The following is a 72,089-nucleotide window of genomic DNA, read 5'->3' as shown; positions in this document are numbered from 1 at the left end:
CAGATGGCATGGACTACCTACCAGTACCCTACAGGCGCGAGTACGTGAGTTACAAGCTAACAGAAATACCAGTGAGAATTTTCCTAGGAGGATGGCTGCTCCAGTTACCAATGAGCAGGACCCCAGTCAGGGTAGATGGGCCTCAAATCCTTTTTTTCCAAGAGTGAATAGGGGAAATGAAGGTCCAGTCCCCGTGAGCTGCACGTATCCAGTCTTTAATTAGAGGGGCCCTGCCTCCAGCCAGGAGGAGGAGAGGGACAACCGAGTTTATTGGACTGTGTGGATTCGATGGCCTGGCACATTAGAACCACAAAAGTATCGAGCCCTGGTAGACACTGGTGCACAGTGCACCCTCATGCCATCGAATCATAAAGGGACAGAATCTGTCAGTATCTCGGGAATAACAGGGGGATCTCAAGAGTTATCTGTATTGGAGGCCGAAGTGAGCCTAACTGAAAATGAATGGAAAAAGCACCCCATTGTGACTGGTCCAGATGCTCCGTGCATCCTTGGCATAGACTACCTTAAGAAAGGGTATTTTAAGGACCCAAAAGGATATAGATGGGCCTTTGGTGTAGCAGCTGTAGAGACTGAGGACATTAAACAGCTGTCTACCTTGCCTGGCCTCTCAGAGGATCCTTCTGTTGTGGGGTTGCTGAAGGTTGAAGAACAACAGGTGTCAATTGCTACTGCCACGGTGCACCGACGACAATATCGCACCAATCGAGACTCCCTGATCCCCATTCATAAACTGATTAGACAATTAGAAAATCAAGGAGTGATTAGCAAGACTCGCTCACCCTTTAATAGTCCTATATGGCCAGTGCAAAAGTCTAATGGAGAATGGAGATTAACTGTGGACTATCGTGGCCTAAATGAAGTTACACCACCTCTGAGTGCTGCTGTGCCAGACATGCTAGAACTTCAGTACGAACTGGAGTCAAAGGCAGCCAAGTGGTACGCCACTATAGACATTGCTAATGCATTTTTCTCTATTCCCTTGGCACCAAAGTGCAGGCCACAGTTTGCTTTTACCTGGAGAGGTATCCAGTACACCTGGAATCGACTGCCCCAGGGGTGGAAACACAGTCCTACTATTTGCCACGGACTGATCCAGACTGCACTAGAAAAGGGTGGAGCTCCAGAACATTTGCAATATATTGATGACATCATTGTGTGGGGTGATACAGCAGCAGAAGTTTTTGACAAAGGGGAGAAAATCATCCAAATTCTCCTGCAAGCTGGTTTTGCCATAAAAAGAGGCAAGGTCAAGGGGCCTGCCCGGGAGATCCAGTTTTTAGGGATTAAATAGCAAGATGGGCGTCGCCAGATCCCGATAGAGGTGATCAACAAAATAACAGCTATGTCCCCACCAACTAACAAAAAGGAAACACAAGCCTTCTTAGGCGCTGTGGGTTTCTGGAGAATGCATATTCCAGATTACAGCCAGATTGTACGCCCTCTTTATCAGGTGACCAGAAAGAAAAATGATTTTCAGTGGGGTCCTGAACAACAACAGGCTTTTGAACAGATTAAACAAGAAATTGTGCATGCAGTAGCCCTTGGACCAGTCCGTATGGGACAAGATGTTAAAAATGTGCTCTACACCGCAGCTGGGGACAATGGTCCTACCTGGAGCCTCTGGCAGAAAGTGCCAGGGGAGACTCGAGGTCGACCCCTAGGATTTTTGAGTCGAGGATACAAGGGCTCTGAGGCCAATTACACCCCAACTGAAAAAGAGATACTGGCAGCATATGAAGGAGTTAGAGCTGCCTCAGAGGTAATTGGTACTGAAGCACAGCTTCTCCTGGCACCCCGATTACCAGTACTAGGCTGGATGTTCAAGGGTAAGGTTCCTACTACTCATCATGCAACTGATGCTACATGGAGTAAATGGATTGCATTAATTACACAGAGGGCTCGAATAGGAAACCCTAATCGCCCAGGAATCTTAGAAGTGATCATGGACTGGCCAGAAGGCAAAGACTTCGGAATGCCACCAGAAAAGGAGGTGACACGTGCTGAAGAAGGCCCACCGTATAATGAACTACCAGAGGATGAGAAGCAGTATGTCCTGTTCACCGATGGATCCTGCCGTCTTGTAGGAAAGCATCGGAAGTGGAAAGCTGCTGTATGGAGTCCCATACGACGAGTCACAGAAGCCACAGAAGGACAAGGTGAATCAAGTCAATTCGCAGAGGTAAAAGCCATCCAGCTGGCTTTAGACATTGCTGAACGAGAAAAATGGCCAAGGCTGTATCTTTATACTGACTCATGGATGGTGGCAAATGCCTTGTGGGGGTGGTTAAAACAGTGGAAGCGAAGCAACTGGCAGCGTAAAGGTAAACCTATTTGGGCTGTTGAACTGTGGCAAGATATTGCTGCTCGGCTAGAGAAACTAGTCGTGAAGGTACGTCATGTAGATGCTCACGTACCTAAAAGTCGGGCAACTGAGGAACATCGAAACAACCAACAAGCAGATCAGGCTGCTAAAGTGTTCCAAATAGATTTGGACTGGGAACATAAAGGTGAACTATTTTTAGCTCGGTGGGCTCATGACACTTCAGGTCATCAAGGGAGAGATGCAACATACAGATGGGCTCGTGACCGAGGGGTGGACTTAACTATGGACTCTATTGCACAGGTTATCCATGATTGTGAAACATGCGCCGCAATTAAGCAAGCCAAACGGTTAAAACCTTTGTGGTATGGGGGACGGTGGTTGAAATATAAATATGGGGAGGCCTGGCAAATTGACTATATCACACTCCCTCAAACCCGTCAGGGTAAACGTTATGTGCTTACCATGGTGGAGGCGACCACCGGATGGTTGGAAACATACTCTGTGCCCCATGCCACTGCCCGGAACACTATTCTGCACCTTGAAAAGCAAATCTTGTGGCGACATGGCACACCAGAGAGAACTGAGTCGGACAATGGTACTCATTTCAAAAACAGTCTCATAGATAACTGGGTCAAAGAGCATGGCATCGAATGGGTATATCACATCCCCTATCATGCACCAGCATCTGGGAAAGTTGAACGGTATAATGGGCTGTTAAAAACTACCCTAAAAGCAATGGGAGGTGGAACCTTTAAAAACTGGGATAAGCATTTGGCACAAGCTACCTGGCTAGTCAACACCAGAGGATCTATCAACCGAGCTGGCCCTGCTCAGTCAGACATTTTACATACAGTAGAAGGGGATAAAGTCCCTGTGGTGCATGAAAGGAATCTGTTGGGAAAAACTGTCTGGGTTCTTCCTGCTACGGGCAAAGGTAAACCCATTCATGGGATTGCTTTTGCTCAAGGACCTGGATGTACCTGGTGGGTGATGCTGCAGGATGGTGGAGTCCGATGTGTCCCTGAAGGTGATCTGATCTTGGGTGAGAATACTTAATTCTGAACTGCATGATGTTAATTGCTGCATAATACTAACAGTGTTCATAAGTGTCTTTCAGGTTGAAGCAGTGGTGATGAGACCAGAGCTAGCTGCAAGTGGCGTCCAGTAACCTCCTCGAGACTGACATCTTTAACCTGCAACCCGTGGGCACGAACTGTGACAAAGCTCATACCATCTTTCCTACCGTGGGAGACTCCTAGCCAGATGGAAACCCACAATCCTGAACTAAATGAACTTGATGAACTTTTTTTTTCTGTATAGAGATGAATCATAAACTAATGTTATCTGTATATATTTTAAAATGAAAAGTTAGTGGTGATCTGAGTATGACGTGAATGGTATGGAATAAGGGGTGGAATGTCCTGGTTTGGCCTAAACCAGGCCGATTTTCCTTTCAGTGATTTTTGCTTTCAGCTAAGTCTCCTCTAAGTAACTGCACTTTCTGAAACTAACTGCATGTTTGCAGACAGTGTCTGCCTCCAAGACTGATAACGCCCGAAGTTTGTAGTTATCGCTGAGGCACCGGTAGGGATGTTGTGCAGTAAGGCTCTTGCTGTACTTATTCTTAGAGAAACCAAGGTCACTGCTGAATTCCTCACTGCTTATGAGTGAAGAGCCGAAGGGGGGTTGCAGCTGCAGTGGGGAGCAGACAGGGCAGGTGACCCAAAATTGACCAACGAGGGTATTCCATCCCACACACGTCATTCTCGGTATAAAGGGGGGGGGGATCACGAGGGTCTCGCCCCTTTCTGCTATGGCCGGTGTCCAAGGAGGACTCCGTCTGTTTTCCTGCTGCCCCCGATCCCGATCCGTGCATCCCTGAATACAGCTCTCGTACCGTTGCTAGGCCCAGCCTGGGCCTTCCCGGAGCCTGCCCTGCCAGTGCCGGTGGTGACGTGGCTGACTTCAGGGGAGCTCAATCTTGGTTTTGTATATATATTTGTATATATTTGATTATTTCTATTATTATTATTATACTCTTTTTCATGATTATAGTTTATTAAAACTGTTTTAACTTTCCAACCCGGAAGTCTCTCTCCCTTTTCCCTTTCCCTTTCCCTTTGGGGGGAGGGGGGGGGAATAACAGAGGGCATCTGCCACAGGTTTAATAACTGGCCCAGCTTTAAACCGTGACACTAACAAGCGTCTTTCACTGCACCAAATTTTAAAAAAAAATAACACAGACTAGACAGATAACCAAAAGTTACAGAACTAATGGAGGAAAAAGAATAAATAAATCTTACATTTTGAACAGGTATCACTGTCTGCTTTACTCTCCATATCTCAGCTTTGCTCAGTCTACCCTCTGAAATTGTCCTACTTTCACCTTGTTTCATTTGTAAATGAGGTTAGTTTGCAGTTATCACATATGCAATTGCAAGCCATACTGGCATGTTATGAGTGGCATTCTGGGGAGTTTGACTGTCTTGATAAGAAGTGGGTTTGAAATCAACTTATCGCTTTATTCATACAAGTCAATATTTTGCATTCCAACTTCCCACCTTAAGCTAAATTTAGAGGGGCAATAATGGATAAAAATGTTCATTTTTTTCCTGGGAATGTGATTTGGAACAGATATGCCTCTTCATTCATGTTAAAAGGTATATTCACAGAGAATGACCCCCAGGTTTGGTGCAAAAATGAGCCTAAGGTGTCAAGAATGCATTACCTACTGCCTTTTAAAAAATTTCCCAAATTTGGACAAGTATTATCCTCTTAAAAGTTTCATTTCACAAGCACTGCTACAAAGGGCTGAAGAGATCAAGGAATATATTTTCATTCATTTGTTAACTGGTGCGTTCCCCTCCAGAGCATAGAAACTGGCTCTTCTGCTTTGCTTTTCTCCATCTTTAGCTACTGGGCACACAGCAGAGAATGCTGACAAGAATGGATCCCACCTTCCCCTCTTGCTTTGGTGGCTTGTTAGGTGAAGTGGTAAAGACTTAAAGAACTTCACCCTTGTCCCAGGCAGAGATTGTTACAGTTAAATACAGAAATATTTTTATTCTTTCAGTATGTACATTAAAAATATGTGTTAAAATCATAGAATGAATCATAAAATCATAGAATGGTTTGGGTTCAAAGGCACCTTAAAGATCGTCTAGTTCCAACCCCCCTGCCACACGCAGGGACACCTTTTCACTAGACCAGGTTGCTCAAAGCTTCATCCAACCTGGCCTTAAACACTGCCAGGGAAGGGGCATCCACAACTTCTCTGGGCAACCTGTTCCAGTGTCTCACTACCCTCACAGTCAAGAATTTCTTCCTAATATCTAATCTAAATCTATCCTCTTTCAGTTTAAAACTGCTCCCCCTCATCCTACCACTACATGCTCTTGTAAAAAACCCCTCTCCTGCTTTCCTCTAGGCCCCCGTCAGGCACTGGAAGGCTGCTATAAGGTCTTCTCCAGGCTGAAGAGCAGGCTGAAGAGCCCCAACTCTCTCAGCCTGTCTTCATAGGGGAGGTGCTCCAGCCCTCTCTTCATTGTGGCCCTCCTCTGGACTCGCTCAACCAAACAACCAAGAAAAAAAACCCCAACCAAAGAGATGTCATACAAAAGCCCAATGGAATGTTTCAACTTCTTACTATTAAAGCCTTAAAACCTGCTGCTTTGCATCTTGGGTATACACCATGTGCCTGTTCCCTTTAATAATGTATTTTTTGCTGTGATTACTGTGACTGCTTTATGTCCAGATTTCCCTTATACATAGATTCAATAAATAAGTTAGTCTTGGTTTTAGATTGGAAAATAATGTATTTAGGTCCGTGTATTATTTTGCTGTTAGCACTAGATAATGCAATTATACAATGTAAGGCCAAACCAACAGCCTTTACCTCTGTTTTGAAGTTTACCAGACATGGTCTTAGGTTGGGTGTGTACAAAAAACACATACTTTTCTAACAATGGACTAAATGAAGGGAGGTAAATGATTCTTGAGAACTTCGACTGTATTTAGAAGTATGTTATATTTAAGTGAGAAGAATGTGACTTAGAATCTCAAATCCAATGGTAATCATAGCAAACCTGACCACAGGCCCAGCACTTCATTTTTAAAATGTAGAAAACTTATTTTCCCATTCTGTCTTCTGCTTATTAGCAAAACCTGTGATTTTTATCTGGCTTAAGTGTGGTTTGTACATTGAATTTATGGTAGCTCATTAGTAATTGCAGCATGTTTCTTCTGGTTTTCTTACATCAATAAAATATTGCCATTGCTGACTTCAGAGAAAAGCCATTCATTACCTGGTGGTTTGTTTCCTGGAGTTTTCTTATAGTTTAAAATAATTAAAGGTGAAAAGGAAAAAAAATACACCTCAGGGATTTTTTTTTTAACTTTCACACATTGTTAATTTATTCAGAAAAGATAGAATGGTAGGAATTCAACATTTTTTTCCATCCTTGGTAGACTCTCACACTGAACTGAATAATAGTTCCAGCTCATCGAAATGTTACATTGGAACACCATATGGATTTGGGCAGATCAAAATGGCGTGTCTTATAATCAAAAATATCCGTAAAGCCAATGCACTGTGCAGTACTTTACCCAGGGTTTAGTTGCCTGCAAAAAGAAATGACTGCTAACAATCCATAAAGCCAGTGCTCTAAGCAAAGCTCAGTACTTAGCAGCCATTTCTTTCGTAGTCATCTGAACCATGTGTTGAGCTAGTTCCAGTGAAGTCCCATCAGTGTGACTAAATAACATGGGTTTTCCCTTCTCATATTTCCTCGAAGTCTAGTGTGTTGTGTTAGCACAACTAGTGTTTGTAATCATGTCCTGGGGGCACTTGGGGTGCTCTTTAGCTCCACCTTTGTTTGTATCAAAGAGAAGAAGAGGGGAAAATCTCATCTTTTGCTTTGCATTGATGTGAAAATGAAGTTTCAGAGATTGGGTATGTTGAAAATTAAATGTTTCACTGCAAAGGGGTAATGAGGCAGGCTTGAAGGATATCAGTAAGGTAAAGGGAGTGTCCTGAAAGTGATGTGTCCTTGTTAGCAGAAGGGAGTTTTGACATCATAGTTTTCTACTGTAATGACTAGATTACCACCATTTGGGTCTCTTAACCCTGTTTTGAAGCTGATCTCCTGTTTCTGGTTCACGTAAGAGGAATAGCAGTTGTCCATGTGGCCTTCTACTCTGCATCTGAAGTCTCAAAATGTAATGTTTCTTTTGTTTTGGATTACTTTTGTAACACTTACCAAATTTGATAGATGCATATGTACATATATCAATACAAGGCTTGCCAGAGAAAGTAACTGCTTGGAGAAGATCTCTCTTTACTTTCAAAAAGTTATAAGCTACAACAAATTGCTAGCTGTTGACAGTGAAAGTAAACTTCATATACAACACCTCTGTTCTAGTTTCTCTTTTTTTCTACATCGTAGAGGTTAATATCAGTTACAGTCAGATCTACATGTAGAGATCTGAGACAGCAATGTTCAGGTTTGGGGTACATTGACTTTGCCTTAGGGGTGGGAATGAGCCTATAAAGGAGTGCAATACTATATAGGACATTCTTGTTCTCAGCTAATCAGGAGGAATCAGTGGAAGGTTTGAATTAAAAGGTAGTGCTGATAGTATTGTGATTACAAATCCATTAGGCTAATCAATCCCATTTAACACCTACTGTGCACTACTTTTGATGGGGTAGAGAAAGCAGAGGAAAAGATGGGAAAAAACAGAGCCCTGACTTTTTCTGAGTGAGGAACTGATGCATGGAGAGATTATACAAGTTTTCCAGATCACACCAGAAATAGCTGAAATAGCTAGGAATAGTTAATATTCCAAAATTTCCATTTTAAACTTTGTGAATTACATAGAAAAATTCAGAACACTGATCAGGAGCTGCTATCTCATTATGCACATGAATTCTTCTGGGGTGATGGTGAAATCAGTGATGAATCACAGTGATTGTGATGACAAGCAGCCTAAGAGATTAAGGCTTGAAATAATGACTTGTCTTTTAGTGTGAAAACAATAGATATCCTGAATATTTCTAGGAAAACAGCCTGATGTATTATAAAAGGTAAGCCTTATTTCATAACCATTACCCTTCTTTCAAGGGAACAGGTGAAACATAGCCTAACACACAGAAAATTCCTAAACACTTAAGAGCATATATATTGGCATCTAATTGCTAATTTATGCAAATATTTCTGATCAGATATTCAAGCACTGACACCAGAATTCTTAATAGATATATTTTATCAGCTACAAACTTGTGGAATCAAATAAGAGACTAACAATACATGCCATGTTAACTTTTATTTATGCTTCTGTTTATCACTCAGCTTTCCCAGTTCACAGGATCAAACTGAGCTACTAACCCACTGCGTCAGTCTATCTTCCTGCTATTGCCATCATTTTTGGAAGAACTTTCTTACCCTCATGACACTCCGCCCCTACCAAACTCTAGTTGCCCAAGATCATAATAGTGAAGAGCAGCATTTACCACTCAGTTGAAGGAAAATTGACTCATTGCTAAACAGTCTGATGATATAAAATTCACTAGAGACAGGCAGAGGGAAAATGTCTATCCATCTGCCAAGAGCCAGTAAATAAATGACTTTTTCTTGAAACCACTTTTGCTAATCTCCTTTCCAAAATACATGAACCTCTTTACAATTGAACCATCTAACAAAGTCATTGTCATTGGCTACTTCAACTAGAGAAATTTTCAAAAATTCATGCTGTATTAGAGAAAGATACACTTCTAGGTGCTCTGCTCAGCACTGTTAAATATTGGTCAACACTGATAATTGTGCTTGTTCAGACTTCTGTCTCCTTGTTACTAATCTAGCTGATCAACAAAAATTCTTCCATTGCATTCTTGTGGTCTCTCAGTCTTCTATCAGTGAGAATACATTGAGCAAGAAATCACACTAAAAGACAGCGAGCTGTGTCCATTTGTCACTACACTTCTGAAGCATTGCCATAGCTTAGCTTCAAGGAATCATTACATGCACTCTTGAAAGCATCTCTATTCCCACCCAAAAGACTGACTTGTCCACAGGCACTGTTATTTGTCATCGGTAAAAAAAAAAACAGGAAATATTTTGATAAAATCTTAAAATGTTAGACATTTAACATGTCTGAATTATTCTAAAGTTTAGAAAGTTTTGTAAGAAGACCCTTCTGAAATCTACAACTTTGTTTTAAAATAATTTGAGAGTTTAGGGTTTGGGTTTTTTTTCCAGTTTCCCAGTGGAGGGTACTTGATTTTTCTGACTAAACAATAAGTTTTTTCTTGAGGATTACTGGATAGAAAACAAAGGAAGTGGAGGAGAAGATGGGTTAAAATCTGTCAGTGAGAGGTGGGCTGCTCTAGAACAGCCCTGACTTCCTCCATAGAGGAGGAGGTGAGGGTTTCTGCCTCTGGGAAGAATTTGAGAGAAAGGAAAGAACATTGCCTGAAGTTTCAAAAAGGAATGATGTTAGGACCTACCTTTTGCAGATGTTCACAGCTGTTGCAGTTCATCCATCATTCACTCCTTCAGTCCCACAAGAAGGGCACACACTTTTCTGATGCAGAAGATGAGAGAATACAGCCCTCTACGGTGCTATTTCTAACTGCAAAGCTTAGGTAATTCCCCGTTTAGCATACTGGAGAGTCCCAAGGAGATGTGCTTCTCGTTCTGAGGTGATTTCTCAAAGCTGTAGTTTTGAACTATGGATCAAGCTTGCCTAACATTTCCAAATCCTGTCCTGTACTCAGTCCAATGTTACTCGCCCTTTTCCCACAGATCAGCTTACTCACCTCCCTGTGTGCAACAAGATCTGCTAACTAGTAAATCAGTCAGATCCCTGTTCAGTCCCAGGTGCTACTTCCTTTTCCAACCCTTACTAGTACACTTGATCATGCAAGCAATGCCAGCTCTCTTGACTCAAGAGGACTCAAAGTTTGCAAAGCTAAGTCAGGGTTGTCATCACTCTGTTAAACTGCTCCCTGCGTTAGGCTGAGTCACATTAATTTAGCCACTTCCATTTTGTTTTATCTGACAAGTGTATGTGGCTAAATGTTTTTCTTCCTTTTAAGCAGTTGTTCCTTAGTTTAACAAAGGCCTATTTCTGAGGAATCACTGTAAGTGTTCCAATAGCTAGAAAAAACTAAGTGGAAGATAAAGTAAACACTGTGCAAACATGATAGAGCTAGCTAGTTGGTAGTAGGTAACCTCACTACTGAAACTATCAGTACTAGTAGCAGGAGAGGAATCATTTGTGGCACTGTGCAAAGGTCTATCTCTGCATCAGGAGGATAAGATCCATTACTTAGGTATCTGACAAAGATCCTTAAGTTTGGACTCATAAGCTTGGGTTCCCCTCTCAGAGAATAAGGATTAATGAACTTCTCATAACTTATGTGCCTGTTACAGGTTTAATCTCATCTCATAAAGCAGAGAAAATGAATTATCCCCTGGATAATTCAGAGTCTCGTCCTCTTGGTTGAGACTCTGGATCAGACCTGGATATAATTTTTAGATGGTTAACATTAGAGATGAGTCCCATCCTATGGGTTTAGAATGACTTTTCTAGTAACAACTGACCTGTAGATACCTACTACGAGCTCAGCTTTGGGAAAATAGCCCTGTGCTTAAACCAAAGCCTCTTTTGGGTACATCACATGAAGACTATTCACACTTTTTCTTTCCTGAATTGATAGTAACCTGTCTTGACTGGGTCATTATTTCTGATAAGCATAGTATTTAAGTTAAGGAGTAAGAAATGTCCCTGCATACTCTGACCTGTAACTATTTTGTTGGTGAGAATGTCTGTACACAGGTGACGTCCCAGAGAAAGTGTTGCTGAGCTCTAGGTCAATTTTAATTCACTCTTTATTTTAGGAAGAAAAAGCAAAGCACTAGAACTTAATTTAACATGCATTGGGGATAGGTGGCCAGAATGGTGAGAGGTGTGGCAGGACTGTACGGGTGGCCCTTGTGCGAAGACAAGCAGGGGCTTTCCTGTATCCTATTCCAGTCAACTCCAATGGACCCACAGCAGAACACAGCTGAGCCCAGCAGCCAACATAGTGGTACCTCTAGTATTGCACCACCACAGTATTGCACCAAAATATGACTTTCAACTGATTTAGACCATACAGCGTTACAGAACCAGATGCCATTTGCAGCTAGCGTATATACTTTTACCTTATCTCACCTAGAGTGACCAATACCTGTAGGAGAAATTGCTGAAGAGGTGATTTTCTTCCAAACCCAGCCCTTCTGCTGGGTGGAAGACTAACACTGATCATCTTCTCTTAGATCAGACCTATGACCACGTGGCTGGGTTTTTGACATGTCCTGTTTGAACAGAAAGAAGATTAGCCAAATCAAGAAAAAAATGTGATCAACAGGTCAGTAGAGAAGGACAGTAAATCTGAGAAAGATGTGTCAGTATGATGAAGACGGACTGCAGCCAGGCCTGGGATCTTTTCTATTCAAAAATAGTCTGTGAATATTTTACGCAGTAGATATTATAGGAGGCTTTATGGATTTAGCAATGATAATGCAAAACACATTACTGTTGTAAGGTTGTAACCTAATCTCTGGAGGATATTTGTTGTCTTCATTTGTCATGTGACTTTGGTCATTGCTCATCCTTTCAGCTTTGCTATACAAGTATTATATTCAGACATACCTCCTGTAGAGATTACTGCCAGAAGTGTTTGGGGTGTCTGGGTCTGACAAAGACTGTCAAGGCCTTGTCAGTTGGTCTTTGCATGTGATTTGGACTAAATAAGCATTATCGCTAAAACAAAGGCTATGTGGTTAGAGGGGATTGTCAGAGTTTGAAGCACAGGGGAGTCACTGAGCAATTATGTCTTGAAGAGCACTACGGATATCCAGCCACTGCTGAGCATAGCACCATCACCAGGTGTCGTATTAGAGATGCTCATATGCTAGGCTACAAGAAGAGGTCCCAACAGCTCCACAAATTGAAGTGCCATAGAAACAAACAAGGTCTTCTTCAAGAACTTACTATCTGCACTGCACCGCACCGATTTGCATCTTGTTGAAATAGTATCCCATTGCTGATACAGTAAAGTGCATATTAGAGAGGCTGGGGCAGTCTCACCAGGTCAACAGCTCAGTGTGTGCTGCTTTACAGCTAAAACCAGAGTTGCTGTAACGGAGAGACTACCCCCATATGGGTGGAGAGGGTACTAACAACTATTCAATATTTAGGGTTTAAAAAGTATTACATCTTTTCTGAATATCTCAAAGGAAAATCTACACCTACTTGAAAAATAGAGGGGAAGTAGTTGTTAACAAGACTTGAAAGAAAAAAAGAAAAACAGAACTAGCTTGGATAGTATATCTCACAAACTTGAACAACAGATCAATGAATCAGGTACTTCTAGGAAGAAAATTGCTCTAATGCAAAACCTCACTGGAAAGTAACAATTAGAACGTGATCAGCCCAAGTTTACTAAGAAATACAGAAAGGCAGAGGAAGAATGCCATTAATTTACTTCCTTAATATATTCTTAAACAATACTCAGCGTAGCCTGGACTGGAAATGACTGAAGAACCTAAGCACAATTGTCTGTGAGTCAGAGTGTAATAGTGAGTGGATGGGAAAGGAACTATACTTACGTTACTGGTGTACAACCAGAATTTCACAGTGTTGTGTATCACCTTTCTGGGAATAATCAGATGATTGTCATTGCAACTTAAAAGGCAGAGGAATTTTGAAATGAAGAAATGCCTTTTCAGTGGAGATATCTATATCTGCACAAAGCAGGTTCAACTATCATTATTGTCGAGAAAAACTAATACACTTTGACAAAACAACATTTCCCTCACCCTGTTCATTTTCACCCAGAAAGTATCCATTTCTCTTCACAGAATCTGAAGTGAACACAGTCGTGTAACTAAAGCATAATTACTACAATATGCAGTTTTAATCTACACTTCAGAAATTAATCCTGTCCTTGAAGTCTTGTTTAACATTCACTGCATGGAACTATGATGTGTAAAATGACTGAAAACAAAAGCATAATTTAGTCTGGTCAGTCAGCCTGCCTGCAAATTCAGTATTGATCTGCTCCCTGTCAGTATGTGAATTCTGTTAACAGAACTTATGTTTTGGTAAAAAGGTTTAAGAGCTTTAACTATGGAAAAAATAAAATAAAATAAAATAAAAAGTAAAATAAAATAAAATAAAGTAAAATAAATAAAATAAAATAAAATGAAATAAAATAAAATAAAATATAATAAATAAAAGCTACGACCATGAGTTAACAATGTCTGTAGCTAAAAATTTTTAGATAAACTATGTCCTTTCTTCCACTTTTTAAAAAAATTGTTATACATGGAGAAAAAAGGTAAGGTGAAAGTTTATGCCACAATAAACATTCTGTTTGGTTGGAGACTGGATTTAGATTTCAAATTGTGATAGACTCCAACATAGATTATTTCCTAATAAAGACCTCCAACAAAGAATCCAAGTCTGTTCTGCAATGGAGTTTCTTTTTAAATACTGTCATTTCCATTACTACATGAATAAAAATTAGTCCAGTATAAGAATCTTTATGTGGTACAAAGTTTTTCTCCACAGTATAGGCTTGTGTTTGACCTGGAGATCTCTGTTCCTACCCTGACCCCTGCAAAACTGTAGCATCACATGTTTCCAGATTTGTCTGCTTTGATTCACAGTCTGAAATAATAGCTCAGAAGCATGAGCTTTGGAGAGTATTTACTACAACCATATTTTATAGAATCACAGAATCACAGAATGGTTTGTGTTGGAAGGAAACTTTTAAAGATAATCTAGTCCAACCCTCTTGCCATGAGAAGGGACATCTTTCACTAGATCAGGTTGCTCAAAACTCCATCCAACCTGACCTTGAACATTTCCAGTGAAGGGGCATCCAGAACTTCTCTGGGCAACCTGTTCCACTGTCCCACCACCCTCATCATAAAAAATTTCTTACTTAAATCCAATATAATTCTACCCTCTTTCAGTTTAAATCCATTGCCCCTTGTTCTGTCATTACATGCCCTGGTAGAAAGTCTCTCTCCATCTTTCTTATAATCCCCTTTTATGTATTGAAAGGTCACAATAAAGTCTCCTCAGAGACTGCTCTTCTCCAGGCCGAACAACCCCAACTCTCTCAGCCTTTCTTCAGAGAACAGATGTTCCAGCCATCTGATCATTCTTGTTAGCCTCCTCTGGACCTGCTCCAACAGGTCTATATCTTTCTTGTTCTGGGGAGTCTAGAGCTGGATGCAGTACTCCAGGTGGGGTCTCATGAGAGTGGAGTAGAGGGGGAGAATCACCTCCTTTGTCTTGTTGGCCACACTTCTTTTTATGCAGCCCAGGATCATAGAATGTTTTGGGTTGGAAGGGACCCTAAAGATCATCTAGTTCCAACCCCACTGCCACACGCAGGGACACCTTTTCACTAGACCAGGTTGCTCAAAGCTTCATCCAACCTGGCCTTAAACACTGCCAGGGAAGGGGCATCCACAACTTCTCTGGGCAACCTGTTCCAGTGTTTCACTACCCTCACAGTCAAGAATTTCTTCCTAATATCTAATCTAAATCTACCCTCTTTCAGTTTAAAACCATTCCCCCTCATCCTGTCACTACATGCCCTTGTAAAAAGTACCTCTCCGGCTTTCCTCTAGGCCCCCTTCAGGTACTGGAAGGCTGCTATAAGGTCTTCCCAGAGTCTTCTCTTCTCCAGGCTGAAGAGCTCTCACTCTCTCAGCCTGTCTTCACAGGAGAGGTGCTCCAGCCCTCTGATAATTTCTGTGGCCCTCCTCTGGACTCGTTCCAACAGGTCCATGTCCTTCTTATGTTGGGGCCCCACAGCTGAACGCAATACTCCAGGTGGGGTCTCACGAGAGCGGAGCAGAGGGTCAGAATCATCTCTCTTGACCTGCTGGCCACGCTCTTTTTGATGCAGCCCAGGATACGGTTGACCTTCTGGGCTGCAAGTGCACATTGCCGGCTCATGTTGAGCTTCTCATCAACCATCAACCCCAAGTCCTTCTCCTCAGGGCTGCTCTCAATCCATTCTCCACCCAGCCTGTATTTGTGCTTGGATATGATTGGCTTTCTGGGCTGCAAGCGCACATTGCCAGCTCATGGCCAATTTTTCATCCATCAGTATCCCCATGTCCTTCTCTACAGGGCTGCTTTCAGTCCATTCATTCTCCAGCCTGTATTAAGATTGGGGATTGCCCCGACCCACATGCCGGACCTTGTACTTGGCCCTGTTGAACTTCATGAAGTTCATATGGGACCACTCCTCAAGCCTGTCAAGGTCCCTTTGGATGGCATTAGTTCCCTCTAGTGCCTCAACTGCCCCACTCAGCTTGGTGTCATCCACAGACTCACTGAGGGTGCACTCAATCCCACTCTCCATGCCATTGATGAAGATGTCAAATAGTACTGGTCCCAGTACAGACCCTTGAGGTACACCACTCATTACTGGTTTCCACTTGGACATTGAGCCATTGACTACTGTAAGTCTTTGGATGTGCCCATCCAGTCAATTCCATAGCCATCTGCCAAACTGATATCTCTCCAATCTAGAGGCAAGAATGTTCTGGGGGACCATATCAAAGGCCTGACAGAAGGGATTTACTTAGGGATGATATGAAACTCTGAGTTTGGAATGTGTGGGCAGAAATGCCTAGCGTAGATAAACCTGTATCTTAGAGTTTAATGCATGGAGTGGCCCCATGCTGCTACTTACAGAAAAATTTGCACCTTTTCCTTCTGAAATTAGTGTATGTTTTGTCAGTATTTGTGGGGGGAAGAATTAAAGCAGAACAAAATAGACACAAACCAAAGGGCAGAGCGTCTAAGTAATGGATGACTGAGTGCAATCAAGAAGCCAAATTAAGCCCCCTGAAAGCTACATCTGGCCTTCATCTTGTACACAGGCAGTATCTTGCTGCTTTCCAGGCTAAGTAATCAGTCTTTGTTTCTGTTACTTGGGAAGATTCTCAAAGTGGCCACATGATGGTAGCCTAGGATCAGAGACAAACAAGCTAAATCACGAAAGTAAAGGAAATAGGTTGAAAAATTGCTTCTTCTTGTAAACTGAAATCAAAACAAATGTCGGGACCAGTCACCACCACACGGTGAGGAGCTGAGCTATATTTCAGCTTCCAAGTAGTATGTTATCCACGATAGGGCTATCTAGTGTAGCTACTGGTACCTACCGGCCCTACACCAAGATATCCTAGACGTCTGGAGCTCTGCACTGTTACAGACAAATTTACATCTAGCAAACTTCTGCTTACGCTTCCCTTACCATGTGAGGTCAGCATATAATCAGCTGCAGTTGTCTGCAATTTCCCCTTTTCTTCTAAAATGCAAACCAGAAAGAGTAAAAGGTTTAAATAAATCTCCTTGCTACAGTCTCAGAGTGTCTTATTCATTAGAAAAACAAAGAGCTTTGACTGTATGCCACAAATAAAGGAAAAGGAGGGTTTTGGACAAAATCAGCTGATTCTGTAGTTTAAGGAGACCTAGTGGTATTTGCAGATTTGAACGAAATTCAGCCAATAGATTCTTAGCCGTGTTTCTTGGAAGGGTACAAACTCTGCTTGTAAGATTTGAAGCATAGCTTGATTGCACAAAAAGGTGAAGACAGTGTTTGCTTTCTACAGAAAATATCACCGACCCTGAAGCCAGCTCATGGCTCAGGCAATTCTACTACACAGATGTGTATATTTGTTGGTGGAACTAAAAAAAAAAATTATGAAAAAAAAAAAGGCAAAACCCGATTCTAAGCCATATCCAAGTTGCTAATACCATTGCCTTCTTCTTCTGATACCTCACTGTAGAGTAACTACCAGGGGGCAGCTTATCACAGAATCACAGAATCACAGAATGTTAGGGATTGGAAGGGACCTCGAAAGATCATCTAGTCCAATCCCCCTGCCGGGGCAGGATTGCCTAGATCATGTCACACAGGAACGCATCCAGGTGGGTTTTGAATGTCTCCAGAGAAGGAGACTCCACAACCTCCCTGGGCAGCCTGTTCCAGTGTTCCGTCACCCTCACCATAAAGAAGTTTTTCCTCATATTTAAGTGGAACCTCCTGTGTTCCAGCTTGCACCCATTGCCCCTTGTCCTGTCAAGGGATGTTACTGAGAAGAGCCTGGCTCCATCCTCATGACACTTGCCCTTTACATATTTATAAACATTAATGAGGTCACCCCTCAGTCTCCTCTTCTCCAAGCTAAAGAGACCCAGCTCCCTCAGCCTCTCCTCATAAGGGAGATGTTCCACTCCCTTAATCATCTTCGTGGCTCTGCGCTGGACTCTCTCTAGCAGTTCCCTGTCCTTCTTGAACTGAGGGGCCCACAACTGGATACAATATTCCAGATGCGGCCTCACCAGGGCAGAGTAGAGGGGGAGGAGAACCTCTCTTGACCTCCTAACCACACCCCTTCTAATACACCCCAGGATGCCATTGGCCTTCTTGGCCACAAGGGCACATTGTTGGCTCATGGTCATCCTGCTGTCCACTAGGACCCCCAGGTCCCTTTCCCCTATGCTGCTCTCCAACAGGTCTGTCCCCAACTTGTACTCATACGTGGGGTTGTTCTTGCCCAGATGCAGGACTCTACACTTGCCCGTGTTATATTTCATTAAATTACTCCCCGCCCAACTCTCCAGCCTGTCCAGGTCTCTCTGAATGGCTGCGCAGCCTTCCGGTGTGTCAGCCACTCCTCCCAGTTTGGTGTCATCAGCGAACTTGCTGACAGTGCACTCTATTCCCTCATCCAAGTCATTAATGAATATATTGAATAGTACTGGTCCCAGTACCGACCCTTGAGGGACTCCGCTGGATTTATGGATGTCCAGATTGCTTAATTGGTCCCTGACCCAGCCCTCATCAACCAAGACAGACTCCTCCTCTATCCTGACTTCTTCTGGGGCCGCAGGGGTCCAGGGCTCCTCAGGACAGCCTCCAACAGTATAGACAGAGGCAAAGGTAGCATTCAGTAACTCCGCCTTCTTTTTATCCTCTGTCTCCAGGGCCCCCACCTCATTCATCAGTGGGCCTACATTGCCTCTAGTGTTGGTTTTATCTGCAATATATTTGAAGTAGCCCTTTCTGTTGTCCTTGACCTCTCTTGCAAGGTTTAATTCCAAGGAGGCCTTAGCTTTCCTAGTTGCCTCCCTACATCCTCTGACAACAGACTTATATTCCTCCCAAGTGGCCAGCCCCTCCTTCCATGATCTGTACACCCTCTTCTTCCACTTGAGTTTGCCCAGCAGTTCCCTGTTTAACCATGCAGGTCCCCTGGTACCCTTTCTTGACTTCGTACCTGCTGGGATGCTCTGATCTTGAGCTTGGAAGAAGCAGTCCTTGAATGCCAACCAACTATCTTGGGCCCACTTACCTTCTAGTACCCTGTTATTGAAACAAATTATTGGAGGCACACTTATTGAGAATAAAGTTATATCCACAGCCTATAGAACTAAGAAAGTGTCTGCGGTGGGACGCAGTCAGCATGTAAGGAATCTGCTCTGTGATGGTTCCCCAGGCAACCTGGCCTGCATTCTTAGATGTCTGTGCACCAAGGGAGTTTGTTGTGCTAACTCTAAAAGAATGGAGAGTGGAACGGTGTAGAGATAACCCTGGCCAGGCTCTGTGTAAATGAGGCAGGTATGGAAACTAGACGGTACCTTGTAGCTGATAAATCACAAAATCACAGAATCACAGAATGGTTAGGGTTGGAAGGGACCTCTGGAGATCATCTAGTCCAACCCCCTGCCAATGCAGGTTCACCTAGAGCATGTTGCACAGGGTCTCATCCAGGTGAGTTTTTAATATCTCCAGAGAAGGAGACTCCACAACCTCTCTGGGCAGCCTGTTCCAGTGCTCTGTCACCTTCAAAGTAAAGAAGTTTTTCGTCTTTTTCAGATGGAACATCCTGTGTTTCAGTTTGTGCCCATTGACCCTTGTCCTGTCACTGGGCACCACTGAGAAGAGTCTGGCCCCATCCTCTTGACACCCACCCCTAAGGTACTTGTAAGTATTGATAATATCTCCCCTCAGTGGTTTCTTCTCCGGGCTAAACAGACCCAGTTTCCTCAGCTTCTCCTCATAAGGGAGATGCTCCAGTCCTCTGATCGTCTTTGTAGTCCTCCACTGGTCTCTCTCCAGTAGTTCCTTGTCTTTCTTGAACTGGGGGACCCAGAACTGGACACATTACTCCAGGTGTAGCTACTGTCCAATAAGAGATAATATCCCATAATAAGAGATAATATCCCATTCCACCCAGAAGTCTGGTTGCTGAGCTAGCAATTGTGGTGACATCATGTCATATGTATGAACTTCGCTCATTATAGTCTCATTATAATATCAAAACACACCTCCATCCCAAAAGTTACCTGCCTCCCTCTGCCCCTGAGCGTACTTTCTGAATTTTTCTTAGTCTATACCTTTAAAATCAAAGCAAGAGAATTTTACACCAATCAATAGTAAAGGTATGTATTACTAGAGTCACTCAAGCTCCACCTAAACATAGGAAAATAGCATAAAATGCCTTTAAGAAAGAGGCAAGGTGGGAGAAGATACCATCGCTGAGAATGCAGGGAGACATCACTGCGGACTTCCAGGATCAGTTGACAGGCTGAACCTCTCTTCCCCGCACATAAGGACACCTTTGGGTAAGATTCATACACTTCATTATACCAGGTGCTTCCTCAGGAAACTTAGAAGCAGCTTGTATTTGTAATCATATTAATACCGCTATATATGTCATCTTGTAATATATATATGTATATCGGTACCTGAGTGTGTTTTGCAGTCTGTGTATTTATCACTGGCAATCTAAAAGAATCTATATCTGTTGCTTAAATAAATTACCTTAACCATGGATCTGGTCGCAAGGATTTTATTTCGGTGGACGTGCCCAGACTTATAGTACCCATACTATTTGTGAAACTGGAACTGTGTTAGTTTGTTGACTGCAACCAGGCTCTGCAGTATTTGTGAAGCCAGACCTGCGTTAGTTCAACATATTAGCTGTTGAACGCAGACAGACTTATAGTGTTGACTTTGGCCTATCTATCTCAGCCAAAATTTAAGGCATCAAATTGGGCATCAATCAGAGGATAAGCTCAGCTGCCCCCAGCCCCTCTGATATCTGGGGACAAGCTGGAACGCAAGGGGTTTAGTTTCTGCCAAATTGACCCTCTTAAATGCAACACTCGTATAAAAGGTGATAAATTTAAAATAGATTAAGCCAGAGAAACAAAAATAAAAATGAATGAAAGATTCTGTTTTGATTATCAACTTCTTCTTGACGATAACAGCAATGTTCTTTCTTAGCATTAGCTATGAAGAAGACTAAATGCAAATATTTGAATTCTTATGTTTTAAATTAAAGGTTACAAAGCTAGTCATATAAAGCTTGTATAATTAGTCTGGTTTTAAGAAGAACCCAGATTGACCCAAAAAGTCTGTGGTAAACATGCTGATCTAATAAAGGATGCTTTTAGACTACTCTGGCATGCAACTCCACTCCCTTTCATTAAGCGAACCAAATCATCCTTCAGACTGCACAGCAGCTAAGGGGTACTTCATCTTCAGGTTGACTGGTTTGGCGAAAACATCCATGTCCAGGTCAAACATTGATTATGAGACTCTGAATAACAAGACTGGGATGCATATGTAGTACCCCAAATCTTCTGCAGAGGTGATCTTGGGCATTTTGTGAATTTTCATGAGGAAATACCTTCCATATAGTTAGTTAAATTACCTATACTGAATTTGATATCATATAGTTTAGTCTGTATAAATATTGAAGGTTTTAACTTTTCCAATCAGTATGAAAAATTTTCGTAATTAAGGAAACTCACTTGACAATAAATCAAGGCTTTTATACCAGCCCAAATTCCTGTACACTAATTCACTGTAACAGTTACATCATGACCCAGCTTCTCCAGTTCTGCGACTTAGGCTTCCAAGAACAATTATGTTCTGAGAATCTGCAGGGTCCAGTTTCAAGAATTAGAGAAGCTGAGTAGACACAAAACTCTCAGCACTATCTTTATCCTTTAGCAGGATTCTTTCAATTCCTCTACAGAGCAGCAATGAGAACAACTAAATTTTTCTTCTCTCCCATTTCCTGTTTCATGAAGACAATAATTGCACTGAATAAATGCATTGGTCCATAATTCACAAGGTCTCTCAACCTCCCAGACATTGTCATAATGCAATTTGTCAAACTAAACTTTTGATGTAATTGTGGACTTCTCCTATTTACATGCTGTTTATGGGCATGCTTGATGCAAGTATTCTTTTAAGAACTATAAATAGCCACATAACATAGCTCTTCTTAGATCAGTGCCACTATCGTTCCACGTGCTCTGGCATGTGTGTGCTTCAGCCCCTCATTTGCTTCAAGAAGGTGTTTCTCTTGTTGAAGGGACTTCAGCAAAGAAGCAGCATCAGCTTTGGAAGACTAAGCAAATTCTGTGTCTTCTTACTAACACCCCTTGGCTTTCTCAGCAGTTTGCTCATTCTACATGCTCAAAGAGTCGCTCTTGATTTCTATCTGAAATCACAACGTTAACCTTTCTTGGTATGTTTATCCTGTGAAATGTTTTATGCAATCGCCTTCAGTTCTAACATGAAGCCATCACTGAAGGAGAAACAAAACCTAAACCATAAACCCTCACCACTGGCAATATAACATTTGTTTTTCATGGGAAGCCTTTTACTGGAAGAGAAACACAGACTTGAAGTGCCAGTTTTCTTTGGAGAGTTCACATTAAGTCTCACAGAAATCAGTATGCTGAATGATTCTTCACACCTTTGAAAGTTAAGTGGAGCATTTGTTTTCTTTTGTCTTTGGATTCTTTCCATTGTTGTATTTTCACAGTAATTCTGCATATCTTTTTGCATCTGTTCCCACAAGCCTCCAATGAAAAGTCCCTTACAGAGTCTTTTATGCAAACTGGTAGGAAGGGAATAAACAAGGTGCAATACTTTCGCTTAACTAAGAAGAAACTGATGACTGCCCTCACTCATACTGCATTACTTCATATGCTATTAACAACACTACATGCATGAACACCATCCATCTATCTGCATTTTCTGTTTGTCGTACAGGAAGCTAATCAGAAAAGAACAGGAAAATAATTACTATTTAAATCATGTCTCATTCCTCTGTAACTGCATTAAAGTAGCTACTGATTATACAATTTGCCCTGTTTCCTTTAGTTCTCTCAGTTTCTGTTCTAAACCTTTTGATTTATTTTGCCAACCAAGCTGCCCCTTTAAAGTGCAGCTTTACAGTGAACTTCCACCTTTTTGCCATTCATTATTGCAGGGAAAGTATCCCAGCCAGGGCAACTTTACAATCAGTGGGCGATGGAAGAGCACTTTTTAAAATGTTTTCTCTCCTTCATTTCCACCATTTCATTTGGAAATGAATTGCAAGCCTAAATAGAGCTTGAAAACTAGTTCTTCTCTGAAGTAAGCAAATAGCCCAGCATTCACAGAAGTGCTCTGGAAGACAGACAGGCACAACCAGTTCTGCGTGCTGAGCTCAGGGTGGAAATCACAGGTGAGTGTATCCGAAGCCTTTCCTCAGCTTGAGGGAAAAACACCGGTAACATGAAACATACCTGTAGTAGGGGCATCCGTCAAGAAAGAGTGTTGTTCTGTGGAGCTTTGCAGAGGTTTTGAGGGAAGCCATTCTAGGTACTTACTTGCCAAGCATGCCCTTCCCACACACATGCTCAGGATGCAGAAATCCTGATATAAAAGAGAAAAGTAATAAAATTGGTGGTTTGCCTTGCAGAAGTAGACAACCACTTGATGCTTGGGGTTTTTTCTTTATCTCATCAGTAAACGGAGCATGAGTAACTTGCATGCTGGATTGTCATGAGAGCATTTGTCTTACAAAGTGTTAACAGCTCATCTGGTGCCAACTTGTCATCTTGCCACAGGTGCTACAGAGGCAGAGTTGGTTTAACTGAATTTTCTCTAGTCATTGCAAGATGTCATAAGTAATGAGATTTCCTCGGTGGCCAAATCGAGAATGCACACTAGTGCCAAGATCACCAATTAGCTTCTGTTCTACCTGAACATAATAATATAAAAGCACACTTCAGAACTTGATGGTTACCTTTCTGTACACTATAGAATAGTGAAAGAGAAACAGTACTGAAAATCTTGTTTTCCATAAGACCTGCCAGTTGTTCTGAAAGATGCATCAGTTTGTACCTTACCTAGAACTCTCATCACGAAAGCCATTTTTTTTCTGTTTTGGCAGTTTCACTTGTTTCCTGAGGTTAGGTCATGATTTTTGGGTTTTGGTTGCAAACAATTCATATATTGTTTCAGGGAAGACATAGTGAGCGCAACTCATGTGCAAGTTTACAAGGTACCACATCTTGGAGCTAAATTAAATACTAAGGTCTGAATCAAATGCAAGGACAAGTTCTTTTGTTACTGCTGACAAAGAAAACATCCCTAGTTTTATTCTGCATGATCCCACTGCTGTTTTCATGAATGGCTTCACCTGAAGGCCCATGTGTTCAATGATATATTATCTACTGATGCCTATGGTTCTGGAACAGGTCCCATATTTTTCCTCCTGATTGACACGTAGAGAGTGCACATCAAGTGTCCAATTGTCTAGGAGTTTGTATGTACCACTGATTGGATTTGGACTCTTTTCTGCTCTGGCCTTCCTAAATTCTTCCATTTCTTTAATTTCCTTTTTTTTCCTAGGCAATCTGCCCTTAATATGTTCAAGGACACAGTGGCAATATGCTTTGCCAATAGTTCATTAAAAGTGAGTGTAGAATTAACTGACAATTTGGTAAGCAGAAATCTTGTCTAAGAAATCACTGGACTGTTACAGTTGTTTACCTGGATAATTCATCCCTCTAACAACATTAAATGTTCTCAGAAATTCTCATTTGTTAAACTAGAAAATATTAGTAACAGGACTGCAGATTGCGTCCATTATACAACAGCTAGTATTTCCTGCCATACTGTCCTAGTTTTGGCTGGGATAGAGTTAATTATTTTCCTAGTGGCTGGTATAATACTGTGTTTTGGATTTAGGATGAGAAGAATGTTGATAACACACTGATGTTTTAGTTGCTGGTGAGCAGTGCTTACACTAAGTCAAGGACTTTTCAGCCCTGCCAGCAAGGAGGCTGGGGATGCACAAGAAGTTGGGAGAGGACACAGCCAGGACAGCTGACGCAAACTGGCCGAAGGGATATCCCATACCTTATGACGTCATGCTCAGCATATAAAGCTGGCAGAAGAAGAAGGAAAAGGGGGATGTTCCAGCTGGCGTTTGTCTTCCCAAGTAACCGTTACATGTGATGGAGCCCTGCTTTCCTGGAGATGGGTGAACACCTGCCTGACGATGGGAAGTAGTGAGCGTATTCCTTGTTTTGCTTTGCTTGCATACATGGCTTTTGCTTTACCTATTAAACTGCCTTTATCTCAACCCACGAGTTTTCTCACTTTTACCCTTCTGATTCTCTCCCCCCTCCCCCCAGGAGAGAGTGAACAAGTGGCTGGGTGCTGCTTAGATGCTGGGGTTAAACCACGAGAGACTGAAAAGCTTTGACATCAGTGTGATTACATACTTACATCCTTCCCATAGGAGGCCTGTTTCATTCTGTGCACCTTCTGGGTGCATTTGAGAATCAGTTGTTTAGCTTCCAACCTACATAGCATTATTGTCATCTAGCTGGGCACATTGTACAGACCTCATAGAAAATGAAGTTCCTGATACAAATCTGTCCCAAAACCATAATTCAGTCCAATTTTATAGAAGTATCTGCAATAGAAAGTGAGAAAGAGAACAAAAGGTCTTACTTCTGCAGCTCCTGAAATGAAGTATCTTAGCAGGGAACATGCTAATGTCCTGTTGTCTACTCTATGAATAAAATTGAGGAATTGAGACCTGAAGAAGAGGAAATATCTTCTGAAGAACCCTCCTGATTCCTCCTCTGCCCAGAAAAGCCACAAAAACAGAGGCTGATGGGAATGAAGCTATACAAGATACAGGCAAACAGGAGCAGGACAGATCTGATCTGATATACCACTCCTCCAGTGAGATATAACAGATATGTATAGTAAGACTGGTATACTCAGTGAATATTATAACTAATCAGATTTAAATGCTGTTGTTTACTTTAATAACTTCATTTTCCTGTTCAAATGATTTAAAAGTGAGAAAAGTATAGGGATCTGTAATCAGACTGTACTATGGGTACATGAAAAGGCAGGTGCTATGTTTGTCAGTTCACAGAAGGCTGCTTTGCTGGACAAACATCTTTCAGGACCGAGGCACACTCCTCAGTGGCAAAAGCAGTCAAGATAGCAAAAAAGGCTTGGGCTTACTCATCTCAGTGCCTGCTAACATGGGCAGTTGTGGATCTCCATGCCTGGTCAGTGCACAACTGACTGTGTTAGCACCACATTGTGCGTGCTCACATTGTTGAATGCAGTTGGAAATAGGACATTCAGACTTTACAGCCAGAGGGCAAGGGGGATTGCACACCTTCCTGTGACCAGGGCACAAGCACAGACAAGTGACGTAGTGTTGATTCGGTACACTCAGGGCATTTGCATGCATGAAGAAACTTTTCCTGGCCTGTGCGTTGAATTCACCCAGCCCAGAAAAATGTGTACAAGTCAAGCGGAAAAGTTGTGGAAGCTGGTGACATTGGTTTGTTACCCATCTACAGGAAATGAGGCTGGCTAGTGCAAAGCTGGGAATGGCTGTTACGAAGTCCAGACTTATTCTCCTGTGCAGGGTGGTAACCCTAAGCAATAAGCAGAAAAGAGTGGTGTGGCTTGAAACAATGGTACCTGACCTATACCTGAGCCGGAAGGTAGAATCATAAATTCACCTACCTTTGAGGTTGTGCCCTGTACAAATGCCTACATGAAAAATATGTGACAGAAATAAGTGAAAATTATGTGAATGAAGTGGTAAAGAGAGTGTCCCTCTATTCTGCCCTATTTGTCTCCCTGTAGAAAAACGATGACTGTAACCATGCTTTTCCCCATTACATTACAGAAGTACAGGGTAAGGGAAATGAGTAAGACATAGGCGGGATTTTTACACCCTGTTACGTGAGCAGTTCAGAAGAACTTAATAATGAAATCACATTGTCAAAGCACACAAAACTATACCACCAAGGCAAATTCACGGCTTCTGTTCTTTATGTGCCCCATTACTGTAACTGCCACAGGGAAACGGGTTTTCAAGGACGAGGTAAGTTTACTTTTGTCTTTGTCTGTTGTTTACTTTTACTCCAAAGAAGCTGGGTGAAGAAATACTGCATTTTGTTATTTGTCCTAGTTTTAATGTTGTTAAAATAACCGTGAGGGTTGGATAGACACTACCTGCAAATACATGCTTTTTTCTGATGAATGTCTTAGCCAAAATTTTGATGGTGTATTTTTTCTAGAGTCTGAAAATATAAATATAAAAATATTTTAAAATTAGTAGAGTTTCCAGTATTACTGACCTCATCCACATAGCAGTATTTTGCTTGTTAAAATCCGTGTTACGTCATGGAAGAGTGCTTATGTCACTTTCTCTTGAAAACACAGTTGAATGGGAAGTGTTCAGATTTTAGCTCTTTACATCCATAAAGCAAAATCACTATGCAGAATGAATCCCTTTTAGGAGTACTGAATTTAGGCACCAGTAGAATGGAAATATGTCAATGTCTTTTCTCTTATTACGATTTTGATACTGAAGTAGAAGATTTCACATATACACATTTCTCTGAAAATGTCACAGGAATGTAGGCATAATTTTATCCTCATAGCATATCTAACATGTAAACAGTAATTCCATTAGGCATTGGAACACGCTGCCAAGGGAGGTGGTGGAGTCACCATCCCTGGGGGTGTTCAAAACATGTCTAGATGTGGTGCTTCAGGACATGGTTTAGTGGGCATGGTGGCATTGGGTTGATGGTTGGACTTGATGATCTTTTAGGTCTTTTCCAACCTTAACAATTCTATGATTCTATGATTCTATGATTTCATTTACTCCTCCAGAGAAAAATAACTTTCCAAGTGTTTCAGAGGCAAATCTGGGAAATAAAACTCAAAGGTCTAGTCTTAAGTGCTATACCCAGTACAGATAAGATATTTTCCTTAACAAAAAACAGTTATATTTTAAAAAAGTGTTGTTGTTTTTTTTCACTTATAAACCTTCTTTTTCATTAGTTATAAAAATCATAACAGTATCGAGGCATGATAAGCTGCATGGTTATATGTTACTTATAATCAGCAGGTTATTGGGCAGCTTTTATTTTCATCTAATCAACTCTCTAATGAATCTGGATAAGAATAGACACTGCAGCAGGATTTCAATGTCACTGATATTTCCAAATTCCTAACATGACCATCTCCTGTGGACATATGTCAGGATTCAGCACGCCTTGAGAGGTAACAGAGTGGCTTGTGCTGCAGTACGGAGTCTAGCAGTAATCAATTTTCATAGAAAGTTTATAAACTACAGTGCAGAAAGGAAACAACTTCACACAGAAATACTTTATGTTTTCTAAAGATTTTGATCTATAATATGCACAGGAATTATCTGAGATGTGAAAGAAAGTTTTGACCACCTCTGGGGAAAATAGTGCTGTTCTACAGCAACTGCTTTTCTAAGGAAGTACATGATACTAGCACAAGTATAAAAAAGAGGAGGAAAAGGCATTTTCAAAAATAAATTTGCAGTTTTCAGTGAGAAAAGAATAGCGGCAACATTTCTGTTTCGTATTTACATGTGGATTCCAGATGACGTAAGAGAGGAAAGGAATGAATCCTCCTGGATTCACCTGACCAATGCAGATAGCTTAGTTTTAGAGGGATCCTTCTGGGCTGGTCACCCTGGGCTATCTTTTCAGTGACTGGCAGGAAATAAACATAGTGATGCCTTCACTCACCTCATCCTAGACTAGGTTGAATAAACTGTGTCTTAAGCAGCTGTTTCTTTCCAGCCACTATTAAGGCAGCGTAGAATTACTGGTTCCCTGTGGGCATATATATACAGCACTTGGGTAAGTTTAGGTAAGACAAACTCCATCTCACAATTTGACAGCCATTTCCTTTTATTAATTTCCAATAGCAAGTATGTTCTTTACAATCCTTTAAAAATTATCCCATCCATTGTGGCCAAGAGTCAAGAGCAGTTTATACATTTTCTGTTCAAGAAACACTGAATGAAAGTAAAAATTCTCTTGGGCTCAAAGCCCAGAGGTGAGATACTGTCCTTCCTTGTTAATGGTTCTGATTAACACGAAAGATTGTAGACCCAAATTTTCTTATCTCTGATATTTTTCTGCAGCTACTACTCCTACACAGTTTCTAACATCTGCTCAAGAGATGGAGGTAATCTAAGCTGACTCAAGAGAAGCAAGCAAATAAATAAATGAAAGCACTGTGTGTGCTTAAAACAGTGGGTTGTTATGCAGTTGGGTGCAATCACAATCATCACATCTGTCTCAATTAAGTACCTTACCTCTTTCATGAAAAGATATAAAAAATGTCAAGAAAGATTTCAAATATAGCTAAAGATACTAAAATATGGTAAAACAAGTTATTCATCTATGAAACAAAGGATGCTTGTAAGCATATTAGCATACTTGCATATGCATTTCATTATCATAATCAAAGAATATAGGAAGCAATTCAGAAAGAAGAGTGCACTACAGAGAAACTAAACTGTTCTTTGCATCACAGCTCACAGAAAAGGATCACAAGAGTATGGTCCCACCTCTTTTTTAAGGAAATAATGATAAAGAAGTGACAAATACGGGGTTATTAGAAGAGGAAAGCAAGAACTCACTAGAACAATTTAGCTAGTCCACAAGTATAAACTGGAAAGAGAAAAAATTCAGTTTCTCATTGAAATAATGGGAGATAATGGGAAAAATGTCTCATGAAGACTTATCTCCATTCCCGGTGATGCTGAAAATAAGAGTAAAACTGTAACATTTACAGTGTGAATGAATAAAGTAGGCTCAGAAATAAACCTTAAAAGAAAGGTAGTCATACTTGCCTACTCTGCTGGATTTTCTTTGGCATACCCACACAAAAGTGAATAAATAAAAAATGAAAAATAAATCCCCTCAAAACCTGGAACAAAAGTCCTGTCAACAAAGGGAATAGAGTGACTCACACATACCTGAGTGATCTTCCCATCATGTGCTTGGTGTTGGTATAAATGTGACACTGTGCAGTTGATCATGGCTGTTTTGTAGTCAGAGTAATGTTCTGTCTGCAGAACTTAGGTTAATTAGTTTAAAGAAAATTTGAATATGTCTCTATACATTTCTCTTGGATATTAAAAAAACTGAGGTCATCGCTGAAGAGGTCAAGGATGTGGTTTCATTTGCCTTTTCCTTGACCACAGTGCCATTTTAGGAGTTCCTTTCACTCTGTTTCCTGTGTCACCAGACAACTCAACTGCTTGTTGGGCCACACTTCAATCAGGTTGTGGTCTAATTTGAAATCAAAATAACCCTTTTTTCTTTTGATTTGCAGCGTTGCCAAAGACTTCGTAAAACCCATCCTTCTAAGACCCTTGCACAGCACCTGTGATCATACTTCAGACTGCTGCATGTACCTCACAATTTCTTGATGGGAAGAAAACTTCTCTATTTCTTCTGTAAATGAGGAAGTGGAGTACACAGTTTTGATTGACCCTGGGTCATAAAGTGGTTGTGTGGCAGACCAGAGAACTGAACAAAGCTCTCCATCACCTAAGTACAATACCATAATCACTGGACTCATGGGAGTGGTTTGTTATACATATATATGTAAACTTACACACAAGCTGGATATAGGCAACACTGTACTGAGACCTTAGATGCCTCTAGTGACTAGATAGGGGTCAACATTTCTTGCAGCAGTAGAAATAGCTTAGAGAGCTGTCCTCTGGATCTTTGCTGCTAACCCACACTGTCACATCAGATGAGCTTGTTCCATTGTTTGTGGTAAAGGATGATAAGCCAAATGAAAAAAATGAGAAGAAACAAAAACTGCTTGAGTGGGAGGAACATGATTATTTTTAGTGATGATCACTTCTTCAGAATGACTCACTATGAGGCCCCACAAGGAATGGCACTAGCACAGCCAGGGAGGCAGGTTGGAGTCAGGAAGGAGCCATGGAAGATGGTGAAGGACAGGGGATGCTTAGGCCAAGAACGCTGCCTAAAGAAATGCCTCTGAACCAAGCTCTTGAAACAGTTTCAGCCTTCCTCTTGCAAGAGCAGAAGTTTTCCAGAAATCCATGAGCGCTCTGATAACTTTGTTGGAGCAACGCAAGGAATTCGTTTCTCATGTGAATACACAACCTGAATAGTCTTCTAACTTAAGCAAGCTACCAACTTCTGCTTCAGTTTTATCTTGTTTTTACATTAATGACATGGATATTCAGGCCTGCTTCTATCAAGTTCAGTGCAAACAGAATTCCCTCTATCTTTGAATCCAAGGTGCCAGAACAGATTAGCAATTGTTTTAAATTCAAGATCAAAACCTACACCATTTGGTCTTCAAAATTGTGACACTTCTGCAGGGGTTAGCTTCAGGAAGCTGTCTCAGGGTTAGGTTGTAATCACCCAGCTGTTACACAGAAGAAAGTGGTGGACAGCTTATTTTAAATCCTTAGTCCTTTGTAAGTCAACCAAGGGTCAGAGCACTTAAGACAAACACAGGAGTCAGAACTTTCCTTGCTCATGGTTGTAGAACTTATATTCCACTGTAGACTGGACCTTAAAAAACAGGTGATCTAAACAAAAGACACAACAGTAACTGTCTTTGTTATTAGCTTCCACTACATCACTGTGCCTGAGTTGATTAAAGAGTTGATTAAATCCTAGTCACATCTTCAGCATCTGTAACAATGGTAGATAATCCTCATGGCTCAACACAGATAAAATCATTGCTATCTGAAAGCACGTAATTGCAAGACTCAAACAATATGCAGTTGGATTTACTAATTAGGTGGCTAAAAGTTACTAAATGAGTTTGCAGATATCTGCATGATTTGAGCAGTTATACAGTCTTTCCACAGAGTGCAACTGGGATATTCTTCCTGTATTTGCAGACATGAATGGGACAGCCATTGAAAATTTTGTCTGTGTCATTTTCAATGTTTCCTCCATGAACTGCACTTGGCATGTGGGCAGGACTGCTTCAGGAGACACCCAATATTTCCTGTACTGGAAGACCTCAAAGTAAGTAGTCTGCTTGCATCTAGGGAATTGTGATTTCTGGTCTGACAAGTGATATTGTCAATATTTAACTGATGCAATATGTCATGTAAAGGAAAGAAGATTTCACAGGATGCCAGAGTTACATCAAAGATAATTATGGAAGGCACACAGGATGTAGATTCCAAAATATAACAATAGAAAATAAGAGAGCTTATTTCCTGGTAAATGGGTCTAGAAGTGGACAAAACATTCACTCGTATGAGAAGATGATTATGCTGTACAAAATTGGTAAGGATTTTTTTTTCAATTTTATTTCCAGTTTTATGCTAAGAGAATGAAGAATTCATTCCTGGAAAAAAAAGCATACATTTTTAAAATACTGCTCTTCAGAACAGATACTTTTGTGTCCTGGTTTAGCCTAAAACAGGTCAATTTTCCTTTCAGTGTTTTTTACTTTCAGCTAAGTCTCTTCTAAGTAACTGCGCTTTCTGAAACTAACTGCATGTTTTGCAGACAGTGTCTGCTTCTAGGACTGATAATGATCAAAGTTTAGAGTTACCACTGAGGCACCGGTAAGGATGTTATGCAGAAAGGCTCTTGCTGTACTTATTCTTAGAGAAACCAAGGTCACTGCTAAATTCCTCACTGCTTATGAGTGAAGAGTCGCAGAAGGGTCACACCTGAAGGGAGGAGCAGACAGGGCAGGTGACCCATAATTGACCAACGAAGGTATTCCATCCCATACACATCATTCTTAGTACAAAGCAGGGAGATCATGAGGGTCTTGCCCCTTCTTGCCCCTGCCCCTTCTTGCCCCCTTCTGCTATGGCCGGCATTCGAAGAGGACTCCGTCTGTTTCCCTGCTGCCCCTGATCCTGATCCGTGCATCCCTGAATCCAGCTCTCGACCATCGCTGGGCCCAGCCTGGGCCTTCCCGGAGCCTGCCCTGCAGTGCTGGAGGTGACGTGGCCGACATCGGGGGAGCTTGATCTTAGTTTTGTATATATTTGTATATATTTAGTTATTTCCATTATTATTATTATACTCTTTTTCATTACTATAGTTCATTTAAACTGTTTTAACTTTCCAACCCATAAGTCTTTCTCCCTTTTCTCTTTTCCTTCCCCTTCAGGGGCAAGGAGGAGGGTTAATAGAGAGCGTCTGCCACCGGTTTAATAGCCAGCCCAGCCTTAAACCGTGACATTTTGCCTTTTCCCCAGCCTCGATGGCTGAAAAGTCAAAAGTACAAGAATGAACAAAAACAAATGAATGCAGAGACAATCTGAAATCATAGGTCAGATAATTGTGAACATTTCAGTCAAATATTTATTCTCTGAAAGAAAGGTATCATCTTTTGGGATTAACTAGCTAAGGATGCCAGAGCGGCACTATCTAGATGTGGGTTTTATATCATCTCATAATTCTGTTCATCCACATAATACAAAAGAACTAATTACTTTAACACTGTGAAAAAAAACTTTCATTTTTTTAATGGAAGAATGTTGCTAATAAAAAAAAAAAAGAAGAAATTATTTCTGTTTAATATGAACACAGTATAAAAAACCAAGCCCTGCACAGATTATATGCTGAATTCAGTAAGATCTAACAAACGGCTTGTGTTTTTTAATTTTACCTACTGTTGCTGCTGATACTCCAGGCTCCTCAACTGGCGTGTTAAATCAGGAAGTCCTGCTTCAGAATATGGGGTGAATATAATAATTCTGGTAAAGCTGCATTCCATCTTTTTAGACCAGTTGCTTGTACATCTATCTATATTTTTAAAAGGCAGAGCAAAGAGAAGTGTTTATTAACCAATTGTATTTCCAATTATATTATTGTAGAAAAACTCACCCCTCCATTAAATGTCACTGTGAACTGTACAGAAGCTTCTCATGGTTGTGAAATTCAGTGGCAACCACCTCGCACAAGTCACGTGAAAAGACATGGTTGTTTCAAATATGAAATTGTCATAGAAAACAAGGTAAGAATAATTGTGACTCTTAATAGTATTTTGTATGCTTGTATTTCCACACACTCTACCATACAACCACTACCCTAACTAATGTCTCCTTTTTGATATGTAGTACCCCTCTTGCACATGAGTTGAGGATTGCTGTCACTCACAAATAGGGGCAGCAAATTGAGGGAATGCTTTCAGTCCACTGTACAACTCGTCTTTAAAGAAACTGGGCAAGGGATTCCCCACACTAAGGGTGAATAGCTATTTTAGCAGATATAGGGGGATGGACAATATTACCTGATGACTTTATTATGAACAGTTATAGGATACATCAAACGACCTCTAAATATAATACAAAAAAACCCAAAGCTACTGTTAAATTGGATACAACAAATTTTATGTGTCCCCATAATGCAGCTGGGGTCCTAGTGTAGTCTCTCAGTCCTACTGCTGTTTTTTGACAAAGTTAGGTCAGGAAATTCTTCTCTCTCGTTTTCTTCTCTGCAGTCTCCTATTGCATCAGTCACTTTTTATCATGCTTTTCACAAACTCACTTTGCTTCGTTCCTGCTTCTTGTAGTCATCACTACTGCTCAGTCAGGTTTATGATATTACTAAACTAGGTCCAAATAAGTAACACATGCTTTATTACAAAGGCGTACCTGTAAGTTAGGATGTGCTGCAAGAGCTCTTGGGTATCTCCACCTGGACCCTCATACTGTTCATCCTGCCCTTTGTGTATCCAACCTTGCCTTCTTCTCCTCTTGCCTCAGTTTACTGACACAAGTGTGGTGTTGCTAAGGAGTTTGGGAGTTAAGGTTTAGCTAAAGTATACACAATGAAGCATACACAACATGTTTGCAATGCAGCTGACGCAATCTTATGTAAGGGACAGTAACATAGCATCTGTTCATTGTGAGGTTTTATTAAGTTCAGTGCCCTTTGTTTTTAACTTAAAGTGGAAAGAGCCATCCATTTCTTTGAATAAAAAGAAAAATTCTGTCAGGTTATTGGAACAGAATATCCAGATTTTCCAGCTCCTAACTGTATATGGTTGTTATTATACATTTCAGTAATTGCAAATATTTTGAAGACTTGGATGAATACAAACAGTAGTGTTATATCAAACAAAAATAAAATTCAAAACACTTGCAGAAATATTTGTGAGTTCATTGTTCCAACAGCAAAAAATTTTTGAAACGGAGACATAACATAGCTAAATTATATGTTTAAGAATGTAAAAGCTACACAGACAAAAGTTTTAATGGAAAAACTTTGCCTTTTTTTTTGTTTAGTTCTTCGATAATCAGTTCTGCAATCAAATTCAAAGGCTAGAGTATTTCAGAGCACCAGTGGTGAGGAAAAACCTTTCAGTGAAAGAACAGCTTCACTTCATAGTCTTTAAAAGTAGACATTTAAAATATTAAATGTACCTTTTTTTTCTGAAAATCAAACATTCATAAGGCAGGACCCCTTATTATACTATTAAAAAAGAACAATAATAAAAATTAAAATTTTCTTTTGTTGCTAGGCTGATCCTGAGAAAAACATCAAACACACGTCTAAAAGAGTAAGTCTTTATTACCGTATTAATCTAATTTTTATGCTGGGTTGAAATGTGACCTATATCAGAGCAACCTCCAACAAATTTGTTTTGGTTTCACACTACCAGTTTCAGTATACTATGTATGCCCTCTATTGACAAGTTTCCTAAACTCAAAGTTTTAAAGTGTTATTTATAAAACTTGGTACAAAAAAACACCTGCGCATGTGGAACTTTATATTATTTCTATGCAAGTCATAAAATCTTCCATTTTACAGTCCTTTGTACTTCCTACCAAATTCATATATATGTATAAATATGGATCATAATTCCATATCACACTTAGACATACAAAATGTGGAGAAATTTTTCTTCATTAATGGTCTCTGGAAGGGGCTGAGATGGAGGAGGCAAGAAAGTATCACCTGAAAGATTAAGCCAGTATAAAGAAGGAAGATAAATAAATCAAGTTTTCAAGAAGGCTCAATATTCTTCTGAGAATGATTTCAATATATGTCAAATTTTTCTCTTCTGTATAATCTGGCTGTAAACTCTACTTCAGTTTTGAAGAAGAGCAAAACTTCAAACAGAACACCAGATCTTTGAAGAATTACCGTCTAGTAGAATAAAACATTTACAGACTGAAAACTAACTATTGATTATTTTTTTCCCAAAGTCCCACTGTTTAGCAGAGGCTAAGGAGCCAGGGAAGCATACTGAAAATTTCATCTTCACATCACCAATAACAAAAATGTTCAAAGAAAAAGAATTAGGATGGAACAAGCTAATTTATTAAGAGAGAATTTTCTATTTGTTATTTCACTCTAGTCTATTCACAGAAGTATGTGTAAAATTTTCTTTTGTAATTGTTTGTATCGTTAAATGAACCTGACTCATTCTTAACAGCTGTACATCTAGTGAATAAAAAGTTCTCAGTTTAGTTGTTTTGTGTTTAGGAAAGAAGTGTCACAGGAAACTCCTACATATTTGGGAGCTTCAGTGCAGAAAAAAGGTACAGCGTCAAAATCAGAGCAACTGACAATGGTTGTTTAGTGAGCACGACCTGGGGAGAGTGGAGTACACCCGTAGAGTTTGGTAAGAATGAAGGTCACTTCCTCAACCTAGTTTTCCCTTAGTTACTACTTGTCTGCCTCATCTATTACTTCATACTTATAGGTGGAAACACATTGATATTTGCACATTAATTTGCTAGGATGAAAAGGAGCAAAGAATTGGCGTGTCTCTTAATATGAGGGAAGTCTCCAAGCATTCTGGTGTGACAGTGGGTGCTTCTTGGAAGGAGATAGTGAATAAAGCAGACCTTTTTGAGGTCTGTTGCCAGCTCTTTTCCTTCTTCTATTTCTACTTCTGGCTTTACAAATTTCTCTTTTCCTCTGTTACTCTCTGACACATTGGATGTTGAAGCACTCTGTAGGCTTCAGTTCCTTACAAAATGCTTGGTAAGGTCTCAACTTACTGTAGACAGTCCACATACTGTCAGTCATCCTGTTCCTTCACATGTTACAGGGCAATGAGGTACTAAGCTAAAGAAGCAGCCACTTCATACCAGTGCTTGACACTATCATGCAAAGCAGATTGCACATGCTGTGCAGTCATTCCTGTTCTGTGATACTAATCAACACTTCGATGATTGCTTGTCTTTCAGGAAAAGTACAACTTATATCTACTTCATCATATATGTTATTTCTGATACCAATGCTGGCAGCAAGTCTCATACTTTTTCTCTGCGCAGTGTAAGCCTTATTTATTGTGCAAAATTTTAATCCTGTAGTTGAAATAACACTTTTTTCCCCAATAGAATATTTCTGGCCTCCTTTTAAAGGAGGAAGGGGGAAAATCGATACTGATCTATGGCAGGAATCATGGCCTGCTGGGTGTTCCTCAAGTGGGCTCTGTATTTCTGATTCCCAACCTTCTTATCCACTTGATCAATGTAACATAACACTTTCCAATACTGAGACAAGGCCTTATATCAGTGCTGCTTTCCTGCCATCAGACCCTGCAATGTAGACGGGTGGTGCATGAAATTGTTTCCTTGTTTTGAGGATATTTCCATTTCAAACACTTAAAAAAACAGCTCCCTATGATTCTTTCATAAGTCATAAAATAAATTATTATAATCCAAATTCTGAACAATGAAATTATAAAATTGTATTCAGCCTATGCAATTTTTAGTTACTCCTTCACTACTTTTGTCTTAGAGGAATAAAATAATACCTCAAAAGTATTATTATATAGTAAGTGTTCATATGTTTGCTTACTAAGTCTTTTCTTCACCAACCCTTTTTGTCACTGTAGAAGCATTTATTTGAAAAAAACTTCTGCTACAGTACCACAGCCAAGAAACCCATTCCATGAGCTCTCTCCAATGGATATCCAGGTATGTTTCCTTTCCATTTACCTGAAATTTGTTGTAAATAAGGATCCACTGCAGTTTCAAAGGTATGACCTAAGTATCACAAAGATGCACAGAAGCAAGGATAAATTTTCTTTCTTTTTCTTGTTCTTGGGGTATTGAAAGAGAAGGTCCACATGCAAATAATTCTTCTGTTTTTCCTTTTCCATTATGAAACAATTGTCATTCGCCTACCTGGAACATTGGAGAAAATGCACTATTTCACCCTGCTCTCCCTATAAGCCCCATGCTATCTCTAGAATAGTGCTGAGCCTAAGCTTCTCAGCACAACAATAATGCAGAATCAGACTGTAGGTCAGCTACGGGGAGAGAAGGGACAAAGAAATCTAGTGCTGGCCAAAAATAGTCATGCCATAGCAGATGTTGAGACCCATGTTAGTATTTGGCAATGATGCTGAAGGAGGAAATCTTTCTAGGGTATGGTAAGCAAGAAAGTATAGGAGAGAGCTGAGAGGTTCTAGCTTATGCAGAGAGCCGGAGAGACTCATGAGAAGAAGAAGGAACAGACAGACAGTCATTGCAAGTAACAGAGGGGAACTGCTATCTAGAGAGCCTGTTGCAAAGTTTGCTGCAATTTGCAAAGTCTTTGAGTTGGCTACAGCCAGGTCTGGAAGAACAAATGTGTCTGCAAGAACACACTGGATCACCAATGACCCTTTGTAAATGCTTTTACTTTCTGTTCCTTCATCATGTTAACTTTTCTGTGTTTAAAAAGATTAGTTTTCTGGCTTTCCAGTTGAAACGTCTTTTGTTCCTCTTTGGGGAGTTCATCACGGAGGGAAGACCTAGACATGTGGGCTTCAGTCCTCTCATCGACAGAGTCTCACTACAGCTTCTATATACTAAATAATAATTCTCTGAATGACAGGAGATTCATAAATGGTAAACTCGTGGCTAATCTCATGCATGAAACTTTAATGAAATGTTTTGTTCTTCATTTCATAGACAGACTATGAGAATCAATTAATAAAGCATGAAACTGAAGATATCATAACAATTACTGAAGAAGTGGCATAATGGCATGCACGTGAAATGAGCAACTTCATTTTTTTCAAACTTATATATCTTGTTGGCTGTAATTTACAGGTTTTTGATGTTCTCTGCCTCTTGCAAGCAGAGTGAATAACGTTGCTTGTAGAGACAATTTACCAAGAGCCTATCTATCTGTAAAAGCCTATTTGTATTTGATTGCATTTTCCATAAATAATTTGAGTTGTTTGAACTATTTTTGTTTCTTCTTATGATGACTGTTCTTGCAATGTTTCAGCAAAAGTATTTCAGTAGTATTTTGGAAGTTATTATACTGCTTTTCAACACCATGCAAAAGAATAAAATAAGAACAACCAAACTTAAGGGGTTTATTCATGATCTCCAGTGGTCCAGTGCCTTGGAAAAGGAACAGCCTTATTGAGATTGTGATTAGGAATAAAAATTTGTCATCTGTATGAAAACTCACTGAAAACCAGCCAGGACTAAATCACACATTGTGTTTCTGCGGATGGATTATTTAGATTGGGAAAACCAGGGGTTAGAGGCCATTTATAGCCTTGAAGTCCCCAGTGCCATGCCTGTGTCCCATCTCTTACCCAGCCCCATGCCTCTACACCTCTACACCCTATCCTGTGTCTCCACTTCCGAACGCCTCTGCCATCATCCAGACCTACACTGCATCAGTGTGTTAGAGTTGTAAAGCCTTGGTGGTACCATACAAAGATAAACAAAATTAAAACAAATTAGCCATGGATATCTGGTCAAACAAAACTACCAAACAGGTCAAGAAAAGCTCAAGCAGAGCAAGCCTGACAAACTTCAGCCCTGAGGTCTTGCAAACTCATTACAAAGCTTATGGCCTGTTACTAGCAATGGCAATACCATGTTACAGGGCTACATGGTTACAACAGCTAAGTTCACGAATACTGCCAATACAAATGATATGCTTTTCCCTCACATCTGCATTACTTGCAGAGTGTCTCTACAGAATAAACATGAAAGACCGCCTGTGCCAACTAGGCAATTCTGCTCCTGACTGGCTTTTCCAAAGTTTTACCTAAGGCTGCTAAAACAACTTCTTCTGAAATTGTTTTGATCTTTGTTTCTGTATTTCTAGCAGAAAAAAACATAGGACAGACTCTTGCACCGGAGAATGTCTCAATGATTTGCATGTTCTGGTAAACTGAATCCCTGTAAAACAGAAGAGACGTTGCTGAGATTAAGAAAAGACTGTGCCAAGTGAAAAAACTCTGTATGGTGGCCCTTAAACTGAGAAGTTGCAGTTAGTTGTCCTCATCAAACCAGAGCAAGAGCTTCACATCTGTCTGGAGCAGGGCCCTGGCTGGAGGGAGGCATGCCTTGAGCCATCCCATACTGCGAACTAAGCTCCAGCAGACAAGCACCAAGGGAGGTCCTGCAGCAGAGTAAGATTAGACTAGACTAGACTAGACTAGACTAAAATAGAATATTTCAATTGGAAGGAACCTACGACGATCATCTCGTCCAACTGCCTGACCAATTCAGGGCTGACCAAAAGATAAGTCAGGTTATTAAGGGCATTGTCCAAATGCCTCTTAAACACTGACAGGCTTGGGGCATCGACCACCTCTCTAGGAAGCCTGTTCCAGTGTTTGACCTCCCTCTCGGTAAAGAAATGCTTCCTAATGCCCAGTCTAAACCTCCCCTGGTGCAGCCTTGAATCATTCCCATGCATCCTATCACCGGATCCCAGGGAGAAGAGCTCAGCACCTCCCTCTCCACATCCCCTCCTCAGGAAGCTGTAGAGAGCAATGAGCTCGCCCCTAAGCCTCCTTTTCTCCAAACTAAACAAATCCAAAATCCTTAGCTGCTCCCCATAGGACATTCCTTCCAGCCTTGTCACTAGCTTTGTTGCTCTTCTCTGGACACATTCGAGCACCTCCACATCCTTCTTAAATCGTGGGGCCCAGAACTGCACACAGTGTTCAAGGTGAGTCTGCACCAATGCTGAATACAGTGGGATAATCACCTCTTCTGACCAGCTGTTGTGCTGTTTGATGCACCCCAGGATGCAATTTGCCCTCTGGGCTGCCAGGGCACACTGCTGACTCACATTGAGCCTGCTGTCAACCACCACCCCCAGATCCCTTTCTTCAGGGCTGCTCTCCAGCCACTCCTTTCACAATTTATACTTTTGCCCAGCATTACCCTTCCTAGGTGCAGAATCCGGCATTTGGACTTGTTAAATTTCATCCCATTAGTCTTTGCCCAATGCTCCAATCTATCTAGACTTTTCTGCAAGGCCTCCTGTCCCTCAAGAGAGTCAACAGCACCTCCTAGTTTGATATCTTGCTAATGGTGCATTCAACTCCTGCATCCAGATCATTGACATATTGAACAGAACTGGCCCTAGAATTGAACCCTGAGAAACACCGCTGGTGACCGGTCACCAGCCAGATGTAGCCCCATTCACAATAACCCTTTGAGCTCTGCCCTTCAGCCACATCCACAAGGTCAGGAGGAAGCAAGGGGTGGCAGAGGGTGCAGAGACCAGAGTCTGTGAGGTATGTGAAGACACCTCTGGCAGTGTAGGTTGTGTGCCAGGGCAAAGGTGCAAGATGTCATGAGCTGTTTAGAGAGGTTACTTGGGACTGCAAGGGATGAGCTGTGGTACTTGTCATGGTATCCAACACACAGGAAAGAACAGGAAGGATGTGCTGGAGGCTAAACCCAAGCTGCTGGCAGGAGTCCAGCACATCCATAGCAGAAGTCTCTGAATTACTGCCAGTCTCTCAGTTAAGAGCTGAGACATGCAGAGCACTAAATCTCAGATCCTGTTCTGCCCTGAGTAAGCTGAAGTCTGCTCTCATGACATCGAACATATATAGCATGCTATTTGCCTTCCTCCTTTCTCTCAGGATCTTGAAGTCCATCACATCATGATCCTTGCAGTCAAGACTGTCAATGACTGTCACATCCATGACCAGCTGGCTGAGCACATCCTGCAGTCACCCTGTCCAGCATCTGTATGAAAATATTGTTCCTGGTGACCTCTATAATTCTCCTGGCTTGCCTGTAGCCTGCCATTTTCCCTTGCATCAAGTCTCAGGATGGTTAAAGTCATCTTGGGTGGTTGAAATCTTTTCATGGTAGGTAGATAAAGATCTCTCATAAACTGGTGATAAAATGGTGATAAAGTGGTGATAAAGTGGTGATAAAATTCCACTAGACCAAATTACCTCCAAGAGGCCACCTTTGTAACCAAATTTTTCTATGATTCTCTGTTTCTAAACAAGCTTTCATTAACAATTTCTTTTAAATAACTTTTTAAAACAAAACCAGAGCAGGAACCTTCTAAGTTATAACTACCTAAAGATAAGAGCACCTGTATCAGAAGTGGCCAACTAAAGTCAAAGCTTACTTTAATCTAAGGGGAATTAAACAGGTAAGGTCTACTGCATCCTCTCCATCCTGCTTCACTCACAGTTGATCGTGGCCATTAGTGCACCCCTTACGTCCCCACTGCTTTCACTACGAAAACTGCTGAGACTGAAAAGCCATTCAGAAAACTTGTTCACTAACAGCATGCTGATGAGAATACCAGAAATCCTATCCATGAAACAGTGGAGGTGGGAGTAGGAGTGGGATTAAGCTATCCCTTTCCCATCTCTGGGCAAAGACCTCATATAACACTCACTGGGAAAGGATGGTCAGGCTATATAACCTTCTAACCAAGCGGCTCAGAGATTCACACAGATAGAAGTCCTTTATTCCGGTCTCCTATGGCTGTTCCTCTGTTCTGTGGAGAAAGACATTTGCTAAAAACTGGAAAGATCTTGCTGCAAGGACCAAAGAGAGGGTCTTGTTTCCCATTTGTATTTTTGTGGTCTACACAAAAACTGTAACACATCATCATAGCAAAATGCCCAGGCAGTTCTTGTGAGCGCTCCTATTGTTGTTGGAGCAATAAATTATTCTTCAAGCTTTCGGGACCTTTAAGAAAGGTTGGTTTTAATCCTGTTCCTGCAGTGACTCTACTCCTTGTAGAGCCAAAAGTTTGTAAACAGCATTCTTGTCTCTGCCCAGCTCTCTCTTCTCTCTCTCTTCTCTCTCTCTTCTGCTTTCTCTTTCTCTTCTTCTTCTCGTTTCTTTTCCAGCTCCTGCCTCATAGTGAGACCACTCAATACTAGTTTTCTGGCCTCTAAAAGATAACAGACTTTGGTAGTACCATCAATAGCACCAGCTTTGTTCGGGGATTTTTAAATTTTTTTAATTTGTTTGCATCTTTGAAAGCCTCAGGTGAGGACTGCCCTAAATATAGGCAAGAAATCCTCTGGATAGGACAGTTCCTTTGTCTGTGGTAACACCACTGTCCTTGTGGGATGTTTGGATTGTTCTGCTGCAGCATATTCCAGTTTAAAAACAAAAAGTACCCAGACCCCAAAACCTCAAAACCCAGACTTCCTCATTGTGCTACAGAGGTGCATAATCTGAGAGAGCACCAGAGAGCACACTGCTCCTCTACTGCCTGTTGTACAGGCTCAGGAGATCTTCAGAGTGGGAGCATGGGGCTTTGCCTGGGGTGCACAAGTAGCCACACAGTTGAGAGTTCAACTAGAGAAAGAGAACCCAGCACTGGACAGATGTGTTTGTCCTTGTCCACCCATTGCAAGATGTGTAACTGGGAGGACTCAAAGGCTGGAAGTCAAACAGCACTTCCCAGGATCAGATTTAGGAACAGAAAAAACACACAGTTACCCAGGGCAGTCAACATCCTGCATCAATGCTAAACAGTGTGATGAAAGGTGTCTCAGATGATAAAATCACTGCTCAGCAATCCAGCCACAGACATCAGTGGGCACAGACTTGTAGTCCAACTACTTCTGCCAAGAAACTCCATCTCCATAGGAGTGTGGAGCTACAGCTCCCTCTTAGCAACAGTTGCCCTTAAACACCATCCCTAAAATGGTGCAGGATCACTAAATGCAACTTTTGTGCAATTGCTCCTAGCCTTCCTCCTCCCCAGCCCAATCTCTGGGCTGCATGGATCACCTCAACTCCCTCCCTTCTCCACTCCTGCACTGTGAGGTGCCAGAGGCTGAGCAGAGCTTCTGGTTTGGATGTGTCTGCTGCAGGAGTGGGTGAGAGACTGCCTAATGCTCTGGGAACTGACCTGCTGGAGGAGGGAGACCAAGGGAGGTGCAAGTCTAGGGGGAAGGAGAAAGACTTTGTCATCCTTCATTTTCTGGAACCCCGTTTGATTCTCCATGACATTTCCTATGGCTCTGATTTTGTTACCCTAGGGACTTCCCTGCCTTCCTTCTCCATGAAATGTAGTCTGTTACTATTATAAAATAGAATGCTTTTCTTCCAAAGACGAGGACACAATAAAGTGTGGCTTTTTTCATTCTTTGTGATCAGAAGTCCTTTCTTGCACTTTCACAGCACAGTAAGTGTTAAAAAAACACCTACATGGATAAGTATGGAGTTTGTTTAATCTGGAAGTGCAGTGACACTTCTAACAATGGACTACTTTTTCCTCTCAGTGATTATCATGGGCCCAGACCTGCATAAACTTTCATTTGCTTTGTCTGTTGACATATTAATGTGATAGGGATAGTGACAGTTATTCTTATCAAAAAGAACCTCTTCTATCACTAAAACTACTTTTTGGTGGAATATCCACCTATTCCTCTTTGCTTCTCATTCCCACTGTTTGCTTCATAACTGTGCTTCAGAAAAACTTTGTCACATTTTTATTCTTTCCTAGCATATGAAGAAAGTGAGCTCCCATGAACTGGTACTTATAAAGCCACCATCACCTTAGACCTTTCCCTCTGAAACCACAAAAGACCAGGCCAGGCTCTGTTGATTCTCTCGTGATTACTGTTTCTAGGGATGACTGGAGTTTTCTTCAGTTCTGGATGCTCAGCGAGAGTTGTTCATCTCCTCAATCAATAGGAAGTTACTGACAGACATGATCAAATGCATGAACACAACCATAGAGTGCCAATACATTGATTTTCAGTTCAGGCCTTGCTCTATGCTTCTAGTACTGCATGTGAGCAGAATTGGAGCTGGTTCAATATTTATCTTTGTAGAAAATACTTTTGCAGTCAAAAAGTTGCTAATATGATGAATAGACTTGTTGTGCTACACCTATTCCCTTTATACTGCATGAGTTGTGGAGAAGAAAGCAGGTCACATATCCACCTTGAGGTGCTGGCTGGTCTCAGTGACAACTCAGTATCATTCATGTTTACAAGCAACATAAGAGAACAAACCTGGAAAATGACAGCACATTTATAGCTCATCAGTCATCAATCTCACACTCTAGCAGGAATTTAGGAAGCAGAAATACTCATGAGCTTAGGCATTTCTGGGTCTCTAGAAAGTAAGCCCTCTTTGTCCACAAAGATAGTCATCACTGCACTATCTTGGGCTTTCTTTTTTGGAAATAACTATATCTTAGTTATGTATGAATAGCTGATATATGAACTGCTGCTGATATGGTTATATCATGTCATAGGTCAGTAAAGAAACGCTAAGATAGGAATGACCCTGGGATTTTGACAAAGGTGAATCCTGGAGTATCTTGGAAGGGTGCTAGGCAGCAGGTGACTTTTTCCAAATATAGTAGGCAAGAAATAGGAGTGGTAGAGAAGTACATGGACAGTTCCCTATCCTAAAAGTTTTTAAATCCAGCAGAATGGATCTCCCTGTTTTTAAGAGGAAAATGTTGACCTATCTTGCTGTTTGAAAAATGTCATAGCGTATTCGGTTTGCATGGCAAGGTTTTGGTAGTGGGGGGGCTACAGGAGTGGCTTCCATGAGAAGCTGCTAGGAGCTTCCCCTGTGTCTGATGGAGCCAATGCCAGGCAGCTCCAAGTCAGACCTGCTGTTGGCCAAGGCCCAGCCAATCAGTGACAGTGGTAGCACCTCTGTGATAACATATTTAAGAAGGGGAAAAAGAAAGCTGCGCAACTGCAGCCAAGGAGAGGAGTGAGAATATGTGAAACAACTGAAGAAGGAGGGAGAGGAGGTGCTCCAGGTGCCAGAGTACAGATTCTCCTGCAGCCGTGGTGAAGACCATGGTGAGGCAGGCTGTTCCCCACAGCCAATGGAGGTCCACGGTGGAGCAGATATCCACCTGCAGCCTGTGGAGGACCCCACACCGGAGAAGGTGGATACACCCGAAGGAAGCTGTGACCCCATGGGAAGCCCATGCTAGAGCAGGTTCCTGGCAGGACCTGTGGACCTATGGAGAGAAGAACCCATGCTGGAGCAGGTTTGCTGGTAGGACTTGTGACCCCGTGGGGGAACCACACTGGAGAAGTTTGTTCCTGAAGGACTGCACCCTGTGGAAGGGACCCATGCTGGAGCAGTTCGTGAAGAACTGCAGTCCATGGGAAGGACTCATGTTGGAGAAGTTTGTGGAGGACTGTCTCCTGGGGGGGGGACCCCACACTAGAGAAGGGGAAGAATGTGAGGAGTCCTCCCCCCAGGGAGGAAGGAGCAGCAGAAACAATGTGTGATGAACTGACGGCAACCCCCATTCCCCATCCCCCTTCACCATTTGAGGGGAGAAGCTAGAGAAATCAGGAGCAAAGTTGAGCCTGGGAAGAAGGGAGGGGTGGGGGGAAGGTGTTTTTAAGATTTGGTTTTATTCCTCATTATCGTACTCTGATTCGATTGGTAATAGATTAAATTCTTTTTTTTCCCCAAGACAAGTCTGTTTTGCCAATGACAGTAATTGGTGAGTGATCTCTCCCTGTCCTTATCTTGACCCACGAGCCTTTCGTTGTATTTTCTCTCCCCTGTCCAGCTGAGGAGGGCAGTGATAGAGCAGCTTTGGTGGGCACCTGGCATCAGCCAGGGTCAACCCCACATGTATTTTCTAGTGATGCTTCAATTCAACATGTGAAGAAATTAAATTACTTTACATGGATTATAAATCTCCATATTAAGTCAACTACATTGACTTCTGTGAAGCAAAGCCTTTCAGGGTATAAGGGAGCTTTTGATGTTTTATACTGTTTGTAATAACCTTCTCATTTAGAAAATGCACATCTGTGACCTGAGAAGGGAACAAATGTTAAGCAGCAGGCCCTGGAGTGGCTTTTTGTAGTTGAATGCTTACTACTTGCAATTTTTTTGTCTGTTTTTGCGGTGGTTTGTGGCTTGGGTTTTCTGACACTGGGAGAAATGGACTGGAAACAAACCCAGAACACAAGTTTTGATAGTAATATATCTTATTTGAAGACTTCATATCCAAGATTTGAAATCCTCTTTTTCCACAGGCTTAAAGAACTTTTACAATTTGCATTGTCATCTCTCTGAGTGCTTCCATAGTCCATCCCTGCTCCGCCCCTGGGACTCTGCCACCCTGCCCACAGCCCAGGGCCCCACATCAGCCCACTGGGCTCCCCCCAACCCTGCCCAGGGCCCAAGACTCCACGTCAGGGATCATCAACCCCTGCCCCAGCAACATCTCCAGCTCCCCACAGCCCTACATTGCCCAGCCATGGGCTCCCTGAGCCAGGCCCACCCGTGGGCCCACACCCAGGCCTGGCCTCAGCCTGTCCCCAGGGAGGTGCCCGATAGCCAGGGCTGAGGCTGCCCCCATCCACCCCTGCTGCCCTGCGCCTGGCTGGGGGTGGGACGGCCCTGGCTGCCAGGACTTGCCCTGCTGCCCTCCATGGGGAGCCCCCACTGCTCCCTGCCCCCAGAAACAGTTGGTATTGAGAGATGCTTTGTACTACTCAGTATTATTTAAAGCTAGAGAGAAATACCTGTAAAAGAAAAGATCTTTATGCACTTTCCGGATTCTACAACAGAAAGGAAAAGTTAACTAGCTAACTGCTTGTTCATGTTATATGAAATCATGAGTTGTGCAATTACATCAATTTAGTGAGAATCGTGAGGGAAGTGATGGATGTCGTATCTTGCAACACTTCCGATGGTATGACAGTTCCCTAAAACACAAGCAGCAAGGGAGACAGCCCTATTTATAGCTGCACAACCATTTAAAATAGGAGTCTTTCCATCTTCTCTGAGCCTGAAGACTATGATACAAAGATAAACGAGATAAAGATGTTTTGAAACAGAAGGTAGGTCCTTCTTTGTCTTTCCAGCTACTTTGTTTGCTGAGGTATTCACTGACACTCTAGGAAGTCCGGGGCTGGAGGGGTTATGTCCCAGGCAAAATCTAAAAAGCTGACAAAGGAATACACGAAGGTAAGTTGAATGAAGTTTTTTTTCAAATAAAGAACCTACTGCCTCCTAAGAAACGTCCTAGCTGCAACTTTGATTTTCTTACTGGGTTTGCTACTGAATTTGTAGAAGTTAGACACCGCTCCTAGATCCATTTTTAAGCATATACTCAAAAACAACCTTGAAAGTACGTGAACTAATGCCATCACGAAACTTACCATATTCACCATCGAGTAACTTGAGCTGATTGATACTGCTGTGACTCATTTTTATATTTCCTGTTTGCAGCTGTTTACCAACCTGCTTGATGTCTATTCATCCTAACCTTTGTATATAGTGGATAGATAAATAATCTTTAGACCTTAAGATAGCAGTCACCAAATGTATGTATGTAATATTTATACAGTGCTCCCGAGATCACCAGCTTTACAAATCATCACACAAATTTTTTTGTTACAGAAAAGGGCAACTTCTTTAACTTTTTTACTATTTATTTGAACATTTCTCTGACTGCTTGAGAAGTCTGTCTAATCTTTCCTCCCACTAGAACTGAGAGATGGTCAGATGGTGTAGAAGCAGGCATATGACCAGGTCAGACTAGACAAATTCAGAGGAGAGTGGTTCACACTGGCATCTTTCACCTTGAGCAAGTTTCACTGTTCTCTGTCTTCAAGGAGGAAGAGATGATTGCTCCTCTTGCACTCATCTTCGTGACACAGTGGATGCTGCTGATCACCCAGTTGTGTGTTGGCTGGCACTGCACAGACTGTGAGTAGAACATTTCCATGGGGCAATCCTCTGAGGTGGAACGTAACATGCTTCTCATTATGGGTAGTTATGCTTAAGTTGCCTTTTGTCTTAGATGTGCTAGGTAGTAACCTCTGCACCCAAAAATCTGGGAATCAGTCCTGCACCTTGCTGATCCTATCATGTGACACTTGCAGTGGAGATGCTAGGCTCACCTATTAGAAATATGATGCTGAATCGGTGAAAAATGGAACTGAGTTGGATGAGCAGCATGAATTTCACTGAGGACTGGTGTTCAGTGACTGCAGAAGATTTTACCAAGACTATAAAATTGCTATGTAAAGTTTCAACAGGGATAAATCATTACACTTTCTTCTTTTTCTTTCATATCCTTAAGTAACTGAAAATAGTATCCTTGGTAGGAACAAGATAGTCTCTGTTTCAGCAATCCTTTCTAGTTTTTGTTGAGACCTATCTTGGTACTGACTCATATCTGTCCTTTCTGGCCATTCTTGTGAAATTCGTGCCTTCAGAGGACTCTTGTGGAATCAGGGCTTTGATGGGACTGAAGTGTAAGATTGTCTCTTTTCCTGGTTTCAGAGCAGCTTTGGTGAGAGCTAACTCATGCTGTTTGGATGAGAATTTTTAAGTACAAAAAACAGACCGAATTAGATACCTGAGTCCTTACTGACTTACCTAAAAACAAGACATAAGCATTCAGGGACATTGGAGATGCAGTGATGTGCTTGCTCAGGGCTAATTGGTGTGACATGAAGCCTGTGAAGACACTGTAATTCTGGAGTGGCTCCTGAGGGCCAAGCAGGTTCGTACAATCATAGAATGGTTTGTGTTGGAAGGGACCTTCAAAGTTCACCTAGTTCAACCCCCATGCCATGAGCAGGGACATCTTTCACTAGATCAAGTTGCTTAAAGCCCTGTCCAACCTGACCTTGATCATTTCCAACGACAGGGCATCCACAACTTCTCTGGGCAATCTGTTCCACTGTCCCATCACCCTCATCATAAAAAAATTCTTCCTTATGTCCAATCTAAATCTACCCTCTTTCAGTTTAAAATCATTGCCCCTTGTTCTGTCACTACAGCCCTTGGTAAAAAAGTCTCTCTATGTCTTTTTTATAAGCCAGCTTTATATATTGAAAAGCCACAATAAGGTCTCCTCAGAGTCTGCTCTTCTCCAGCCTTTCCTCATAGGAGTGGTGTTCCAGCCCTCTGATCATTCTTGTGGCCCTTCTCTGGATGCACTCCAACAGGTCCGTGTCTTTCTTGTTCTGGGGACCCCAGAGCTGGGTGCAGTACTCCAGGTGGGGTCTCACCAGAGCAGAGTAGAGGGGCAGAATCACCTCCCTTGACTTGCTGGCCACACTTCTTTTTATGCAGCCGAGGATACGGTTGGCTTTCTGGGCTGCAAGCGCACATTGCCAGCTCATGGCCAATTTTTCACCCACCAGTATCCTCAAGTCTTCTCTGCAGGGCTGCTTTCAAATCATTCATCCCCCAGCCTGTATTGATAATGCCCCAACCCAGTCTACTTGGCCTCGTTGAACTTCATGAAATTCATATGGGACCGCTCCTCAAGCCTGTCAAGGTCCCTCTGGATGGCATCCCTTCCCTCCAGTGCATCAACCATCCCACTCAGCTTGGTGTCATCCACAAACTTGCTGAGGGTGCACTCAGTCCCACTCTCTATGTCAGTAATGAAGATATTAAATCACATTTGTCCCAGTACAGACCCTTGAGGGACACCACTCGTTACTGGTTTCCACTTGGACATTGAGCCATAGACCACTGTAAGTCTTTGGATGCACCCATGCAGACAATTCCTTATCATTTAACAGTCCATCTGTCAAACCCATATCTCTCCATTTTCAAGGCAAAAATGTTGCGGGGGACCATGCCAAAGGTCTTACAGAAATCCAGGTAGATGACATCTGTTGCTCTTCCCTTATCGACTGATGCAGTCACTCCATTGTAGAGGAGCACTAGATTACTCAGGCACAATTTGTCTTTGGTGACGCTATGCTGGATGTCTCTAATCACCTTTCTGTCTTTTATATGCTCCAACATAACTTCCAAGGGGATCTGCTGCATGACTTTACCAGGCGGAGGTGAGGCTGACTGGTCAGTAGTTCCCAAGATCCTTCTTATGACCCTTTTTAAAAATTGATACGATATTCACTTTTTTGCAGTCACTGGGGACTTCACCTGACTGCCATGACTTTTTAAATATGATGGAGAGTGGCTTGGCAACTACATCAGCCAATTGCCTCAGGACCCTAGGTTGCATCTCGTTGGGTCCCATGGACTTATGTATGCTCAGGTTCTTCAGGTGGTCTCATACCTGATCCCCTATTATGATGGGAGGGACTCCATTCCCCCAGTCCCTGCCTTGAGATTCAGGGACTTGAGAGATGTGTGAAGAGTCATTGTCAGTGAACACTGAGGCAAAAAATTGTTGAGTACGTCAGCCTTCTCCATGTCATTTGTCACTAGTTCTCCCGTCTTATTTATCAGGGGTGGTACACTTTCCTTAATCTTTCTTTTCTGACCAACGTACCTGTAAAAGCCTTTATTACTATTTTTCACATTCCTTGTTAAATTCAGCTCTATATCAGATCAAAACTTCAGTTCCAATTCAGATCCAAACTTTTGATAGCAGACAGGAGATCTAGAACTCAGATCTTACGTAAATGGATTACTTGAGAAGTGTCATGACTTTATGAAAAAGCAAATTCTGCTTCTGATTTATTCTGTTTTCATTGCTTATGCAGAGAAGACAGCAAGCTAAGCATTTCCTATTTTGCAACTACTGTTTGTTAAGCAAAATAGTTTTCTCTTTCACTGCCTTCTACAAGCTGTACAGATACTGCAAAGCAAGTCATGAATTTGTCCTCTTAGGATTATTCTTTTCCCCATATATGTATTACTCCTGCCTTAGCTGAGTTCTCTTCCTCTAGAGCCCAAATCTGTCTCCATCCTTCTGGCCAATGTTTCTCGTGCATGTGATTGGGCAGGTAATCTCCAAAATAAAGTTTTTTCAGGAACAGGAACTGTAACAGGAAGATATTAGTTTTGACAGTCTCTTTTGCATGAATAGAGAGGGAACATTTTGCATTACACTACTGTGTCAGGCAAGATGTACAACACATCTGTGGTAAACATTAATGTTTCTATAGGCAGTTTCTAGAAAATTATGACATTTGGGGACTCCTCTGATACTCCATGCCGTTATATCACCTGTATCAATAATCACAGATTTGAGTAGATTCATGTCACCCTGATTTCAACTATCTAAGCATGGAAATTATAGTCCTCTAAGCTCTGACAGGAGCTACTAGAGCGGTACAGCACCATACATCTTATATGCCACTGTCTGTGTCTTCCTTCAGCACTGCACAGACAAGGCACCTATATGACTTGCCCAAATTGGGTTCTAGTTTTTAGAAAGCTAGTGTTAGTGGAGATGATGAACCTCAAGCCAGCTCCTTGCCTAGGCAGTCATTTGTGGGGTATCTCCCTTTGCCTTTCAAAGGAGTGTAAAGCACATTACAGCCTTCTGTTGATTCTTATGAAAGCACATATGCTCTATTTTGAGGCAGTTCAACTGATTTGGTGGGCTATTGTGGACTACGGATAGAAGGAGGGGAGGAACTGCTATTCCTAACCCTGCCATGAGCTTTTCTGGAGGGAAGCACTGAACTCTTTACCTTGCACTGGTAAAGGTTCATTACCCAAAACTTCTGTGAAGAGAGTTCTCGAGCCTGGGAAGACATCAATACCTGCTTCACTATTGTAGTGGTCCCACTGTGACAAATCAAGCACAAGCTTAAGCCTTTTCTACATGGAGTAGCACTGTGTAAACCAAAAGATGAAAAACTAAAAAGCAAACATTCTGCATGACATCTTTCAGGCAGAGAATATGAAGCGCATGTTTGGAAATATAGCACCTCATCTGCACAATGGGGCAACCTTTTCTGTTACAGCGGTGAAAATGAATGGCACGTACTCAAGCATATGCATTTATATTCCTCAAGGTAATCCGCTAGATATTGGGAAAGAATTTGCCTACTTCCAGTGGCCTGGGGGGAAAAGAGAAACTGAAACCCTTCATTCCTTAATTCACGTGTTTCCTGTAGGATGAACAGGTTCTTGTTCACAGCTTTATGACAATGTTTCTGTGAAAAGAAAATGAGTTTCCTACAACTAGCTCAGCAATTTTTAGTCCTCAGTTGCCACCTTGATTGGTGCCATCTTTTTAATTGCCACTTTTAATTGTTTGTGCTAATATTTTATTCACTGCATTTGAATGTCTTTAAAATGGTATTAAAAATCCAAGTGAAACAGGTTTGTGGCTGTAGTTTTGAAATTCTTCCTTGAGAAATCTCTGACACTTTGAATGCACCAGCGGAGGTTTAGATTGGATATTAGGAAAAATTTCTTCATGGAAAGGGTTATCAAGCAGTGGAACAGGCTGCCCAGGGAAGTGGTGGAGTCACCATCCCTGGAGGTTTTAAAAGACGTGTAGATGTGGTGCTTAGCAATATTGTTCAGTGGATGACTAGGTAGTGTTAAGTTAATGGTTGGACTTGATGATCTTAAAGGTCCTTTCCAACCAAGACGATTCTGTGTGATTCTGTGTGTGTGTGAATTTTGTCACAGTGTAACTCAAGGTGTAATGCCCAACACTTAGCAGTGTCCCATCCACAATAACAAGAAGTCTGACAGAATTTACTCCTCTGTGTATGAGAGGGGTAATATGTATGAGACTGTTAAGAGAATAAGGTACAAGATCTGTTCATTTAAGCAACATGGAGTTGGCATATACAAAACGGATCTACTTCCTGCCTCATCAAGCTCAAAGTATTTGCCAATTCCTTATAAAAGGATGGATAAGTAATCTTTCCTTGTAAAAGGTATGTTTAGTCTCCTTAATGGGTTTTGTTGAGGGTGGGATTAAGGAGTAAATTGGTATGTTTGTGATCAGGAGAAGATTCCTTATGTTAATCCCAGGTGGAAGAAGGTATTGCTGCAGAGCACAAACACCTCACAAGTTTGCATTTACGTCCCCCTGAAGTCTTGAAAAACTTCACAGCTCTGCACTTGGTTTTCACTCCCTCTCTGGAGTCCACAGGGAAGCTCCTCATGTTCTTCACTCATTTGACAGGGCACTAAAGAACATCCTTCAAATAGAAATGCTACAATGTTTCAGTTTGTGGCATTGTGGCACCAGCAACTCCTTTTAAATAGGAACAATTCCAAGCACAGGGGTAGCCACTTTAGGTGTCAGCCTGTACTAGAGCAGTGTAGGCTTCCCTGAGACTCGTTGTATCAATCAGACGCAGCTATAATTATATCTTTGGAGGATTAATCCATGACAAATTCTTCATTGAATCTGTCAGTGCAAATATCTTCCACTAAAATATCTACTACTTAAAATGAAACAAAGCATGCCTAAACCAAGCAATAACCAGCTGGAGTTGCAGGTGTCTAACATACCTAAGTGTGTGCCAAGATCCTCCAGCTTAAAGCAGTCACACGAGTTTTCCTCATCACGGGTATTCCTGTGTTTGCAGGCAAGAATGGGTCGGCCATTGACAATTTCTCCTGTGTGATTTATAACGTTTCCCTCATGAACTGCACTTGGCAGGCAGGCAGGGATGCTCCAGGAGATACCCAGTATTTTCTCTACTGGCAGAACTCGAGGTAAGTAGGTCTGCTTGAGTCTAGGGAAGTCTGAATTCTCATTTGACACATCACACTGCCCACATTTAACTAAAATACCTTGCTATATACAGAGGTGATGAGGAGAACATTGCTATATACAGAGATGATGAGGAGATGGAATGTGAGCTTTACATTAAAGATGAAAATGGCAGAAACACAGGATGCAGATTCCAAAATGTGAAGATAAAGACTGGAAAAGCTTACTTCCTGGTGAACGGGTCTAGCAAAGACTCCCTGATCCAGTTCTATGATGAGTACATTCAACTGTATAGAATTGGTAAGTAAATAATCTCTTTCTGCTTTATTTTCATTATTGTGTGAGAGTAGTAGAGCATTTATCCCTGAGAAGGAATCAAGGACTCTCTCTCACCTAAAGTCAAAAGTAAGAGACTGTGGCCTCTTCAAGAAAGCCTATTCCCCAAGCAAAAGAAAATGAGGGAAGAAAGCAAGAAAGCTCCACAGTTGCAGCCTGCCTCAGATTCTTTAGCAATCTATCCTTATTGTTTTTAGATCTTTCTCCATCAAGGTCCGTAGGACTTAAGAGATTCTACTTCCCCCTGCTGTCCTTTCAATGACAGCCAAAGACCTTTCAACAGAGGAGACTTTTCAGGAGAAGCTTATCTGAACACTGATTTCTCCTCATTGCCAGTGAGAACTGCATACACTGACACCATACCCTTGATTAAAGAAATTAATATGTGTAAAAAATACCCCAGGTTTTCATGTGCTCTTTCACATGCAATGCTCTGCTTGGAAGCGTCCTGTGCAATTACTTTTACTGTGGCAAAGCCTTTTTGGTAAAGTCACACTGGTTTTGGCATTGCCTCCAAAAAACAGACAAAAAAGGCTTCATTCTATAAGAAGAAGGAATTGAGCTGTAATATCACTCATGGCAGATGAAACAAGGCTGTTCTTTGACCAAACAGCCCATCACAAATAGGCCAGGCCTGTTTCTAAATATTGATGTAAGTAGCAGTCTGGCTGAAACTAAGGCTTCCTCTATCAGCTTTTTATCACCCTTTCTGTCATGAGTGGCTGTCTTTTGCTGTTACCATAAAGTCCTTGGCAATGGTCAAAATATATAGGTCCTCCTATTTTTGCTCACATCTGTGAATTTAAGGGAGATATGTGAAGAAGTTGTCTAGATTGTCAAAACTGGAGTGTCATTCTTAAATTTGTGTGGCTAAATTTTGGAAGCGGGGAATAAACTGCATAGTTCACCACACCAAGCAAGCATCACCTTCATGTTACAGAAGCATCATGTGAGGAGGCTCAAAGAAAGAAATGACCTTTAGATTTCTTACATTAGGGTTAGCATCAGCTTGTTCCTCTGCAGTAAAAACATCCTTATCAAAAGAAGACAGGACCCCACCTTACTCATCTAGAAAAGTAAATGGAGGGAGTTTGTATCTTTGTATGCTCCTAAGTCATGTTCACTGGCTTAGTCCCTGTTTTTTCTGATCCTGGGGACAGGATGTAAAGAACTTTGGTCTTTCAATTATGTCTAACAGAGTTCTTGAGAAAAATAGAGACAAATGAGTATCTTTCTTCATAGAGGTGTTACTTGTAATTGCACTCTTTTTTATCAAAGCAAAAAGAAATATAGTTATTTTAATAACTATAGGGAACTATAGGCCTGTCAGCCTGACCTCGGTGCCAGGCAAGGTGATGGAACAGATCATCCTGAGTGCCATTACACGGCACATGCAGGACAATCGGGGCATCGGGGCCAGCCAACATGGATTCATGAAAGGCATGTCCTGCTCGACCAACCTGGTCTCCTTCTATGACAAAGTGACCCGCTTAGTAGATGAGGGCAGGGCTGTGGATGTAGTCTATCTAGACTTCAGTAAGGCATTCGACACTGTCTCCCACAGCATCCTCCTAGACAAACTGGCTGCCCGGGGCTTGGATGGGTGGACTCTTCAATGGGTTAAAAACACCAGAGAGTGGTGGTGAATGGGGCAAAGTCCAACTGGCGGCTTGTCACTAGCGGTGTTCCCCAGGGCTCAGTTCTGGGGCCGGTGCTGTTCAATATCTTCATAGATGATCTAGACGTAGGGATTGAGTGCACCCTCAGCAAATTTGCAGATGACACCAAGCTGGGTGGCAGTGTCGATCTGCTGGAGGGTAGGAAGGCCCTGCAGAGGGATTTGGACAGGTTAGATAGATGGGCCGAGACCAACGGCATGAGGTTCAACAAGAACAAGTGCTGGGTCTTACACTTGGGCCACAACAACCCCATGCAGTGCTACAGGCTGGGGGAAGAGTGGTTAGAAAGCGGCCTGGTGGAAAGAGACCTGGGGGTCCTGATAGACAGCCGGCTAAACATGAGCCAGCAGTGTGCCCAGGTGGCCAAGAAGGCCAATGGCATCCTGGCCTCTATTAGGAATAGTGTAGCCAGCCGGTCTAGGGAAGTGATCGTCCCTCTGTACTTGGCACTGCTGAGGCCGCATCTTGAATACTGTGTCCAGTTCTGGGCTCCACACTTCAAGAAAGATGTTGAGGTGTTGGAGCGAGTCCAGAGGAGGGCGACCAAGCTGGTGAAGGGTCTGGAGGGTCTGTCCTACGAGGAACGGCTGAGGGAGCTGGGGTTGTTTAGCCTGGAGAAGAGGAGGCTCCGAGGTGACCTTATTGCAGTCTACAACTACCTGAAGGGAGGTTGTAGTGAAGTGGGAGTTGGCCTCTTCTCCTGGGCAACTAGCGATAGGACAAGAGGACATAGCCTCAAGCTTCGCCAGGGGAGGTTCAGGTTGGACATTAGGAAGAATTTCTTTACAGAAAGGGTTATTAGACATTGGAATGGGCTGCCCAGGGAGGTGGTGGAGTCACCATCTCTGGATGTGTTTAAGAAAAGACTGGACATGGCACTTAGTGCCATGGTCTAGTTGACAGGGTGGTGTCAGGGCAACGGTTGGACACAATGATCCCTGAGGTCTCTTCCAACCTGGTTGATTCTGTGATTCTGTGTAATTATTTGAATTCTTGGTTATATAATTTCAGAAAAGCTCACTCCTCCATCAAATATCACTGTCAATTGTGATGAAATTAAAAACGATTGCATAATTCAATGGCAACGACCCCAAATAAGTCATTCTAACAAAGACAAGTGTTTTCAATACGAAATCAACATAAAGTACAAGGTAAGAGGAATTTCTTTACCTACATTTAACATTAATACATATGTTTGCATTTACCAGTACACGTGGATGGAAAGAAAATCAATCTCTCTTGTATGGTGTAGCCTTCCTCATACGTATCACCATATTCCTTTGCAGCTGTGCCTTTCAGGCACCCTGTTATGCCATACTGTCCCATTTTTTTTAATCCCCGTTCCCCTGTGTGAGATATTTCTGGAGATACACTTGTTGACTGTGACTGTGTGAGACTAAGAGGAGAAGCATGGTTAATCAGCACTTGAATATATCACAGCTTTGGCTGTGACAAAACTGAGAAAAGGCACTTCTTTCACTCAGACCTGTTGGAGCTGTCCTGGATTGGAGTCCTTCCAGCGGTGGCTGCATCTCTGTGAAAGGGCAGAGCTCAGCTGTAAATACCAGACAGAGAAAAGTGCATCCACTTAACAAGTATGAGTTGACGGAGGTGAATGAACTTTCTATATATATGAAATGTAAATAGCTTATCCAGATATCATAAACAAACAACATACCTGTTGGTCCAAGAGTTGAAGCAGCAAAATATTAAATAAAGTGAAAACAAGTGTGAGAGAAAGCAGAAAGGCAGTGTGAATAAGCACAGGTTACTGAGGGCATCATTTAAGCTACTGAAAGTCAAATTCAGGTCTTGACTTTACAACTCTTTTTGCAGCAATAATAGAGAAGGACTGAGATTGATGTGTTCCGCTGCAAGAGTAGACCTAAACTGCTGTAACTGTGGTAGAATTGCGTCAAATGACCACAGGGTGGCAGATACTCGCTACAAAGGAAAAACCTGCCTGTACTAGAACAAGAAGATTTGGCCGCTTAGTGGCTGATTGAAGGCATTCCCTATATTTCTGTTATTTGGAAGTTCCTAGCCTGGATCGGGGTTGCTATTTCAGAGATGAGTTTTCTTGCAAGCCCAACTAACTGCTAGAAAACCGCATTACTTCCCCGAATCCCTGGGTCGTTGCAGCAAAGAAAGAGTATAGAAAACTCTGTATGACATTGGAATAAAAGTGCATTACAGTAAAGCAATACATACCTCTTAAGGTCTTTTAATATGCCTAATATTCAGTTTATAAAGAATATTCAGTTCACACGTAATCTGAATTGCCTAGCGTTTTTTAAATAATCATCAGCACTTTTCATGTTACTAATTATGTCAAGGTCCAGCAATTACTGTATTGCAAAATTTATTGCTTTACCACTGCCAGGTATAAACTTGTATTGTTTTACTAATACACTATGACCAACATATATTGTATTACAGTTAGCCTTTAAACTTTATTTTCAGAATTGGAAATTACTTGCATTGGAAGCAAACAAAAAAAGGATAACACCTTGAGTAACGTATTTTCAATCACATTTTTTCATGTCTGACACTGATAAACTGAATTCGCTGAGAATCTTGGATTCTTCTTCAGCGATGTTTTAAGTTAAGGCTTTATAGATCAGGATATCTGGGGAACCTGAAGGCAAATCTTACCAGTGAAAACTCAGCTAAAAAGACACCAAATACCTCAGCCTTCCCCGTGTCTCTTGTCACTAGGTTCCCCAACGCAGTGAGCAACAGGCCTGCATTCGCCTTGACCTCCCCTTTGCTGCCAGTGCACTCATAAAAACCTTTCTTGTGTTCACCTCCCTCACTAGTCTCAGCTCCAGCTGAGCTTTGTCTTTCCTGACTCCATTCCTGTATGTGCAGGAGATGTCTTTGTATTCCTCCCAAATCTCTTTTTCTACCTTCTGCATGCATCCTTTTTGTCTCTGAGATTAGACTCAAGCTTCGTGTCTTGCCATGCTCACCTGGCACACTTACCCCATTTTCTGCACACCAGAATGGACCATCCTTGTGCTTTAAGGAGGCTGTCCTTGTAGATCAACCAGCAACTTTGCCCTTCAGGGCAATTTCCCTTGAGTACCAAAGCCTGGGGTTGTGAGGCTTTCTCAAGCTGCTGGAAGAGGGTTTCATCTGCTTCCTTTTCTTTATCAGGAGATCTGGAACAAACACCTACTACATTGTCACCTGTGTTGGTCTGTCCTCTGATGCCTTCTCACAGGCTCTCTTACTGGTTCATCATTTGTCCCAAGACAGAGCTCTATGTATTCAAGGCATTCCTTTACATAAAGCACAAGGACCAGGTTAGCAAGCCTGTTTGCAAGGACGCTCTCACCCCACTTGGTCAGATCCATCCCATGCCTGCTCAGTAGCCCCATTTCTCAAAAAGGGTCTCAGGGTTGTAGAAGCCAAAGCCCTGCCTGTGACACCAGCCATTCAGACAGGTGTCGACCTGCTGGATGAGTTCAATTTAACTCAAGCCTTTCCCTCTCACTGGAAGGACTGAGGAGACACAATCTGGGCTTCCTGCCTTTCACCATCCCCTCAGTATTCTGCAATCACCCTTGAAACCATCCAGGTTACCCCTGGCCATATCATTGGTGCCCACACAGAACAGCAAGAACGGGTAATAGCTCAAGTCTAGCAGTTCTTCTGCAGCATCTTGGATCTAGGCCCCCAGCAAGCAACAGACCTCCATCAGGTCAGGTCAGTAGATTTGTGCCACCAGCCCCTTCAGGAGGGAGTCTCTTTTAACTATCATCATACACATTTTTGCCTTCATTTTTTTAAACACATTGCCCTTTAATACATCTCTTCTTCCAAAATTTGCAAAAGACCAGTTGTCCTTCTGGAATGCCACTTTCTGAAGTCTTCCATGACCTCATTGTTTTCATTTTTCATACATTATTTTAGTATAAACACAAAAAAAGGGAGACTATATTATTGCACTTTCTCCTAGATTGATCCCTGTGCTTAAGCTAGCTTGTTTACAGATTCTAGAAGCTGTCCTGCACAGCAAACACATGCCTTGCAAACTCATGTTCAGGAGCCACATGAGCATGTATGCAGTTATTTGATAAAACAAGTTTGGATTAATTTCATTTTGTTTTAAAATGAAGCAATACAGAACTCAAAATAATTTTAAAAATAATACATAACTCTAGCAGGCTAATGGAGATGATATCATCTGCAGTCATTAGCTATATGTGGTTACTACATTACACAGTATTCATTACGGCTATTCAGAAGAGATGAGTGAATTTTATTCTACCTATCAAAAACGTAGTTGGAGGGCAGCCTAAAATATCTGTGAATCCATGTCAGTCCTGAATATTTTCATCTGAGGGAAAAGGAAACAATATTTACATAGTATTTCCAATTAAATATAGTGACTTTTATTGTAAAATATAAACATGATGTAAACTAAAAAGTGTATTTCACAGATATTTTTTTTCCCCTGGTATGTGTAAGAATAAAGTTACAGTTTTCATTCAGGTCTGGTTTACTTATGTCTCAGTTTAATCACCAATCTGAAATAAAATTTATTTCTCAACTCTGGTGGTAAGGAAAATAAATACTTTTCCATAGAAGAATTAGTTACTATATAAACTTGGCATTGTAGATTAATTATATATTAGACACTAAATGGTAGATAAATTACTAGTTCTTCTGAAAAACTGTCAAGTAGATGAAAGTAATGCAGAAAAAGGGGACAGTAGATAAAAATGACTTATTATCTAAACACAAAACAAGCAATCATAAAGGGTTTTTTTTCTCAATTTACAGGACAATCCTGAGGGAAAAACCAAATATACTTCTATACAAGTAAGTCTGCTTGTTCTATTAATATGCAATACATGTTAGTTTCATAGTAATTTGTGAAAAGTAAATAGCATGCAAATGACTTTAAATCAGTATGTGTTTCATGTCCTATGCTTTATGGGATCCTTGTTTATAAATTTCATGGATGTGTCAAACTGCTAAATCATGATAACATATGTCATTTTTTATACATACAAGGGCAGAATTTTATTACTATTCTGTAAGTATTTTGAAAAACCTTCCATTTTACATTATATTGCCCACTCTCTCCCTCAAATATTTGGATCAGAATTTGAAGTTACACATCAGTGACAGCAGAGAAAGGAGACACAGAGAAAACACCTCCTAGGAATTTAATTTTGTTTATGAAAAACGAAGGCCACAAAAGCCCTTTAGGATCCTTTGGGATCATTTGAGGTGGAGGCTGTCCTCCAGGTATGCTGCACCTCCTTCTAATCAGTGCAGCTTGCACATCCCACCTCTATCCTGAGAGTATCCAACAGCAAGCCAATTTCAGTAAATTGTAGTAACTCTAAGTATTGCAGTCTTCTACTTGTTTTACATGTTTGGCTGGAAAGTTATTCTTTTCCTGAAAAGTCATAATGCAAAGACTGAGGAAGGTGAGGAGCATGCAGACAGTTTATTCCTCAAATCACTCGATTCTAACAGTATTGAAATGAGACAATTCAAGATATTTTTCTGCCACTGTCAATGTGCCAAGGGAAATTATCAATAGACCAGACTATATAGTAAGAAATTACAGGATATATTTTAAAATATGAAAAGATTCTAAACATAAAAATTTAGAGAGACAGGTTATTTTTTAAAGGAGATACACAGTTACATACATACTATACACATAATAAATATATACATATGTTTATTTTTTGCTTTGTAACAGCAGTCTAGTTTAACAAGCAATGCTCTCCTAGCCTTGTAAAAGTTTCACCGCTAATATGCACTTGCATATTATCAACACCTAGACATCCAACAAAGAAAAACAACTCAGTTTTGCTTTGTTTTTAGGAAGGGGGGAATAGTCACACATTTCAAAGATCCAATACAAGAAAGAAGTACCTCTTGAAAATGAGAACAGCTGGCAGTGCCTGCTTCGTGAGCCCAGCCTGGGGGGAGTGGAGTGCGCCTGTAGAGTTTGGTAAGAACGAAAATCCATGCCTTGGGCTACTCTTCCCCCAGCAATGTCCTGTCTACCTCACACATTGCTGTGCATCTATGGACACACAGATATATAAAGGCTTGGCGAACATTTTGTTTCCCTCTGCGTTACTGAGAAGAAGAGAAGAAAGAGAATTAACACATCTCTTAACGGTCTGATATTGGAAATCAATACAAAAAGTTACACATTTGCAACTGAAGTGCATACCTGCTTGTTGCAGGGGATGGACAAACAGGCTCAATGTCAATCCTTCCCAGCAGATGTTACTGCTAAGGTACTAAATTAGAGTTGATTTTTATACGAAGTGAAACCTTTCAGACTGACATTCACCAGCCAGTCACCAGAGTAGATGTTTGACACAGCTGTGCATCTATTCCTCTTCATTAACAATAACACTTTATGACTGTTTCTCTTTCAGGAAATGAAGAAATTATTTCCTCTTCAGTATGGATTTTACTTGTGGTAGCATTTGCAACCCTCTTAGTGGCAATCATCACAATTTTGTTCTGCAAAAGGTAAACTTAATTTAGGCGTTTATTTTATTTTGTGTGGGTGTGTGAAATATCTACAGTTCTTCAATAAAGTAGAGGTGTCTCTGCAGAATAGACAAAACTTTTTCACTCACACTGTATTAGAAATCGATCCAAATGACTGATCCTGAGACAAGTACTATAATGGTGATGCCCAAAGTCCCTCCCCAACTGTTCCACACAACTTTTTCCAGGGCCTCTTCTGTCAGCATGGCAAGGAGAGCAATTATATGCAATTACTTACATTAACAGTACAGCTGCTCTGAATATTTGCAATGTAGACTGTCTATGTAATCACAGAATCACAGAATCACAGAATGTTAGGGATTGGAAGGGACCTCGAAAGATCATCTAGTCCAATCCCCCTGCCGGGGCAGGATTGCCTAGACCATATCACACAGGAACGCGTCCAGGCGGGTTTTGAATGTCTCCAGAGAAGGAGACTCCACAACCTCTCTGGGCAGCCTGTTCCAGTGTTCAGTCACCCTTACAGTAAAGAAGTTTTTCCTCAAATTTAAGTGGAACCTCCTGTGTTCCAGCTTGCACCCATTGCCCCTTGTCCTGTCAAGGGATGTCACTGAGAAGAGCCTGGCTCCATCCTCTTGACACTTGCCCTTTACATATTTATAAACATTAATGAGGTCACCCCTCAGTCTCCTCTTCTCTAAGCTAAAGAGACCCAGCTCCCTCAGCCTCTCCTCATAAGGGAGATGTTCCACTCCCTTAATCATCTTCGTGGCTCTGCGCTGGACTCTCTCTAGCAGTTCCCTGTCCTTCTTGAACTGAGGGGCCCAGAACTGGACACAATACTCCAGATGCGGCCTCACCAGGGCAGAGTAGAGGGGGAGGAGAACCTCTCTCGATCTGCTGACCACAACCCTTCTAATACACCCCAGGATGCCATTGACCTTCTTGGCCACAAGGGCACACTGCTGGCTCATGGTCATCCTGTTGTCCACTAGGACCCCCAGGTCCCTTTCTCCTACGCTGGTCTCCAACAGCTCTGCCCCCAACTTGTACTGGTACATGGGGTTGTTCTTGCCCAGATGCAGGACTCTACACTTGCCCTTGTTATATTTCATTAAATTTCTCCCCGCCCAACTCTCCAGCCTGTCCAGGCCTCTCTGAATGGCTGCGCAGCCTTCCGGCATCTCAGCCACTCCTCCCAGTTTTGTGTCATCAGCGAACTTGCTGACAGCGCACTCTAATCCCTCATCCAAGTCATTAATGAATATATTGAATAGAACTGGTCCCAGAACCGACCCTTGCGGAACTCCGCTAGACACAGACCTCCAACTGGACTCTGTCCTGCTGACCACTACTCTCTGGCTTCTTTCCTTCAGCCAGTTTACAATCTACCTCACTACCCGATCATCCAGACCACACTTCCCCAGTTTAGCTGCGAGGATGCTGTGGAAGACCGTGTCAAACGCTTTACTGAAATCGAGATAGACCACATCCACAGCTTTACCATCATCTATCCACCGGGTTACATCCTCATAAAAGGCTATCAAGTTGGTTGAGCAAGACTTCCTGTTGGTGAAGCCATGCTGAGTGCCCCTAATGATCCCCCTATCCTTGATGTGCCTAGAGACAGCACCAAGGACAAGTTGTTCCATCACCTTTCCGGGGATGGAGGTGAGGCTGACCGGTCTATAGTTACCCGGGTCCTCCTTCCTGCCCTTTTTGAAGACTGGAGTGACATTCGCTTTCCTCCAGTCCTCAGGCACCTCTCCCGTTGCCCACGACTTAGTAAAGATGATGGAGAGTGGCCTAGCAATGACTTCCGCCAGCTCCCTCAGCACCCGCGGGTGCATCCCATCAGGGCCCATGGATTTATGGACGTCCAGATTGCTTAATTGGTCCCTGACCCAGCCCTCATCTACCAAGACAGATTCCTCCTCTATCCTGACTTCTTCTGGGGCCGCAGGGGTCCAGGGCTCCTCAGGACAGCCTCCAACAGTATAGACAGAGGCAAAGAAAGCATTCAGTAACTCCGCCTTCTTTTTATCCTCTGTCTCCAGGACCCCCACCTCATTCATCAGTGGGCCTACATTGCCTCTAGTGTGGGTTTTAGCTGCAATGTATTTGAAGAAGCCCTTTCTGTTGTCCTTGACCTCTCTTGCAAGGTTTAATTCCAAGGAGGCCTTAGCTTTCCTAGTTGCCTCCCTACATCCTCTGACAACAGACTTATATTCCTCCCAAGTGGCCAGCCCCTCCTTCCACGATCTGTACACCTTCTTCTTCCACTTGAGTTTGCCCAGCAGTTCCCTGTTCAACCATGCAGGTCTCTTGGTCCCCTTCCTTGACTTCGTACCTGCTGGGATGCTCTGATCTTGAGCTCGGAAGAAGCAGTCCTTGAACGCTAACCAACTATCTAGGTTTTCTGATTTCTTGAACTGCTGAATTTATTGCAAAAAGTTTGATTGTACTTATGTCACGGTTTAAAGCTGGGCCAGCTACTAAACCTGTGGCAGACGCTCTCTGTTAACCCTCCCCCCCCGCAACCCGAAGGGAAAGGGAAAGGGAAAAGGGAGAGAGACTTATGGGTTGGAAAGTTAAAACAGTTTTAATAAACTATAATAATGAAAAAGAATATAATAACAATAATAATAGAAATAACCAAATATATACAAATATGTACAAAACCAAGATCAAGAGCTTGGAAATCCTCCTCAGGCAGAGTTGCTCCCCCCAGTACAGGCAGAGGGGAAAAGGCAGTACCTCCCCCCAGCACGGGCAGAGGGGAAAATGCAATAGCTCCACCCAGCACAGGCAGAGGGCAAAATGCAATAGCTCCCACTGCCATCACACCTGCAGGCTTTTAACTGGAAACTGGCAAAGCTGGTACCAATCAGTGGGAGACAGGAGGGCCCCTCCCTCCTGGGCCCCACCTCCAGGAGGCAGTGGGTTAGTGATAAATAGGAAAGTGAGAATGACATGTATGGGATGGAATACCTTGTTGGTCAATCTTGGGTCACCTGCCCTGTCTGCTCCTCCCTGCAGGTGCGACCCCCCTTCGGCTCTTCACTCATAAGCAGTGAGGAATTTAGCAGTGACCTTGGTTTCTCTAAGACTAATTGGCCTGGTTTGGGCCAAACCAGGACAACTTACCAGTAAGGATTTTGTAATGTTCACTACAATTGTCCTAGCAAACTGAATGTATCTGAAAGCACATAATCTAAGCAGCTTGCTTCCTGAAATAAACCATGTAAGTGAAACAGAAAGAAAAAGGGTATTCTGCTGTATCATGCACTTTGTATAGAAATACACAGTAGTTCAGAGAAGATGCTGTTCTTCCGACTTGTTAAAATTTTTAGACCCACTTTTCGCTGGTTGTAGTGACTTAAAGAACAGACAATTCGGAGTTCTTTTTCCTTTCAAAGAACAAAATAACTACTAGTAAATCTTTAACCAAAAATGAAACTATTACCATCCAAATTCTTAGTGTTTTCCTGATACATGTTCTTTCTGTGCTGAGATGATGTATATTTTTCATTTCTCCTAACCTGGAAGATGAAGATAAGAGCTGGTTTAAGGGTGCAATGGTTTTGACACATGACAATTACTTAATTTTTCTTTTCTGTTCCATCCCTTTTTATCTCCAGGACTGGCTATTGGAAAGCAGTATTTCCACAAATCCCAGAGCCAAAAAATGCATTTCATGGACTGCCTGATACAAATCCAGAGGTATGTTCTCTTTCTATTTTATACTAAATGTGTGAAATATGTACAAGACTCTATTGCAGGTTGGGTTTTTTTTTAAATTATAAGGAACTTAACACAGAGAATAACTTTTCTCTCTGCCATACTTTGGGGAGTTAAAGAGAAAATCAGCAGGCAAGAAGTCAAATACGGTGCTCTTCCAGACGCAGGGGGTTTCTCCTGTTTAACAGGTACGGGGCTCATGCTCCCATTAGTAGGTTCAGACAGCAGCAAGGGCTGTGTGTTTTCCCAACCCGAGGCACACACATGCACAAACACACACACAGAGGACACTAATGCAGCCGGCTGCAAAGACCGGCACAGGTGCCTTTGCTAGCACCATGTCAACACCAACAGCAGTCACTAAATAGGGTTGCAGACAGCCTCCTGCTCCTTTCCAGCTGAGCAGGGCTGAAGTTTGCCAGTGAGACATGCATACACCCTCACTGTCTTCATTCACAATAACCATAAACTAACAACTTCCACACATTTGATCTCTATGTCTGGACCCTTGGTCCCCCCACCAGGTCACCAGCTCTCACCTAGGGTCTCTCCAGGTGCAGGTCTTCTCCTACTTACCCACTAGTCCAGCTTCAATGAAGTTCACTAGCAAGTTACACACACAGGACAGAAAGCAAGGTGACACAGAAAACAGTTCAAAATAGGATTTTGTAAGGTAACAGGACAGACCGTGGTGGTCAGATACAGCGTTTGACCAGACCAGCATACGACCAGCAGTTCACTTGCCCCCTTTTCTTGTCCAGCAATTTCTCACGTTATGTCCAGTAGTTTTTCAGGGTCTGTTCAATTAGCTAAACTTCAGGTCATTGCGTATTCATCTGCTTTCACACCTTAGCAAAGTTAATCCTTTTGTATTGATTTGTTTGAGATTATTTGTTGTAATCATGTGATGCATTAGAGAAAAGCACATGATGTGTCAGCATTAGAAAGTTGCTGAAATTTCACTGCTGTGTCCAGCTAAGGAGCTTATCAGCTAAGAAACAAAGAAGTGAAATATTTCTATAAAATGGGCAACAAAAGTTTAAATACTCTCAGAATTGTGCATAAGTAAGTAGAGGTTAACCTAACCTTACGTATAAAACTAATGGAAGTGTTTTTTTTTCCTTTCAGCTGATGGAGAGCAAAATTCAGTCAATAACATCTGAAAATGAAGAGATAATATTAGTTGCTGATGTAGTAAAATAAACAAGAAAAACTGAGGAATTTGAAAGTGCATTTCTTAGCTCAGGCAAATGTATATTCTTGTGGAAAGCCTGGAATAATACACAGGTTTTCTTCACCTTCTTCCTTTTCTTGGCAAAAACAGTAGTGCAGCCAAGAGAGAATGATACCTCACATGCAATTTTTTTAAATGCCATTGTATTTGCTTTTAATTTTGGCTAACTTTAACTGTTTGGGTAACTTGCCCTTATTGGATATTTAGTTACATTTTAATATGTTTAAGGAAAAATAATGGGTTTGTCTCATATTAAGAAGAATGAATTTATTGAGACGAATAAAATTAAAAAAAAAAATTTCTGGTGCCTGAATGCCATTGTTCTACTCTCAAGAACAGGCCGATTCATGCTTGAAGTTTCCTCAGATCTCTTAACTTACACATGGACAACTAGAAAATTGAGGATGGGATTAAAAACAGGCTGACACATTGAATGGTGTCCTGTAATCAACAGGAATCTCAAAGGACAGGAGTATGTCTAAAATGCTAACTAATCCTAGAGCTTAAGTGTGTTACAAGGTGAGACATCAGCCACCATTAACTTGATATCAGCCCAGAATTTACTTATGTAGGTATCTAGCTCTTTATGTTCTTATTGCTCACTTGCCTTTTTACTACTGTCATTCCTCTTTAACTTCTTAGCATTTTAAAATATTGAGTGTGTGACTCAGTTACTCTCTGTGTCCTTTTGTTCAAACAGGGGCCTTTACTACTCAGCTGGACAATATTTTTTCAGAGCCACAGGGTTAGAACAAGGTATTGGGAAAACAGCCCAGGCTGTTGTTGAGTACAGTGACTGGTTATGAGCGACGGTCCTCAAGGATCCATGCTGAGACTCATAGTGTTTAGTACTAACAGTAAGTTGGACAATGGGATGAAATGCATCTTTAGCAAGACTACAGATGACAGCAAACTGAGGACTCTGCCTGATATACTGGAGGGTAAGCCTGCTATTCAGAGGGCTCTTGACAGGCTGAAGAAATGGGTTGACAGGAACCTCCTGAAGCAGATGCAAAGACAAGTACCTGGGAAAAACTTACTGCATGTATCCTAGAGAATGATTGACTGGCAGGTCTGCAGAAGAGGCTCTGAGGTCCTGGAGGGCAACAAACTGAACACAAATCAGAAGTGCTTCCTTACAGTAATGAAAACTATCCACATACTAGGCTATATTGTAAGGAGTGGACCCAGCAGGTCAAGGGCAGTGATTATTCCCTCTACTCAGCACTCACGAGTCTGCAAGTACAGTTCCATGTCCAGATTTCAGTCTCCTAGTACAAAAAAAGACACTGACAAACTGGGTAAGTTCAGCAGTGGGACACTAAGATGATTATGGGGGTCTGAAGGAACTGGGATTTTTCAGCCTGGCGAATAGAAGCTAAGGGGATCTACCACTGTCTTCCACTGCATGTAGAGAAGATAGAACAGACTTGTCTGGGAGTTGCACAGTGTGAGCATGAGAAGGAATAGTCACGAGTTGCAGCAAGAGAAAGTCCAATTTGACATAAGGAAAAAGAATGATTTACAGGCAAGAGTGGTTGGATGGTCTCTGAAACGGGTGTCTGGAGAGGCTGTGAAATCTCCATCCTTGAATATATTCAAAACACAACTGGACAAGCAACTGGATCTGACATTGAAGTTGTCTATGCTTTAAGTGGGAGGCTGGACTCAATGACCTTCAGAGGTACATTCCAACCTAAACATTTCTCTAAATATTTCTCTAAATATTTCTCTAAATGGCTCTTGTCAAAGTTGGTCAGCCTTTCTACATCTCTGTTGTGAAACTATGGCAGCCCATGTTTCTGAGCTGCGCTTGCAGCCCAGAAAGCCAACCGTATCCTGGGCTGCATCAAAAGCAGCATGGCCAGCATGTCAAGGGAGGTGATTCTCCCCCTCTACTCTGCTCTTGTGAGACCCCACCTGGAGTATTACATTCAGCTGTGGGGCCCAACATAAGAAGGACATGGACCTGTTGGAACGAGTCCAGAGGAGGGCCACAGAAATGATCAGAGGTCTGGAGCACCTCTCCTATGAAGACAGGCTGAAAGAGTTGGGGGTTTTCAGCCTGAAGAAGACAAGGCTCTGGGGAGACCTTATAGCAGCCTTCCAGTACCTGAAGGGGGCCTACAGGAAAGCAGGAGAGGGACTATTTACAGGGGCATGTAGTGACAGGATGAGGGGGAACGGTTTTAAAGTGAAAGAGGGTAGATTTAGATTAGATATTAGGAAGAAATTCTCTGCTGTGAGGGTAGTGAGACACTGGAACAGGTTGCCCAGAGAAGTTGTGGATGCCCCCTCCCTGGCAGTGTTCAAGGCCAGGCTGGATGGGGCTTTGAGCAACCTGGTCTAGTGGAAGGTGTCCCTGCCCATGGCAGGGGGGTTTGGAACTAGATAATCTTTAAAGTGCCCTCCAACCCAAACCATTCTATGATTCTATGATTTTTTTTCTCTAACCCCTTTGACTGGCATTTCGTTTTGAGTGTGATCTTCCCTCACATTCCTCTTGAAGAAAAGTCCCAGCATGACAACATCCTTGAGGGCATCTGTAGTACCAAATACTCACTGATACTTTTTGCTGTCACCTTACCTCCTTTAACAAATCTTTTAATATACCTTAATCATCCATTTGCTCAGTGGTTACTGATACAATTCCTTTTTTGGGAAATGATTTATTATAAGATTTCTTGTATTCCTTTTACAGGTTGTTCCATAAAAAACTTTTTTGGCATGACTTTTTGTGCTCTTGTATTTATCCTTTCAGAATTCACACGCTTTCCTGTTTTCCCTCTGTGTATAGGGCTCCAGCTTTTTGACAAATGCCTTCTTATTTTGTACAGCCTCCCTCACTCTTTTACTTTGCTAAGCCAGGATCAAGGAGATTTTTCTTTGTAAAGAGGGGAAAAAATCCTACTATTTGATCTGTTCGTATTATGAATGAGACCTAAAGAATACATTTCAAAGTTTAACTATGTGAGAAGACACCAGAGTGGGCAGAGCCATGTCTTTATCACGTACTGCCATAGTGGTGCCACATGTGAAGGCTTTGTAGAAGCAAAAAATATTAGGTAACATTTCTACAGAATAACAGTACTATCAGTACCTGGTAAAAATCTAATTTCTGCTTCCCTTACAAAGTATAGCAACTGGCACACAACATAAGCCCTTGTAAGGGCTTAGTAATTAGTAGAGACTGTGAGGTCAGCACAGAAGACAAGACGCAAATACCCTCACCTCCTGGGGTCTTTCCTGATACCCTTGACAGACATCAGGAACACAGCAACAAACTCTATTTTACTGGTACAATTTGATTCCTGGGCTCCTTTCTTTGTGAAAGAAGCATATTCCAGCAAGGAAGTCAGAATTTGAGCAGGTAATAGCAGAGCACTGACAAAACTTCCACCTTCAGTTAAAGTCTAATTCCATACAAGGCTCAGCTTTGATCTGGAGTTATACCAAAAGAGTTTTATCATCTACCTCCCCAGTTTGGATGGTTGGTCAGTGAACCATACACTTGTTCCTATCTGAAGATGTAATGCTGGAAGCTCACTATGACTTCTAAGGCAGTCTTAAGACTCAAAGAGAAAATGCTCAGCAATTTCCCCTCTACAGAATTAGCCTTTGAGCACTTTCATTCACAAGAAGTTTATGCTCGGAGTAGCCCCACTAATTTTGATAACTCATATATCTTGCTACTCCTTCTGGTCTCTGAGATTCAGATTTTGGGGTTCTACAATGTTTTTCATAATTGGGTGAGGAATCACTGACACATCAGGTTTATACTTTGAAGTAAAATTGCTTTTCACTTTGAGACTCAAAGGCTCAGAGTGCTGTACTAAACATTTGAGCATAGCTATTTAATTATTAGACTAGTTTTATAATGATACTAGACATTTGATTATTCGACTAAATACTCCCAGGACTACTTTCTTTCACTGAGGCCAATTGCCATATAAGAGCCCAGATACATTTTATTAAACCTCTAAATAAGATGGACACACGCAAACTGCCTTTAGAAATTAGCCCTGACCTGAGTTAACCTCCGGACTATGTCCAGGATTTGTTCAGGACACTGCTTGCAAATCCTGGCCAAATCAGTGCTGGGAACAGTTGTTCCTGGGCACGTTCCAGCACTGGGGAGCCTTCCAGTTACCAGTGCAGCCAGTGGCAACCCTCCACACTGTCCAACTTCTACTGTAGCTGGATGCAAACAGCTCTTGGCACACCTACTGCCTTTGACAAAGTTAATGATTGCCTTTTGGTCAAAGACTTGCCTGGGAAGCTTTTTGCAGCAGATCAGAACAATAAGGCCAATTTCTTAATGAGGCTGAGTTCATGCTGGACACACTTGCAAACCATATTTGTATTTCTCTTAGTATGCAGCAGTGGCCAGAGTTGAAAT

At 41.8% G+C, this 72,089-nt stretch overlaps 2 protein-coding genes across 2 annotated transcripts; both read left to right on the top strand.

The window, feature by feature from the left end:
* Positions 1-31,544: 31,544 nt before the first annotated feature.
* On the top strand, positions 31,545-38,568 carry LOC137660644 (granulocyte-macrophage colony-stimulating factor receptor subunit alpha-like). Its single transcript, XM_068395593.1, has 8 exons — positions 31,545-31,633; positions 31,725-31,900; positions 33,454-33,593; positions 35,103-35,141; positions 36,071-36,209; positions 36,781-36,868; positions 37,434-37,515; positions 38,497-38,568. The coding sequence occupies exons 1-8, from the start codon at positions 31,560-31,562 to the stop codon at positions 38,566-38,568; spliced, it is 810 nt and encodes a 269-aa protein (XP_068251694.1). The 5' UTR covers positions 31,545-31,559.
* A 9,848-nt stretch (positions 38,569-48,416) lies between these two features.
* On the top strand, positions 48,417-67,659 carry LOC137660620 (granulocyte-macrophage colony-stimulating factor receptor subunit alpha-like). The gene is made up of 9 exons (XM_068395557.1): positions 48,417-48,501; positions 54,072-54,201; positions 54,324-54,499; positions 57,226-57,365; positions 61,006-61,044; positions 62,068-62,197; positions 62,637-62,733; positions 66,357-66,438; positions 67,585-67,659. Exons 1-9 carry the CDS (start codon positions 48,417-48,419, stop codon positions 67,657-67,659), a joined length of 954 nt encoding a protein of 317 aa, XP_068251658.1.
* Positions 67,660-72,089: the final 4,430 nt, after the last annotated feature.

This window comes from Nyctibius grandis, chromosome 2, assembly GCF_013368605.1.
Source record: "Nyctibius grandis isolate bNycGra1 chromosome 2, bNycGra1.pri, whole genome shotgun sequence".
Lineage (NCBI taxonomy): Eukaryota > Metazoa > Chordata > Aves > Nyctibiiformes > Nyctibiidae > Nyctibius > Nyctibius grandis.
This window is presented reverse-complemented; position numbering and strand designations above follow the sequence as displayed.

Coding starts and splice junctions, on each gene's coding strand:
- LOC137660620 (XM_068395557.1), top strand. CDS start 48,417: ATGATTGCTCCTCTTGCACTCATCTTCGTGACACAGTGGATGCTGCTG. Junction 48,502..54,071: donor TGGCTGGCACTGCACAGACT/GTGAGTAGAACA, acceptor CTGTGTTTGCAG/GCAAGAATGGGTCGGCCATT. Junction 61,045..62,067: donor CCAAATATACTTCTATACAA/GTAAGTCTGCTT, acceptor CTTTGTTTTTAG/GAAGGGGGGAATAGTCACAC.
- LOC137660644 (XM_068395593.1), top strand. CDS start 31,560: ATGAACTGCACTTGGCATGTGGGCAGGACTGCTTCAGGAGACACCCAA. Junction 36,210..36,780: donor GAGTACACCCGTAGAGTTTG/GTAAGAATGAAG, acceptor CTTGTCTTTCAG/GAAAAGTACAACTTATATCT. Junction 37,516..38,496: donor TCTCTCCAATGGATATCCAG/GTATGTTTCCTT, acceptor TTCATTTCATAG/ACAGACTATGAGAATCAATT.